Below are 72,089 nucleotides of genomic sequence, written 5' to 3'. Positions count from 1 at the left end.
TTTTGCTACTGAGTCTGCATTCTGACTCATTTAAGGTCCCCTGCACAATAATGCATTGTGATTGGACGATTCTAGTCTTTTCAGACAATGTGTTAGGTTTTAGCGGAATGATAGTATTTACCTCAAAACAAACCTGAAGTCATGGCATTTTAAGATATTGTAAACCAAATATGAGATGTAAAAGGCATTATTGAAGGTATTCGGGTGGGTCAGTGCTGTACCTTTGGTAGGATTCTAGGATGAAAGTTTTCATAAGACCAAGATTTCAGTACGAGGGCTAATGTGTAATTATGATCAAAGTCAAAATGATACAATATTCTGGGATATCTGCAGGCTGCTTTTTGCTGGGGTACACATAGTATTACTCAGTGCACATTAAATAATAGGTTATATAGTGCTTAAGGCAAAGCAAAGTGAAATTATTTGGTTTTTGTTGAAAAATGAGTCACTAAAGACTCCAGTAATTGGAGTCTAGACAGAGTGAGTGAATAAACCAGGCAACAGACGAGCCAATCATTGCAATTGATCCCGACAGCTTTGCCTGCATCAATCTGCAGTGCTCAGAGAGGCCATCGAAATGACTAGATCAGAAGGGCAGCTTCCTTTGTGTCTCCAGGTGGGTCCTTAGGTTCGTGTACCTGCAGTAAAACCACTGAATGAGGAAACAGAGCATAAACAGCACAGCAGCACTTTCACATAACAGCACCTTGAACAATGATGCTCCTGAGGAGCAGGATTGAGGGCGGATGTCAGTTGGCTCCAGAATTTCTGTTTGGTGACTTTTTATGGGAATTGATCTGCCCACAGATCAACTGGCATTATCCACTTCGCGGTTAACCCAAACTCACTGGGGACCCATTGTTTCTCTTCTAGTGTAAAAGCGGCTCTCCTTTCCCAAGCAACTCATGCCTTGTCTCAAAGGAAGGACAAAGCCTCTGCTTAGAAGTATAATATTCCCATACAGGAGAGGACAAAAATGCGGTTCCCAAGTTTCTAACAATTAGGAGGCATCTCCCTTCAAATCTGGAGGCAAAGGCTGTCTCTGGATTTGCTCACTGGGCCTCTCTGCATAGTCCAAAGCCCTGCACCTAACAGTGATGTTGACTTAATCACATTGAAATTCTCTATAACTAGGTATTCTTTGGAGAAGGTGGTTTCTAAAACAAAGCTAAGTTTTGCCTAAAGTGATTTCGTTCGGCCATTTTTAGGAACCAATGCCAAATTCAGTGCTTCTCCTGCTTTAACTTTATAAGGTTTGTTTTCTTTCTGTGTGAGTTTCTTCATCAATAAAAAGAAGATATAAACACTACTACTAATCTTTTGATTGCATATCAAAGACACAAGAAGGCAAAAAATCCACAGCAGAATGATAGACCATGCAGGGGGCTGTGAGGTTGGGTGCTTTGTTTATCAGACAAATCCTGCTGCTCCCAGGCTTGGTTCTACCAAGAACGCGCGGGTGGGGAGGCACTGCTGATCTGGGCTGGAGCCCTGGGTGTGCTTTCCTCTTGAGCATCTCACTGTTGATCTGGCTGTTATTGACCAGGCTCTGGTTGAGGTCTCCCAACCTGTACCTCACCCCTCTTTTCTCACTGAGACCCCTTTCCTCAAGGCTTGAACAAATACTGAGAGCAGGACAGAGGAGAAACAGAAGACAAGAGTGCTCAGTACACATTTAATAACAGTGCTTTTATTTTAATACTAAATATATCCTCCACACATCCAGAGTGAGAGCCTGGAGGTTTGGGGAGGGTGTGGATATGGGTAGGCGGTACCTTCCATTCTACATAATGGAAGGGCAGACTTGGAGCATTCCAAGAAAACTTAGTTGCTGATTGAAAACTGAGGGCTCCTAGTGCATGATGACCTTCTCTCTGGGGCCTTACCTGCTATCTCCTGGGGCTTTACTGTCCTTAGCAGCTCAGTCCCTCTTCCCAGACTGTTCATAGCTGGTTCCTCTGGCACCCAGAGTGCTCCTGTACCCATCCCAAGCTGCTGGTCCTGGGGCAAGCTCCTGGCTTCATCTGGGTCCTTTTATTCTCTTTTATTCCTCACCTTTCCTGCAGTGCTCTAAGATGCTGATTTATAGCATTCTAACCAAGTTGCCAGGAGAGTCCCTGCTTTTGTCACCCTCTTGCCCTTCCAGCCAGCTACCATTCTCTACCTCATTGTGTTGGGAGCCAGGAACTTCCTGGGTTTTGATTTATTTGTTTTTGGTCCAAAGACTGCCAGGTTAGACAGCTGATGAACTGGAGGCATGGTTCTTGGTTCTGTTTCTTTTCTTTCTCATTACTAGGCTGAAAGAAAAAAGGCTGTGTCATTAGATATCTTCATCTGCTTCTTCCCACCCTTGGATATGTTTAATGGCTTTTAGAGGAACAAGTAGAAGTTTTAGCAAATCGGAGTTCAATAAAATTCACTTATTTTATCTTCAAAGCAGTGTTCTAGGTCATAGAGGTGGGTGGAGGCTGGCAGGAATTGGGAGGTTCCTATCCTCACTGGTTCCTGAGGTCACTGTGCTGATTTAGAGAAAGACTGACCACTAGTCCTTGAATCCAATGCAAAAGGTCAAGCATTTTTTATGATTTAAATATTTTTGTAAATAAAAATTTTCATGTTTTTGTCTAAAACAGAAATTACTCTCAGATGCCCAGATTTTTCTTTTGTATACTTAATAATTAATCCCCAATTTGCCAGTCACTCCCATGCTCAAATGACAACCATCATCTAGATCTGCTGTTTGTCTCCTCTTTTTTTCCGGTGGAGTCCCTGGCAAATAGGAAGCAGGCAAACACATCAAAACTTGTTTTTTTTTTTAAAGACATCTATAATTTCTGAAATAAAGAAGCAACACATAGCAAATAAACATATGAGAAGATGCTAGTCATCATGTGTCATCAGGGAAATTTAAACAACAATGAGGTACCGCTACCCACCTGTTAGAATGACCAAACTTTAGAACACTGACAACACCAAATGTTGGTGAGGATGTGGACCAATAGGAACCCTCATTCATTGCTGATAGGAATGTAAAATAGTAACACTTGTACCACCACCTTGGAAGACAGCTTGGCAGTTTCTTACAAAACTAAACATACTATTACCATACCATCCAGCAATCTTGCTCTTTGATATTTACCAAAAGGAGTTGAAAACTTACATTCACACAAAAACCTGCACACAGATGTTTGTAGCAGCTTTATTCATAATTGCCAAAACTTGGAAGCAACCAAGATGTCCTTCAGTAAGTGAATGGATTTGTAAACTATAGGCCATTCTGCAAATAAAATGTTATTCAGTGGTGAAAGCTATTAAGGTATGAAAAGACATGAAGAAAACTTACCTGCATATTGCTAAGTAAAATAAGTCAATCTGAAAGGACTACATACTGTGCCTCCAATTATATGAAATTCTGGAATAGGCAAAACTACAGAGATAATAAAAAGATCAATAGTTGCCAGGGGTGAGGGAGAGGGGGATAAATAGGCCGAACACGGGATTTTTAGGGCAGTGAAAATATTCTGTATTATACCATAATGGTAGATACATGTCATTATACATTTGTCCAAACCCATAGAATGTACACCAAAAGTGAGCTCTGATGTAAACTATGGACTTTGTGTGATTATGATGTGCCAATGTAGGTTCATCCTTGGTAAAAATGTATAATTCTGGAGAGTGATGTTGGTAATGGGAGAAGCTATACATGTGTGGGGTCAGAGAATATTTGAGCAATCTCTGTACCTTCCTCTCAATTTTATTGTAAAACTAAAATTGCTCTTAAAAAATAGAAAATGTTATTTTAAAAAACATGAAAGTAGAATCATCTCTGGGGAGTTGACACAGAGGGACAGAGTCCTGGAAAATTAGTCTATATGAAACAGCCACCATTTGATACAGAATAAGGAGCTGGAGAAAGCCTTTGGTGTTCTGAAATCCTTACATCGTCGGAATGGTGGGTATCCATGAGAGGGCTTGGTCTAGAGGAACCGATCACCACAGGTGCATCAGGCCCCACACGATTCCCTTAGGTGACCTGATATGTGCACAAATTCTCTTATATTAATGACCATTTATATGAAACTAAGCTATTTAAGCAGGTCTACACTTAAGGAAAGGTATTGATGATTGGCCAGTGACTGGCAAGCCCCACATTCATGTCAATTAGTCGGGTGGATGGTGTTCATCCCAATCATCTGAGAATAGCAGCGTGGAGCAGGTGTCCATCCTGTGGATCACAGACAGACCCTGGGGGGCACTGGCCTTGATGGAAAGGTGGGGGGCGTGGCCTGGAGTGATATGTGGGCTCCATGCTGATGAGGTCTTGGGGGGATGCTGAAAGGGAAGAAAGAGCTGAAGAAAAAGAAGTGAGATGAAGCCAAAGTCAAATATGTTCTTTTTCAAAAGTTGCTGCAGGATGGCCCTAAGCTGGGAAACCAGGGGAAGTTCATTTTCTCACTTTGTTCTTCCTCCTTTCACCCAAATGGGACTAGAAGTAGTATTCATCTGCATTATGGGTTAAATAAGCATTGAGATTTTATCACCATGTAGAATATTGTTCCCATGGGAAATATGTTCCAACTTCCAAATGACTGACTTAGAGATGCCAGTCTTCAAAGGAGTGGGTTAGTTGTCCCTGAACTAACATTTTTATTTTTAAAACTTTTTTTGTGATCTTTATTGATTTTTGAGACAGAGAGAGAGCATGAGTGGAGGAGGGGCAGATAGAGAGAGGAGACACAGAATCTGAAGCAGGCTCCAGGCTCTGAGCTATCAGCACAGAACCCGACGCGGGGCTCAAACTCACGAGCCCTGAGATCACGACCTGAGCTGAGGTCAGTTGCTTAACTGACTGAGCCACCCAGGTGCCCTGCCCTGAACTACCTTTAATGGAACTCATAACTAAATATAAGCACTCAGATTGTGGAAGTTCATGACTGAGATTATTTCTAGACTCTTGACCTCCTTAAGGAAATTTTTTATCCCTTCTCATTTTGTGGTGCTAAGCTCTCTATATATTGTTTATGTTAACATTTCTAAGTTGATTTTTAAGAAATCTCTTTATTTTTCCCAAATCATAAAGCATCTATAATTTGAAAAACAAATCTGAATGCCTTAATTATAGAGAACCAACAAATAATGTGGATTAACTTTTCACTAGAGGCAGAAATACAATTAAGCCAAAATCTTAATTACCAATGTGGTCTGATCTGAGGCACCCATCATACTTCAAGAGCCCACAGATCTCACCTGCCTTCTCTACCCACATTGCAGAAACCATCATTGCTACCCTTTCATTCTTAGCTTAGGGGTGCTTTATTGCCAAAGGATTCTTGTGTGGTATGGGAGGAGCTGAATTTACTCTTTAATGTAACATGTTCAACAGCACATGTCCTCCTAACCCAGGAGGAAATTAGATGATGTGTATGAATAAGCATTGTATATTTTAAAGTATTTTTAAAACCCACACATCTTTGGAGAGCAAGTAATTAAACAGCAAAATCAAGCAACTCTACATAGGGAAGATTTCTTATTCTATGACATGGGAGAGAACAGTGATAGTAACTTCCAGACAATAGAACAGTTTTGATTATTGTTTTGTCTTTGCTTTTGTTTGTTTTACTTTTTTTGTAGCTCTCAGCCTAAAAGTTATCTTATGTCCTTTAAAAGCTATATTGGAACACATAACCAAATATAAGCACTCAGACGGCAGAAGTTTATGATTGAGATCATTTCTAGACTCTTGACCCCATTAAGTAAACTTTTGATCCCTTCTAGAAAACAGAGCTTAAAACAAAACTTATATGATGATACTTTATTGAGGAGTGAATCCCAGGAAAACAGGAGTGAGAAAGAAATGGAGTGAGGCTAGGAAGGAGGGTGAGCAAATACAAGGGAGTGTGTTTCAGAGATGCCTGCACTCCTGTAACAAGAGATGAAGAAAGGCATTATATAATAATTACAGGGTCTATCCATCAGGAAGAGCTAACAATTATAAATATCTATGCACCGAATATGGGAGCCCCCAAATATATAAAACAATTACTCATAAACATAAGCAACCTTATTGATAAGAATGTGGTAATTGCAGGGGACTTTAACACTCCACTTACAGAAATGGATAGATCATCTAGACACACGGTCAATAAAGAAACAAGGGCCCTGAATGATACATTGGATCAGATGGACTTGAAAGATATATTTAGAACTCTGCATCCCAAAGCAACAGAATATACTTTCTTCTCGAGTGCACATGGAACATTCTCCAAGATAGATCACATACTGGGTCACAAAACAGCCCTTCATAAGTATACAAGAATTGAAATCATACCATGCATACACTTTCAGACCACAATGCTATGAAGCTTGAAATCAACTACAGGAAAAAGTCTGGAAAACCTCCAAAAGCATGGAGGTTAAAGAACACCCTACTAAAGAATGAGTGGGTCAACCAGGCAATTAGAGAAGAAATTAAAACAATATATGGAAACAAACGAAAATGAAAATACAACAATCCAAATGCTTTGGGATGCAGCGAAGGCAGTCCTGAGAGGAAAATACATTGCAATCCAGGCCTATCTCAAGAAACAAGAAAAATCCCAAATACAAAATCTAACAGCACACCTAAAGGAAATAGAAGCAGAACAGCAAAGACAGCCTAAACCCAGCAGAAGAAGAGAAATAATAAAGATCAGCGCAGAAATAAACAATATAGAATCTAAAAAAACTGTAGAGCAGATCAATGAAACCAAGAGTTGGTTTTTTGAAAAAATAAACAATATTGATAAACCTCTAGCCATGCTTCTCAAAAAGAAAAGGGAGATGACCCAAATAGATAAAATCATGAATGAAAATGGAATTATTACAACCAATCCTTTAGAGATACAAGCAATTATCAGGGAATACTATGAAAAATTATATGCCAACAAACTGGACAACCTGGAAGATATGGACAAATTCCTTAACACCCACACACTTCCAAAACTCAATCAGGAGGAAATAGAAAGCTTGAACAGACCCATAACCCGTGAAGAAATTGAATAAGTGATCCAAAATCTCCCAACAAATAAGAGTCCAGGACCAGATGGCTTCCCAGGGGAGTTCTACCAGACATTTAAAGCAGAGATAATACCTATCCTTCTCAAGCTATTCCAAAAAAATAGAAAGGGAAGGACAACTTCCAGACTCATTCTATGAAGCCAGTATTACTTTGATTCCTAAACCAGACAGAGACCCAGTATAAAAAGAGAACTACAGGCCAATATCCCTGATGAATATGGATGCAAAAATTCTCAATAAGATACTAGCAAATCGAATTCAACAGCATATGAAAAGAATTATTCACCATGATCAAGTGGGATTCATTCCTGGGATGCAGGGCTGGTTCAACATTCACAAATCAATCAACGTGATACATCACATTAATAAAACAAAAGATAAGAACCATATGATCCTGTCAATCGATGCAGAAAAGGCATTTGACAAAATTCAGCACCCTTTCTTAATAAAAACCCTCGAGAAAGTAGGGATAGAAGGAACATACTTAAAGATCATAAAAGCCATTTATGAAAAGCCCACAGCTAACATCATCCTCAATGGGGAAAAACTGAGAGCTTTTTCCCTGAGATCAGGAACATGACAGGGATGCCCACTCTCACCGCTGTTGTTTAACATAGTGTTGGAAGTTCTAGGATCAGCAATCAGACAAAACAAAAGAAATCAAAGGCATCAAAATTGGCAAAGATGAAGTCAAGCTTTCACTTTTTGCAGATGACATGATATTATACATGGAAAATCCAGTAGACTCCACCAAAGGTCTGCTAGAACTGATACATGAATTCAGCAAAGTTGCAGGATACAAAATCAATGTACAGAAATCAGTTGCATTCTTATATACTAATAATGAAGCAACAGAAAGACAAAGTAAGTGATCCCATTCACAATTGCACCAAGAAGTATAAAATACCTAGGGATAAATCTAACGAAAGATGTAAAAGATCTGTATGCTGAAAACTATAGAAAGCTTATGAAGGAAATTGAAGAAGATAGAAAGAAATGGAAAGACATTCCCTGCTCATGGATTGGAAGAATAAATATTGTCAAAATGTCAATACTACCCAAAGCTATCTACACATTCAATGCAATCCCAATCAAAATTGTACCAGCATTCTTCTCGAAACTAGAACAAGCAATCCTAAAATTCATATGGAACCACAAAAGGCCCTGAATAGCCAAAGTAATTTTGAAGAAGAAGACCAAGCAGGAGGCATCACAATCCCAGACTTTACCCTTACTACAAAGCTGTCATCATCAAGACAGCATGGTTTTGGCACAAAAACAGACACATAGACCAATGGAATAGAATAGAAACCCCAGAACTAGACCCAAAAACATATGGCCAACTAATCTTTGCCAAAGCAGGAAAGAATATCCAATGGAAAAAAGACAGTCTCTGTAACAAATGGTGCTGGGAGAACTGGACAGCAACATGCAAAAGGTTGAAACTAGACCACTTTCTCACACCATTCACAAAAATAAACTCAAAATGGATAAAGGACCTGAATGTGAGACAGGAAACCATCAAAACCCTAGAAGAAAAAGCAGGAAAAGACCTCTCTGACTTCAGCCGTAGCAATCTCTTACTTGACACAAAGGCAAGGGAGTTAAAAGCAAAAATGAACTACTGGGACCTTATGAAGATAAAAGCTTCTGCACAGCAAAGGAAACAACCAACAAAACTAAAAGGCAACCAACGGAATGGGAAAAGATATTTGCAAATGACATATCAGACAAAGGGCTAGTATCCAAAATCCATAAAGAGCTCACCAAACTCCACACCCGAAAAGCAAATAACCCAGTGAAGAAATGGGCAGAAAACATGAATAGACACTTCTCTAAAGAAGACATCCGGATGGCCAACAGGCACACGAAAAGATGCTCAACGTCGCTCCTCATCAGGGAAATACAAATCAAAACCACACTCAGATATCACCTCACGCCAGTCAGAGTGGCCAAAATGAACAAATCAGGAGACTACAGATGCTGGAGAGGATGTGGAGAAATGGAAACCCTCTTGCACTGTTGGTGGGAATGCAAATTGGTGCAGCCACTCTGGAAAACTGTGTGGAGGTTCCTCAAAAAATTAAAAATAGACCTACCCTATGACCCAGCAATAGCGCTGCTAGGAATTTACCCAAGGGATACAGGAGTACTGATGCATAGGGGCACTTGTACCCCAATGTTTATAGCAGCACTCTCAACAATAGCCAAATTATGGAAAGAGCCTAAATGTCCATCAACTGACGAATGGATAAAGAAATTGTGGTTTATATACACAATGGAATACTACGTGGCAATGAGAAAGAACGAAATATGGCCCTTTGTAGCAACGTGGATGGAACTGGAGAGTGTGATGCTAAGTGAAATAAGCCATACAGAGAAAGACAGATACCATATGTTTTCACTCTTATGTGGATCCGGAGAAACTTAACAGAAACCCATGGGGGAGGGGAAGGGAAAAAAAAAAAAAGAGGTTAGAGTGGGAGAGAGCCAAAGCATAAGAGACTGTTAAAAACTGAGAACAAACTGAGGGTTGATGGGGGGTGGGAGGGAGGGGAGGGTGGGTGATGGGTAGTGAGGAGGGCACCTTTTGGGATGAGCCTGGGTGTTGTATGGAAACCAATTTGACAATAAATTTCATCTATTGAAAAAAATTTTTTTTAATTAAAAAAAAAAGAGATGCCTGCACTCTATGATGAATTGATTTCTCGGTGCCATAGGAAGCTCTGGAAAGTACACACAAAGCCACTAGATCTGTCAACAATCATTCCAAGGGGAGAAAGGGAGAAGGATTATTCCACTGGCTTCCAACTCCTATTGATCTTAACTTGCATCTGTAGTATGTTGATGCCCTTATATCCTTTACTTTTTGGATGCACATCTGTTTGCACTTTGCAGCAACAGGGGAGCATTAGAGAATTTGTAAGGTGAGGCACCCACACAACACCAGGGATGTGACTCAGAGCCCTGGGTCTACAGAAGAAGGAGCAGCAGCAACCAAGCTCCATGACTCTAAGCAACACCAAGGCAAGTGTGTGGGTCTGGGGTGATGCCCAAACCATACACAAGAAAAGAGAGCACAGAAGAAAGCCAGCCACTTTAGATCATTTCTGCTGCTACTTTTGCTGACTGCACTTTTGAGAAGGGAGGAAATTTCTTGTTCTCAGACTGCAGAGAGTTGTATAGAGGCCATTAGTGATGGAGATAATTAGAGGTATAGAGTTGATCAAAACTTGACCTATAATGACCACTTTGAGAAGCTGCCACAGAGAGAGTAAGATTTTTCTGCAAAGCAGTATTTCAGATATACAAGGGAGCAACTGATACAGATCAGTGTAACAGGGAAAAGAATGCAGGAAAGACGTTCTAGTGATACAAAAAGAAAGATCCTGAAGAGCAAAATAAAATGGTTCTAGTGCTGACCAAGCTTCATCAGTCCTTATAACCACATTTAATTGAAATGTTGGATTTATTTTTTGGTATCTGTATGTAACATACATATTTATTCATGCAGTACATATTTATTGAGAACTGACTGAAGACGAGGTTCTGTTCTAGGCTTCGGTCGCACAGCTGTTTCTATGCTCTGGGCACTTGGATTCCATTGTAGGAAGACAGACAAGAGCGTGTCAGAGGGTGGTTAAGTGTCATGAAGGACAATACAGCAGGACAAGGGAGAGAGAGTGCGTGTGAAAGAAGGACAGGAATGCTATTTATACAGGCAGTCAAGGAAAACCTCTGTGATAGGGCAACACTAGAGCAGAGCCCTAAAGAAGAGAAAGGAGTGAGCTGGGTATCTGGAGGAGAGGAGGCAGAAGCCCAAGGAGAGGCCACAGGTGTTGTTGAGGAGACAGACATTCACGCGATGAATACATGCACAGGCACATATCTTTCCAAAGTGAACAAATTGGTAAACTGCATAGAGTTTATTTAATATTCTCACCAGATATTCTCAATTTTATTGGCACCATAAATGTTAGAACTGAAAAAAACCCTTTATGCTATTATTCAAAAGAGTTACCTGAAATTGGGAAACCCCATTGACAATTGCAGTCAAGATCCTGGCATCCAGGGCCCAGTAGCCCTGACTATGCAAATAGGATCTTCTGGGAAGGTAGGAAGAACTTGTCTATGGATGGATGTGACACACACCTAGGTGTACATGGCAGATGGGTCCTGGAGGGACAGGATACCAGACCAGTATAGTTTAAGGATGAGTTGGGAGGAAAGAAAAGTTCTGTCTGTGGTTGACAGCTGTATGCCTGAGGCCTTGTTTTGAGGATGCTTTGTTTGGCCTAAGGATAATAACAGTTAATATACTGTTGAATGTTTTTTTAAAAAATGAGTTCGAATGCCTTTAGGTCATGTGTCTCTTGTTTTTGTAGTCAGCTGGAGTGGGGCTACAGACTCCTGGCACACCAGCATGGTGTTTATATCATGCCAGACCCACATCTCTCAATGTAAGAATGAATGGTAAACATGAGGACATAAGACACAAGGCAGAAATTCAGATAATTCACACAGTGGGGTACACACGTTCGTGGATCCAAAACGGGGTACTGTTGGTGTGTCAGAACGACTGCAGTTCATCTGTATTTGCTTGGAGGTCTAGGCTATTTTTCAAGGTTTAAATCTTGGCTGTAAAAATGTATTGGTGACATTTTAAGTCCCAGCCTGAGAACAAATTTTGATTTTTAAATTCAAACTTATCATTCCAAAACTCATTCTGGCACCTTTTTAGGGCTTGATGAATTGTCTCTAAGATGTTTATTGCTTTTAAGTCCCTATTTTATTGCCAAGCTTGTAATACACAAACTGCTTTGAATTTTGTTAAGATAGTGAGTGATTAGACAGTGATATGACTTTAAAACAGAAAACAACAAAGAGATTTAACTGGATTAAGAGAGAAGGATAGTACATTTTATGTAGTTACTCTGTTTCTAAGAATTAAAATATGCTTCCTCTGGATATGTATTTGCATCATATAACATAATAAGAGAGCTCCAAAAATATCACTGTGTTCTTTGCAAGAAAGGACAACAATTTGTTCTGTATCAACAGCAACATTGTCTCAAACAGCTTTCAGCTGGGATATCTACGTTCCGTACAAATATTATCCAAACCAACTAACACCGGATGGATGTTGCCATGGTTGATCATTGATTAGAGCAGTAGGTTGACAGCTAGTTACTCTTGAAGTTGGCTGAATTTCTTTTGACCCAAAGTCAAGTGGCTTAGCATATCCAGGTGCCTCTCAGGCCAAGAGCTCTAAACGGTCAAACTCAGTGTCAAGTATCTGAAGACCTTAAATAATCAGCCTTGGGTGAGACTTGATAGGTCCTATCCAACTATACAATTTGATACATCCTAAGATTTTAGGATCCATCCTGATTGCAAGTTATAAAAATCAACTGAGGTAAAGTAAAACTGGACGATTTATTGTGCAGAGCCAGGGACCTCATGGAACACAAAGACAAGAATGCAGCCAGGCCTCAGGAAGTATGGGGAACTAGGAAGCCCCTGGGAACCTAGACGTATACTCACTCAGAGTCTGGTCTCTGCTTCTCTTTGCGTCTATCCTTAATTGTTTTTCTCTTAAGAGACATTTCTCTGCTCCTTTATTTACATGGCATCATGTTGCCACCCTCAAATGACATATTTATATGTTTCGAGTTTTGCTTCCCCAAAGGTCATGACATCTGTCCCGTTGTATTAGTTATCTATTGCTGTATAACACATTACCCTAAGGCTTAGTAACTTAAAGCAACAAACATTTATTATCTTTCAGTTTTTGTGCCGGCAGGAAATAAGGTGTGGCTTAGCTGGGTGCCTCTTCCTCAAAATCTCACACAAGGCTGCAATTGAAATGCTGACTAGAGCTGCAGTTTTATTGAAAGGTTTCACTGAAGGAGGATTTGCTCCTAAATTCACTCATATGGCTGTTGGCAAGATTCAGTTCCTTGGAGGTTGTTGAGCACACTGGCTATTGACTTCTCATAATTCCTTGCAACATGGGCCTTTCCATACGGCAACTCACAATATGGCAGCTGGTTTCTAGCAGACTGAGCATGAAAGGGAGAGCAAGGTGGAAGTTGCTGTCTTTTTCTAACCCAATCTCAGAGTTGACATACCATCACCTTTTCTTATTCTACTTGTTAGAAGTGAGACACTAGGTTCAGTCCACACTCAAGAGAGCATACATTCCAGTATATAGAGATCACTGGGGGTCTTTTAAGAGGGTACCTATTACATGCTCTCTGTCTCCTAATTCCACATTCCCCGGCAAAGCACCCCCCCAAGCTGGGTCAGGTGACTATTGTTGTTCCAATCAGCCATAGAGGGGGTGTAGACTCATAGTATATATGGCATGTATGCTGCTGGTCATAGTAGTAAAAGACACAGGGGGAACCATCACGGACAAGGACAGCAGTTAAAGAGTTTGGACCTGAGTAAAATACTCCAAACTATAACCACAATCAACTTACTTAACCTTTTTTTTTCTTAATGGGAATAAAATTGCCTAGCAGATTATTCATCTCCCAAAAGACTAGGTCTCTGCATACAAATTTGCTGAATAATTCAGATTCTTGAAGCCCTTACTCCTAAATTATATATGTAACTAAGAATAAAGTGCTTTTTAAATAATTCACAATATGTGCCATTATCCTTTTTAATTTGTTTTTTGTTTAGGAAATTGTGGTAAAATATACGTAACATGTAATTTACCATTTTAACCATTCTGAGTCATACAGTTCAGTGGTGTTGGGTCCATTAACAATGTTGTACAACCATTACCACTATGCATCTCCAAAACTTCTTTCATCTTCTAAAAGTGAAACGTTATACCCATTACACATGCTAACTGGGTTTCCCTTGCCCCTTGCATCTGGAAATCACCATTCTACTTTCAGTCTCTATCAATTTGACTACTCTAGGAAATCCATAGGAGTGGAATCATACAGTATTTGTCCTTTCATGACTGGCTTATTTTACTTGTCATAATGTCTTCAACGTTCATCCATTTGGTAGCATGTGTCAGAATTTTCTTCCTCTTTATGGCTTAATAATCTTCCATGGTATCTGTATACCACACTGTCTTTATTATCCATTCATCTACTAATGGACACATGGGTTGCTCTACCTTTCGGCTATTGGGAATTATCCTACTATGAACACTGGTATACGAATATCTGTCCAAGTCCCTGCTTTCAATTCCTTTGGATATATGCTTAGAAGTGGAATTACTGAATCAGAGTAATTATATTTTTAACTTTTTGAGGAGCTGCCATACTGGTTCCCATAGAAGCCGCACCATTTTACATTCCCACCAGGAAATCACAAAGATTCTGATTTCTCTATATCCTTACCAATACTTTTTTTTCTGGTTTTTGTTTTTGCTTGGTAATAGCCATCCTAATGGGTGAAAAGTGGTATCTCATTGTGGTTTTGATATTCATTTCTCTAGCGATGAATTATGTAGAGCATCTTTTCATGTATTTATTGGCCATTTGTGGAGAAATGTCTATTCAACTCCTTTGTCCATTTTAATCTGTCTGGGTTTGTTGTTGTTGTTGTTGAGTTGTAAGAGTTCTTTATATATTCTAGATACTAACCCTTTATTAGATGTATGACCTGCAAATATTCTGTGGGGTTGCCTTTTTCACTGTGTTGATGGTCTCCATTTTAAATTTTTATATAATCCAGTTTATCTATTTTTTTCTTTTGCTGCTTATGTTTTTGGTGTCATGGAGAAGAAATCATTATCAAATACAATGCCATTAAGCAGCTTTTCCCCTATTTTTTTCTTTTTTTTATTTAAATTTTTTTTAAGGTTTATTCATTTTTCAGAGACAGAGATACAGAGCGTGAGTGGGGGAGGGGCAGAGAGGGAAACACAGAATCCGAAACAGGCTCCAGGCTCTGAGCTGTCAGCACAGAGCCCGACGTGGGGCCCGAACTCACAGAGGGCAAGATCGTGACCTGAGCTGAAGTTGGATGCTTAACCGACTGAGCCACCCAGGTGCCCCACCCCCATTTTCTTCTTAAGAGTTGTATAGTCTGCGCTCTTGGATTTAGATCTTTGAGCCACTATCCTTTGTCGGCATAACCTGAGGAGCCTAGAAAGTTGGTATTAAATTATGACTGACATCTCTGTTTGTGGTTAAGTGGGCATCCACCATTTTCTTTTCTAAGGCATAGAAAAAAGAAAGCATTTTCCACACTTCTATCCTCATTATGATATCTGAGAATCACAAAGATTTGCAAAAACGTAACAAACGTTACTGAGTTCTCCAATTATCTCCCTAGGTGTCTCAGACAGTGTTTAGGAGCCTATTATGTTATATCAGAAAATCTGAACTCTGACATGATCTAACAGATGCACTTAAAAGTTTTTGAAAAGGCCGAGTAAAGTTATGTGTTATTTTCAGAACATCATTCCTAAATGTTTGTGATATTTTAAGTGTGTTTAATGGTCTTGATTTAACATGATAGTTTTAGTGCTCTCTCTGACACACAGTAGGTATCTAAAATCTTTGGTGGATCATTGTTTATTTATTTTGCCTTCCCTTTGCTAACTCTAAGTTTGCATTTAGGATGCAAATGTTCTCATCTGCACCATAGGTGTTTATCACCACACCTAAATATCACACATCTGTTCTTTCTACAGTCACCAGTAAGAAAGGAGAAACATGTTCCTGTAAAACAAAGTGCTTTCTCCACGGGTTAACCCTGGCAGCCTCTGGTGAAACCCCTTTATTTAAATAACCTTCCCTAAGCACCTGGTGCCTCTGTTGCTACAGGAATCACTAGAAACTCCATAGGTAAGTGGATTAGTTATGAAACTTCTGGCTTTTATGATACATTTGAGGCACTAGAAAATCCCAGTTTGGTCCAAACTAATTCAAGTGATTATTTGGCTAGAGTCAAAGATTTGGGAAAGGCCCCCCCAAAAGGCTTTGGGATCCAAACCTTCTAGCAGCTCACCCAGAGCTGGAGGAACTTGTTCCTTTGGCCTCTCCAGTTCCATTCCCCAAGCTTGGCTGGGGCTGGGAGGAGCAGTGTCATGGCAGGTGACAGTAGTCAATGGTAGAAGGGTTGCCTAGACTGTTGCGCCTCATCCAGCTTACCATCCCAGATCTTTCCCTCCCCGTCCATACTATTAACATATGTATTAGGTAGGGTAGGCTAAATTGCTGTGAGAAAGAGACTCAAAGTATAACAGCTCAACACAAGAGTCTTTCCCCCACCCCTCTCTTATGAGCCCAGGTTCATCCCAAATGAAAACATGCTCTGTCTTCCAGAATATTTTCTTGAGAACCTAGAGATCACTTATCATTGATATGAAGTCAGTAGAAGCAAATTCCCTTGGCAATGGCTGAAGTTATTTTTTCGTCGAGGGATATGGGACAGAGGTCTGGGTTTTGGTATGACAACTCAAATTGGGCCAATACATGGAAGAGGAAGCTTCACTTAACATTCGTTTTACCATTTTCTAGTTTTTAAATCGTATTTATATCCATAAATTCATTTGTATAAGCTCCTACTATAGTAATGAAAATATTTAAGCTTCTCAGCCTAAATAGCTCATTAGGATTTCAGCCTGCAACATTTTCACAGACAACTCATTATTTCTGATGATTTCACACTGTTCAGTACAGCTGTGTCATGACAATGTGGAGCAGTGAAATATTAGGGGTAAGCTGGGCCATCCATTATGAATCCCTGTTTTAGCTGCTTATTGATGCTCCCCCCCCCCAAAGAAATGAATAAACCCCTGACATTCCATTGTTTGACATCATATCAAAATTCTTCTTTGAAGAAAGTAAAAAAGCTGCTCAGTTCTGCTTAGCTACAATTATTTCTCCCCTCAGAGTGGTGGATTGGTGGAAAAGAGTTCAGTGAGGGATGTGTAGAGCTCTAGAGAACACTCATCTTTGCTGTGAATTCACATTAATCAAATTGCCTGAAGTACAAGTCCTCTCTTTAGGTCTTGACTGAGAATGCCTTAATTCCAGAGGCAGTAAGAACAGGGAGTCAAGACGAGGGTGAAGAAAAGCCTTGTGGCTGATCACTTTGCATCTTCACAGGGGATGGAAAGCTTTCTCCAGGGCCCAGCGACAGACAAGATTAAGAAGGAGGCTATGAAAATATTTAGAGATGGGACTAAGATTCTGAAGATTCAGATTACCAGTGTGACTCTGGAATTAAATTGAAATTTTTCTACTTTGGCTTCTTACCAGGATGTAGGAAAACATGACCTCCTTGAAATTAGAGCAAATGGTCACAAGGAGTCATCTGGACGAGAAGAAATGATGGGTGCCTAATATGCCCTCTGAGACAAGTGGAAGTTGGAGGCACCAGACCCAGGCAGGGGTTCCAGGATGCCAGGTCACATCCGAGGTCTGGGAGGAGTAGTACCAGCTACAGAGCATGAGGTCAGAGAGATCCAACTAGAGCTCAGTAAGTCTGCCCCAAGAGGTCAGCCAGAGAGGCTGGGGAGGAGGGCAGATTCCAGGACCCAGGGCTCAGGAGGAATCCCAGGGGGAGCCTCAGCTGAGGCACTCTGTGCTGACGCTTCTTCAGCGCTTGATGGGAGGCCATCTGACCTCGTAGGCTGTAGGAAGCCTGCAAGACTCTGAGCTGGTTCACAGAAGGACAGAAACACAGGGTAAAATGACAAGGAAAGAATAAATAGGGATTTGAAAGGTGTAACCACAGAATCAACTAATTCCATGTTAGATATAGCAGAAAGACAAGTCTAGTGCTCTAGCCGTTCATCAGCTGTGGCTTTTTGAGAAATCAACTTATTCTTTCTGATCCTTAGTTTCTTCGTCTATAATATGGGGTCAGAATTTAGTGACAGTCCTCATACGTGACACAATTAGGGCCAGTACTTGGTCGGTTAATAAAAATCAAGCAAACAAACAAACAAAACAGCTCAGGTGTGCAGTTTTGAGCAATGATAGGCATTATACTGGCAATATTTTTTTAAAATACAGGAGAGTGCATTTATTACCCAACATTTTGGTGCAGGGTTGAAGCATTTTTCTGAATAAATCTGGAGTCCTTCCTTTCTTGCAAAAGCGACGCCCGTGATGAATTGTCACCTCTCTTGTATTTTTGTTATTAAAGGGATTGAAGACTTACACTTCAGTTTAAGTAAACAATCATTCCAGATCTTTATTCCCACTCACATTATCTCCACCCTTTGTTTCTTTTTTTACTTTTTTACAAGAGTGTGGCCCGTGACAAATTTGATTACAGCTTTTCGTTTGTTTGTTTTAGCTGACTTGCCTTTAAAACAAGTCCTTTTAAGTCACTCAACTCAGTTTTCATAGAAACCACAGCTTTCTTTCATTTTCACTTTTTCATTGATATGTTAACTATCGCATTAGATTACCTAATTATAATTGCAAGTGGTTTGAAAGGTGATGCAACTGGTGTTTGGCTGGCAAACAACTCAAATGGTGAGAGCAGAAGCCAGTGAGCGCACAGAACAGCCTCCCCGCTGGCTGCAGACATCCCTTGGCACATGGAGAGGCTGAAGAAAATCAGTCATTTCAATGTCCGGTGAGTGAAGATGTTGTGAGTGCATCTAATGAACCTCATAAAATTATCGCGGGGATGAAAGAGCAAGTTGATGTTGAAGGCTTGTCCAATGGCTTATGCTCGGTAGAAGTTGATTTCCTTCCTTTCCTTCAGAGGCCCCCAGAGCACAGTGCCTTGCAGAATGACAATACCTATGCTGGGAAGTCAACTCAGTAATTAGATACTCAAGACCGTGGTTTGAAATTTCAGTGCCTGGGAGCCTGAGAGGCTCAGTCAATTAAGCATCCGACTTCGGCTCAGGTCATGATCTCATGGTTTGTGAGTTCGAGCCCCGCGTTGGGCTCTGTGCTGACAGCTCAGAGCCTGGAGCCTGCTTCAGATTCTGTGTCTCCCTCTCTCTGCCCCCATGCTCTCTCTCTCTCTCTCTCAAAAATAAAACATTAAAAAAAAAAAAAACTTTTTAAAAATTTCAATTCCTTTCTGCCTCCTCCTCCATTGCTGTAAGCACATCAGTGTCTCTCATAGTTTTGGGTCGTCTTTTTTCCCCATGCCCCAGGACCATCTTGTTCAAAACTGATATCCGTGACTTCGGCAATTCACAACTTTCTGTTCAGGCTGAACCGTTGGAGTGCTAACATCAGGCTTCTAAAGCAAATTGCTGGGCAGGTTGCTCTTTAAAGATTAATGGCATTTGGAGTTCCACGTGATTTTGTTCAAGGCCTGTGGGATATTTATAACTGCCTTTGATGTTCTATCATGTTTGACAGTACAGTTTCCAAAAAGTCAAGTAGGGTCCACTCATGAGTTAGGTGTCAAAGATTATATTGGGGAGAAGTATTGTACTTCGTTTGTAAATTATTTTGCTTTCAGAGGCACTTCCCGTGTTAGTACAACAAAAGAAAGCCAATGTGAGGTGGGCGAGCGTGCTTCCTATTTCTGAGGAGAGTAATTTTCCTTTCTCTGGCTCAGCAGGATAGGGGCTGCACATGCTCCTAGAGACCCCCTCCATTCTTCCAAGGCACCTCCTGTGATACGTTTATGTCTGGACGGAGGGGAAGGGGGGCCGCATTCAGCTGCCCACCACTGGTCTAGGTACTTAGAGAAAGGGTAAAGTCTACCAGTCAAGTGAGTGGTATTAGAGAACTTGGCATGCCTTAGTCAGAACACTCCCTCTATTTTTCAGCATCTTTTGTTGGTCACGCATTGAGGGCTATTGTTTCTCTGGTTGTTTGCACAGGAGATCTGGCTGCTCTGGAAGAGGCCTAAAACTTTGTGTGAGGTCCTTCTAATGGCTCACCACAGCCATAGAGAGATTCATTACACATAACAGAGGAGAAGCCAGTGAGTGCCTATTCTTCCTCTTCTAAGCCATTAAAGGGTATTAGTAAGGAGCATGAATAAAGAGTAAAGGAGCGTCTTTCAAATATGTCACTTCCAGAGGTATCAGCAGAGTTTGATATATTTCCACTTAGGGCAGAAGCAAGCTCTCACTGCAGAAGACTTCACAAACATTTCTGGAAAAACATTAAAATGGCTGAGTGGGAAAAGGAAAGAAAAGGAAATGGGCCACTTAGGCCCTAAGTGCAAACTTTATTTCTGACATCATTTTGCATGTATCTGGCTGGCGTCAAGTTTGGAAACTGGGAGGATGAGGTCATACATTCAACCCCACTGCTTCTCTCCATAGTTTTGACGATGAGCTCACAGACTGATGCTTTGGGTCACAGGATGGAATCCCTATAGTACCACATAGCACTTTGTAAAATTTATGGCATCTAAAACATGTAGCAAAGACATGTGATAATTTGGTGAAGAATGGCTTCTGAGTAAGAAAACAGAATCATTGGAGTCGTGCTGAACCTCAACAGTAGAAAACCCATTATTCCTTGACTCAAGTTTATTTATGTTTTTTAGTTGCTACTACACAGCTCTTGGGAAATAGATCACTTTAACCTAAAGAGGGCCCTTTGAATAATTAAATCAAGCAAGAAATAAAGGATTGCTTAAAAAGAAATAAAAATTTTAAGGATCCAGGAGAAACTACTGTTGTCTGAGCTTTACATGACCTCGGGCATTCATGGATATGTGCTGTTCCCTGAAACCCATGTAACAAGAGACATAGCAACAAATCTGATGACCTCAAAATGAGCTCCGTTTAAAAACACATCAATTCTTAATTTCAGCAAACTCACTTTTGTTCTCTTTTACCTTAAGCTAGTGAATAGATTTAGTGTTGTAATAATGGTACGTGTTGTGTCCTCATGCTCACAATACTGACTTAAAAATTTTTAAGTGAAGAATTATGATGTTTTGGATCATAAAAGCTGCTGGGTAACTGCAATTGTAACATCTTGGAGAGGAACTGGCAAAAAGGATCTTTGTACTCCAGATCTATCTCCCGTATGAACCTTGAGTTATGCAGAAAATCTCCAGCCCCATTTTTAACAAAACCTATAGCCAATCTGAAACATGTCTAATTTTGGATAACTAAAACTACTAGATGGTTAATACTTCTGTTCTCAACCTGCTATCCTAAAATAAGGGTTCTCCTATTTCAAAAGATTATTTTAAAATTAGTTCTTGGCATTCTGAGATTTGCCATTTCTGAGTTTGTAGTTTTTAAGTAACTGCGACTTCTTTTTTCAAACTTTTCCTGCAATAAAATAAGATGCAATCAGGGGGCAACTGGAACTCCTCTCATTTTCCATCAGGAATAGGCCATGGTATTAATAGCTTTATTGTTCAATTATATGTAAAATCTGGAAGCCTTTTTGGCGTCTTTAGTACTAAATCATTATATAAACCTTAAACAGGGTGACTAGACATCCTATAATCACACGTTGGAATCTGGTGCCCTGCCTTCTGTCTAGCATTCACTACGAATTTATCATTTTCAAATATGGTATTACTAGTTATAGTTGTATTAGAATAAAGCTGGATGGGTTTGATAAACCTTTACTGTGTCTTTCCAGCTGGTGTCTTCTTGTAGCGTGTGGGATGTATATGCAGTGAACAGAATTGTCACTTTAACACACTGTTAAATTGGGAACATGATCCATGTTCTTTCTCAATCCTTTCCAGATGTACTCAATTAACCCCTCCCTTCTGCAAACCGCAAGTGGGGCTCTTACTGAGAAAATGAAGTGTTCTGGACATTGGTAATGGCGTGGATGGTGGTGGGAGAAGCAAGGTATGCTGTGGCCTGTGAGATGCATGAAGACACAAGTCAGCAGCCAGTTGGTAGAGTCAGTTGGAGTCCATTGGAAACATGGGAAATTATAACTTAAGTGTTCATGAAATATGTCGGGGAAATAAAGGCTGAGGTTGTGCAGTAGGGTATATCAATAACAGTCTGAACACCCTTGCTTCGCTGGTTTTGTCAATAATTTTAAGGCATACTTCTATAACTGTTTCTTCTTATTTCATAATATATTTTTCCCCCCGTAAACCTTTTTGACAGCAACAAGCTGAATGAGAAATGAAAGTCCATGTTTAGTTAAAATTAAGTACTGATTTTCTGTTTCCCAAGAAAGTGATAATAACTGTGTGATTTGCACAAAATATTTGTAAACATTTATCATCCATTATGAGTGTTGTCATGATTATCACTAACCTCAAGAGAACAGGAAGACACAAATCTGCTACGGAACAACGATGTACACTTCAAAAATTGGTAGTTATTAAAAAGAAACGCCCAAGGATGACAACTTACCATGAGTAGTAGCGGGACGTGTGCTTTATTTTTATTACATGATTATTCATTTAGATCAAATGGTTGCTCTTCTAAATTTATTTTACACAGTTTAGACCCAGTGGTTTCCTGTGCAGGCATGAAAAGTGAAAGATAGCTGTTAGTTAAGTTGGGCCTGTTATGAGAAGAATTTGGCAAACAATCGAAGGATACGACTTTCACATCAGTGTCATTACATGTCTCAAATGGAAAAATCAGTCAAATTAATTCCAGTCATAGGTCAATATTTTCAATGTATGTAATCAAAATAAAGCTTCAAATATTCATTAGAAAGAAGTTGAAATATCTGCAATTATTGCAAATTTTATCATAAATTTTAAAAATTTAGGGGCGCCTGGGTGGCGCAGTCGGTTAAAGCGTCCGACTTCAGCCAGGTCACGATCTCGGTCTGTGGGTTCGAGACCCGCGTCAGGCTCTGGGCTGATGGCTCAGAGCCTGGAGCCTGTTTCCGATTCTGTGTCTCCCTCTCTCTCTCTGCCCCTCCCGCGTTCATGCTCTGTCTCTCTCTGTCCCAAAAATAAATAAAAAACGTTGAAAAATTTATACTAAGTTTGGTTAAAATTTTCAACATTGGAGATAAAATTATTTGAATATAAATGTTGGTGTAGTGCTATACCATGATATAAAGAAAAAAACTGACTAAATTAAGAGACTGATCGAGATGAATTGCATTTGGAATTGATTGATTGTAATGCATACACAACTCACAAAAACCAGTATAATCTTTGATACGCTACTGATCGAAGTTGAAATCAAGACTTGTCCAAATTTACAAAAATTTGTATATATTACATGGGTAGAATAAATGAACTACAACATATTTGTGAAGAAGCTAATGTTGAATTTAGGAGAGGCACTTTAACGTGATGGCGCATGCTTTCTCTCCCTAGTGCCCATCATCAGTTCAATTGCAGAAATGTTGACTTTGAAGAACTACTTTATAAACTTATTACAACCTCAGTGTGCCCCCAAAATCGAAAACAAAAAGAAAAACAAAACAAAACAAAAAAAACTTCTATTTTGTTCAAAATTACTTCGGGGGTGCCTGGGTGGCTCAGGCGGTTGAGCATCCAATTCTTGGTTCACCGGTTCGTGCCCCATGCCGGGCTTTGCTCTGACAGTGTGGAGCCTGCTTCGGATTTTCTGTTTCCCTCGCTCTCTGCCCCTCCCCCATTTGTGCTCTCTCTCTCTCAAAAATCAACATTAATTTTTTTTTCCTAATAACTCGGAAACCTTTGATCAAAGCATTTAACATACCACATACTGAAAAAAATTAATCTTTTGAGACTTTTGTCTAATTGCAATTGTTGAAAACATGGATCAGAAACAAGAGGATGGTTAAAATTATTACCACAGAAGCAGAGGAAGAACTGCATGTATCAAACAATGGAAGATGAACAAATGTTTCAATTTTCAAAGTAAACAATTTCAAGTTAAACGACGGTTATTTTGAATTTCTTGACTTACAGGAAGATTTTTTTGTTAGCATTCCCATCTTTAATTGGATAAATTTATATTCTAGGCCACAATGCAATAGAATTGAAGATGACTATGGTTTTGTAGCCGTATGCCTGGCAAAACATTGAAAAGAATAAAATTTTGTTTTATAAAAATATCAGAGAAAGGCCTTTTGGATGGAACAAAAAGACAGAATGTGTGAAAGTACTTTGGCTAAAATATTTACATGTTTCAAGATAAAAAAATAGAATTGAGAGTGTCTTTTATCAGCAGAATTTGCTCTGAGCTTTCCAGATACCTCAACATTTGTGGGTCTCTTATTTTCTCCGTTAAATTCTAACATTTAAAATAGAAGAAATCTAAATTAGGAGTGGAAGTTTGATGTCCATCGGTTATTCTCATTTCCTTGTTGGTCCTCTATTTCTCTCTGAAATATTTTTGAATTTCGTCTTTGTCTTTGATATATTTTTTTTTAAGTTTATTTATTTATTTTGAAACAGAGAGAGAGAGAGCCCACAAAGCCGGGGAGGGACAGGGAGAAAGAGGGACAGAATCCCAAGTGGGCAGAGCCAGATGTGGGGCTTAAGGTCATGAACTGTGAGATCATGACCTGAGTCGAGATCAAAAATTGGGGGTGGGGGTGGGGCTTAACCCACTGCACCACCCAGGCGCCCGTCTTTGTCTTTGATACGCTTAAACTTCGCCATAATGTTTCCACAAGTTGTTTTTCTCCTGTTTGGCACTCGATAAACCCTTTCAACCTGATGTTTTTCATCTTCCTTTGATTCTAGGAAATTTACTTTCATTATTTGTCAGATATTTCCTGCAATCTTTTTATTTTTCTTTCCTTTAAGGAATCTATCTTGTGGATATTGACACTTTTGTTTCTATATTCTATATCTCCTAGCTTCCCCTTTTGTTTTAGCTCTTTATCATTTCCTTGTGATTTTGGGGATAGTACTATACGTTCTGATTCAATGTTCTTTTTTTTTTTTCATGGAATTTATGTGACTATCAAACTCATTTATTGTATCACTTATTTCAACTGTTATTTTGTTCATGTCTAATGTTTTCTCTCAACTTTTAAATATTTGCTGTGCATATAAAAGTGAATAGTAGAGGGGCGCCTGGGTGGCTCCAGCGGCTAAACGCCGACTTCGGCTCAAGTCATTATCTCCCCGTTTGTGAGTTCTAGCCCCGCGTCGGGCTCTTTGCTGACAGCTCAGAGCCTGGAGCCTGCTTGGGATTCTGTGTCTCCCTCTCTCTCTGCTCCTTCCCCACTCGTGCTCTGTGTCTCTCTGTCTCTCCAAAATAAATAAACACTAAAAAAATTAAAGGTGAACAGCATATACTACTTTTCTAAAAGATTATATGCTTAGATTAAAGCCAGTTTTCAAGAAACACACAGAGGTCTGATTTAGTACTTTAATCCCTAATTCTTAATTCACTTTGTTTTATCTATTACTCCTCCAGTATTTCAGGCTTGAATGAAATCCTTCTTTTACTAGGTGCAGGGGTTTGAATTATGTCCCCCCAAAAGATACATTCAAGTGTTAGTCCCTCGTACCTGGGATTGAGGCCTTATTTGGAAATAAGGTCTTTTCCGATGTGTTAGGGGAGGCCATCCAGAGAACATGACCTCCAGTTGACCCGTGAGCTGGAACCTGGCGATCAGAGGCTGTGAAATGTGCATTTTGCTGGGCTTCCCTGCTGCCAGAAGCCGTTTCAAGGACACAGCCTTGAGACAGAAATGTGGTGTTGAAGGGGCGGGCCTACGCCGGCCGACTCCATCTTGTTCTGTGTCCTTCACCTAGACCACGCCTCCTCCCCTTGAGTAACCTCCCTCTCACCCATTCAAACTTCCTGATCAAAACACGCCCAGCGACCTGCGTAACAGGACTCTGACCCTTCCCCAGCCAATCGGCCGAGGCCACGCCCCTTCCCCAGCCAATCGGCTGCCCCTAGACCCCTATAAAACCTTTGTGCTTTTGAAACTCGCTCTCTCTCCCTGGTATCTCACCGCTGCGTCGGTGCACGTAGGGGATTGAGCTCGAGCTAGCTCGAATAAAGGCTCTTTTGCTTTTACATTGGACTCGGCTCCCTGGTGGTCTTTGGGGATCATGAATTCTGGGCATAACAGTGTTGAGATCATCTGGACAGTTTATGTTAAGGCCTCTGTATAAACTTTTAAGATTTGGTGGGTGGGTACAGAGATCTCATCTCGCAGCTGCCCAAGGCAAGCTTCATATACAAATTCTCTTGCTTATTAAACCCAGCCCTAGCAGTCTGGAGTGGCCTGCCTCTTTCTTTGGTCTCTCTCTGACCTCAGGATATGGGGCCTGATTTCAGATTATACCTGAAAAGCTTCTGAGGAGGTTTTGAACCAACAATATGTGATCAAGTTAAGCTCATCCCGGATTAGCATAGTGCCTAAAACTGAGGACTGATATCTTCATAAGAGAAGAGGAAGGGAGATTTGGATGCAGAGATGCAAAGGAATGAGGCCATGGGGACGTGGAGGCAGACATGGAATGAGACACCTACAAGCCAGGGATTGCCATAAACCACCAGAAACTAGGAAGGAGGCAAGATCCTTCCCTAAACCCTTCCGTGGGAATACAGTCCTACCAACGCCTACCAATCCTACTTCTAGCTCCAGAGCTCTGAGAGAACAAATGTTTGTTGTTGTAAGCCACCCATTTTGTTGTAATTTGTTATGGCAGCCTTAGAGAACTGATACACTATGGAAGGTGTTTCCAAGATTTTATTCTTAAGTCATCTCTACACCCAACGTGGGGCTCGAACTCACAACCCCAAGATTAAGTGTTGCATGCCTGACAGACTGGGCCAGCCAGGCTGCTCTGGAAGATATTTTTAATAGTTTGAAGCCCTTCCAAGCCAAACACAGTTCGTGAATCTCAGCAGCGTTTCAGATAACATTACTCCCCCAGACTGTTCATTTCTCTATGGAGAGGAACTTGACAACCTGCTTAAATCTGACCAAAATACAGACTTTGGTTTACATTAAAATTCCCTTCACACCCCAAATTTCTCCCAGATTAGTGCTTATTTTGGTTTTGTTTTTAAGTGTCCTCTGACTTTCATAACTTTGCTGACACTGTATCTAAAGGAAGAAGTAGAAAGAAACTAGTGAGTTTTTTGGGCAAAACACGGGCAGTGGGAGGAACCTCCCTGAGTGTTGATTCTTGTGGATGCCCTTAGCATCCAGCTCTCCTGTACAGGTGGTAAAAAGCCATTGTTTGAATTGAATTTAAAGTCAGTAGGAGGACGCCTGGATGGCTCAGGAGGTTAAGCATCCGACTCGGGCTCAGGTCATGATTTCACGGTTTGTGAGTTCGAGCCCCACATCAGCTGTATGCTGAGAGCTCAGAGCCTGGAGCCTGCTTCAGATTCTGTTACCCCCTCTCCCTGCCCCTCTCCCCTACACTCTCTCTCACAAAAATAAACATTTGAAAAAAAATTTTTTTAATGAAGTCAGTAGGGAGTCTCTATATTCATGAGAGTGTAAAACTAGATGAGTGTTTTTTGTAAGGACCTGAGAATGGTTTTCCACTTTCAAACTTCATTCTGCAATAAGGATTTGTGTTCTTCATAATGCTTACCGCATAGCCCCTTCGCCATCCACAAACCAGATTGGATCCATGTTTCTTTTTGCTGCACTATGGAGATAGTTGCACAACCATCAGCTGTAATAGCAGCACTTCATAATAACTTGAGTGATTTCATGATTTGCCACGATTTTTCACACATATCACTTGCTCTCTGAAATAATCATGGGCTATTTATCATATGCTATTATTACTTACCCCTATCTATGTGTGGAAACCAAGACTCGGCAAGATTTAGATATTTAACCAGTCACAGAACCCAGTTTCGAGGCCCTCTCCAGTAGAGTCTTTCAACAACATTTTAAGAACTGTGAGATACTGAGAATGTCGTCTTCAGCCTTTTGCCACATTTCAGGTATGTGCCACGTGCCCTGGTTAATGCAGAGAATATTTTCTCTTTCAGGCTCAAAACCTATCCTTTTTGTTTTGTATTATGGAGAGAGGAGACTACACTGTCAGTGGGCTGAGGAAACTCGGAGTGGGTCATGAGGCAGGGAATGTTTTGCAGAAGATGGAAAGTAATATGTTCAAATTTCTTTGGTGGGACAATCTCTTTGGCAGTGATGGATGAGAGAGATTTAAAAGATGTCTTATTTTAGTGACATTCTTGATAATTTAGATGAGCTGCTTATGTAACTTTAAAGAAATTCAAGAGATAAGAAAGAGCAGTGGGTAGAAATGTGGGTTCAGCCCTTATTTTTTTATTAGTGTTTATTTTTGAGAGAGAGAGAGAGACAGAGAGACAGAGCATAAGTGGGGGGAGGGGCAGAGAGAGAGGGAGACACAGAATCTGAAGCAGGTTCCAGGCTCTGAGCTGTCAGCACACAGTCCGACGCAGGGCTTGAACCCACAAACCATAAGATCATGACCTGAGCTGCAGTTGGATGCTTAACGGACTGAGCCAACCAGGTGCCCCAGCCCTTATTTTGAAAAATGTTCTCCATTGAGATAAATGCCCACACTCCCATCCCATTGAAAACACCAGCTACACATTGGAGCCCAACTGTTTGGACTTCTTAAGATTATGGCATGGTTCTGAAATACTTTGCTATATCCTAGGAAAATTCAGTTAAAAAATGGCTTTCCATTTGAATTTTATATAGATTAAAAATACTTTCATACTTCCAATTTTTTTAGATGTTCGGTTCCAAATAATTTTCTTATGCTAAAATTCGCACCAAAAACCTTGCTATTATCATGGTTTTTAGTCATGTTCAGACCAGTAATGAGGAAAATGACAAAAACAGCATCAATATCACATGAACTGATGTAATGAGAATGTGCATGATAGATGAACCAGAGGGAGGGGATCTGGCAATATTTTACTTTCTGTGGATCTCACCAACCTTGCATACTATAGCCCAGAATATGTCCGCTCACTGGATTATTTTGTATTTGTGTCCATTCTGCATAATTTTTCATGTCAATGCATTTTTATTATGTGCCTTATAGAATAATTTTCAATGAGATTGAATTTGCTAAGGCCCACTGTCACTTTTCCTGAAGAACATATATATATATTTGGAACTGTGAAAGTGTTAACCGAGCCTTTGCTGTTAGAGCACATTGCCAGTCATATACCTATGTAATGAGATCTTGGCCAGGATTGCCATTCCAGGATTATATTGTACCAAAAAGGAAGATGATGAAATAGGTGGGAGTTTTTGTCTATATCACACTGAGGACTTCATTCAGGGAAAAGTCCAAAATCTTCATCTTATTTTGGATTCAGAAAAGATCAAGTTGTTAGGCTGTCACATCAGACACATTAATTTGCTGCTTATGTGAAGTTTGATAAGGAAGAGAATGTAGCAGAAAAGACTTGTGTAAAAAGATATCTTTAGATATGGTACATGTGTTTGATAAACTCAAAAAATGTATAGAACAAAACATTTATTTTTCATTAACATCGTCTGCCAAATGGCATTACTTTGATGCAAACAGATTTAATTTTTTTCATTCAATGACCATTATTTAGTGACTAGTCTTATCTATTGACAAGTTTAATTTTATTTATATATAATGTACTGCAAACTAGGAAGATGGGCTCATTTTTCATAGCCGCCCCTACCTGAATTCCCTGCAAATCACTGAGAAAAATGCAATTTACAACATTCTCTCGTTTTTTAATGGTTAAATATACAAGTATCTTAAGCTGGTAATAAAAAAAAATCTACTTGAGTTGATTTAGTAAATATGAAATATTTATGAAATAAATGTGTTCCTGACATTGGTCAAATAATATGCTATCTCTTAAAAAATACTAAAAATATCTGTTCATTGGATAATATTCATAGGTAAATACCATTGTCGATGTTCAAAGGGAAATTTTAATGAAGTTTCTTTATAAATACCCCTTTATTTTTATAATTCATTATTTTTATAGAACAATTTCATAACGAGTGTACATTTTATAAACAATGTATTAAAGACTATAATTCTGTCCGCTTTGACCTGAGGAAAACGTACTGTATAAATTTGTATTTTCTTCAATCTTACTCTCCTAACTATCCCCAGAATTTCTTCAGTTCTGGGCTGGCATGAGCCTTGGAGAGAGGGTCTGGATTCTGGGTATTTCCTTATCACACACAACCCATTTGCAGAACGGCAGAGAAAAAGGAAGCCATGATCCCTGCAAGCACTCATCAAGAGCAACATGAGGGATCTGGAAAGAACTCCCCTCAGGACCATTTGTGTCTTTATTAGAATTGTACAGAAGAAAAATTAGAGGTGAACATCAGACTGTATAAAAGCTATTCTCCCCTTGGTATTAGTTATGACATTTCATTTCCAGGAGGCTCTATACAGTGTAGTGGTTAAGAGCATGAACTTTGGGATCAGATAGCTCAAGGTGTGCATCCGACACTTACAGGTGTTTGACTCTGGGGGGATCTGCTTAACTTCCCTTTAGCCTTCATTTTCTCACCTGTACTAGTGCCCTGTAATAATACCTACCTTCTAGAGTTGTTCTGAGAGTGAATAATACACTAAATGCTAAAACTTCTGGCACCATATCATAAGAACTGAGTAAGAGTGTTGGGTTGCTGTTGCTTTGTTACCATTATCATCCATGGAAAAATACAGGAGAAACCATAGGAAAATATAGGAGAAAACAGAGTCCTTACCCTGCCAGGACTAGAAAACTTTGATCACTGGCAGAGAAGGGCATTTCACCATTTGTTATGAATCACAGTCCCTTGCTACTCAAATATATGCTACTTATGTAATTCATATTACATAGTATAAGACACAGTGTTGGAACAATGAAAAGTCTAGAGGGGAGTCAATCTGCCTGAAGCATACAGTTTTCAAATTTTCCACATCAGTTCAAAGTAGCACATGTCTTGGGGCGCCTGGGTGGCGCAGTCGGTTAAGCGTCGGACTTCAGCCAGGTCACGATCTCGTGGTCCGGGAGTTCGAGCCCCGCGTCAGGCTCTGGGCTGATGGCTCAGAGCCTGGAGCCTGTTTCCGATTCTGTGTCTCCCTCTCTCTCTGCCCCTCCCCCGTTCATGCTCTGTCTCTCTCTGTCCCCAAAATAAATAAACGTTGAAAAAAAATTTTTTTAATAAAAACAAAAAACAAAGTAGCACATGTCAGAGTGAGCAATATTCAGATGCATGGAGGTGGTTATTGGCTTGTGTTAAGAAACTTGTTTCTGTAGGTTTCTATAGAGTGAATTATTTCTAAGAAGACACCTTTACCCTTGAGGTGGTCTTCCTCTAGTCTAAATTTTCAGTGTATCTGATTTATTTTAGATTAGCAGATACAGTGCTTCACTTTATTTTAGCTTTTTATTGCATTTTTAAGAATCAGTATAATGGGGAAAAACCTGAAGAGAGTCTGTTAAAAATATTTTAGATATTCATAAACCCTAATCATTCAATATCCATATCCTATCATGATTTGAGTATCTCTATATGAGGTCATTTTGGCTAATGATTTTATGTCCTAAGTTTCATCATCTCTACTCTGGTAAGGTGATGAAAAGTTCAAGGAAAAATATATAACTTTTGAGGAATAGGGGGATTTAAGATAAAGGGTCTCTATTAAATGGTGACTTTAAAAAATATGGCTCAGGAAAAAATAGATCTGCTCTTGCTATTCAGCAATTCCAATTTCATTTTTGAGAAAAGAAGAAAGGTTATTGAAAAGTACTGTACATGACATTATATTTTTTTGTATTATGCTCACTGTCTTAATGCGTTACCATTAGGTGATTTAGATTTCTTAGGAAGACTATCTGGTTTTGCCTAATATTCATTGGTGTAATTGATTTAATATAAAAGATCTGCATTCTTTCCTTGTGTTCTTTCCAGAATTATTTTTATAGAAATAATCTTCAGGACTGCTGTTCTTATGCCCATCGCAAGCCCGTATGATGAGCAATGAGAGTTGGAAGATTCATCTTTGAGATTAAGTCTTTTTGTTTAATAAGAAGGGTTTTGCATGTCTAGAAATCTGGCTTAAAACCCAATGCAGGATTTGAAGTGTGTCTGATAGGGTTTACCTGGTTTTTCTGGCCCACTGTTTATCATATCTGTTACATACATTATTCAAATCTCTTTTGAAGGAGAACATCGATTAATTTTTTTCTTAACTTACATCATTATCGTGGCACTGGTTGTCAAAATCGTAGATTCAGTGAATGGACATAAGTCACTTTCCAAGTATACAAGTAAGCAGTTATATGTTCATATCAGATGAAGGTTTTAAAGTTAGGCCATTGGCACTGAATTGTCTAATAATAACAGCACTTACAGAAATATGCATGTGAATACAAATATGCATTCATAAATATGTATATGAATTTTGTTTGCTTTTTAAACTGAAATATTGTACATGGTAGTTTCTGGCATAGTGCTCTGTCTTCTAGATCAGTAGCGTTCAAATGTTTTGGAAATGCATTTCGTTGGTAAACTTTTTAAAGCAAATATCCTTTCTCTTCACATTTATTTTGTCAATTACACTACTACAGTAGTGTGTATATTATCAACTATACAGAAAAATAAAAACTTAACAAAATTTATTTCATTTTATTGACACTCCATAAAATTCTCACTTTTTGCTCTGGGTGATCTGAAAATTTAGAAAAATCTCAGTTTTATACTTTATGTTAAAATGTTTCAAAGGTCTGGATCTCAGCTCAATTTATTTTGATACTTGCCTTTAATGGCTTTTATACTATGTATAGTTAATGATCTACTTTTATTCTCTCTTCCTTCAAATCTCCCCTCAGTGCTTCTAGTCAGCACAAATGTATTTGACTAGTATTCCAAACCTTAACCTCAAAGTAATATGGAGAATGTAATTCTTTGCATATTGGGTTTTGCAGTACAATTCAATACACTTGAGAAATAATCTTGGGGGTATTGGACACTGCAGCTCACTGTGAGACAGTGTTGGGCCAAAACTCTACCTTTTTTTGTTTCCAGCTAGTTTCAATGATGCTTATACAAAATGAGTTTGAGTTACCAGAAATTCCTCAGATAATGAAAAGGAAGAATCCAAAGGCTTAGGCAGATAAGAATTTTTAATTGAGTTTTGCTTAATTTTTAATTGAGTTTAAATGAGTTTGACTTTCACCTTCTGCTTTACCATGTACCCAGAAAGGGCCCCAAGGACACTTCCCTAACCAAGGACTAAAATATGTATTAGCTATGTAAAAACAAATATTTTTGTAAAATTCTCAGACATTTTGACAAACGTCTCCAATAGGCTCAAGTACAAGCTTCAGAAGATCCTGGCTTTGAAACACGTTTTCTGACTTAAAGTTTGATGGCATTTCCATGTGGCAGAGTACCAGCTACAGTAATTAATCACCAGGAAACAGTTGTCTGTTACTGAAAGAAATAGTAGGTAGGCTAGTACAGTAATCACAATAGTTTGGCCTGTAAAGTTGGTGGTTAATTGATCATGGGATCCCTGGGACTCTAAGACATGTGTAGGCTTGTAAAGCCTTGCTTGATTTATGAGACCCCAAACAAACAAACAAACAAACAAACAAATGTAAAACTAGAAATGAAGGTGTGATTCGGGGCATATTAGTGATGGTCATGGTCACTTGATACCCAGATATGAATTAATTCACAAATGCTTGTGGACAGATCCTAAGACTTGGAAATAATTATATATTGTACAAGTTTTCTTTTATGCATTCTCAAAGAGATCTGTAGCTACTTGCTAAAAAAGAAAAGAAAAAAAGAAAAGAAAAGAAAAGAAAAAAACCCTCTGAATTGGGGAAATAAATATCAAGAAACTGTGGGGATTATTGATCATTGATTTTGAATTATGTGAATCCTTTAAGACACAGAAAGCCACCAGGGAGGCTTTTAGTGGGTCAGGGGTTAAGTGGAGTTTGGACGAAAGGCTGTCTCACAGTGGGTCCCAATGTCCATGTACATTGTTATTCCATAGTTATTTCTTTGGTTCCTGAAGGAATCGTTGTAAAGACAAACTTGGCTGCTGGCAAATTCCCCACCATAACTCTGACAAAAGGATCAAAGGCAACTGGGGGGCAGGGGGCAAACATAAGACTATTATAAATGTCTAATATAAGCAGTACTGCATCCCAAAGTGAACTTCAACAGACATTAGCACCCCATCCAAAGATGTAAAATACTCAGAGATGTCTACTTTATTTCCAAACAAGTCACCTCTTTCTCCATGGAGAAGATGAAAGGTTCTAGGAGACTATTATAAACCAATCAGGTGGTGATTGAAATTATACATATTGTTCTAGATGAAGTCTTTCTGGTAAAATAAATCATCACTACCAACATCTGCTATGCAACTATTTTTCTGGAAAATGGTTTTCTGAAACTATTCTAATAAACAGAGAATTTCAGAAGTAATCCACTTTCACCCGGAAGGCATAGCAGTACATATTGGCCATTTTACCTCAGAACAATGCAACTCTTCCACTGACTACTGTAATTTAAGCCATGATCATCTCATCAGTCCACCCTACTCTGGTCCCCTATATTAATAATATCTTGAATTAGTATATGCCCTTGATATCTGGCTTGGAAGATTGTATTTTCCCAAAAAGTCTGCAGCAATATCTCCAGCTCCACCTACTTTTCTTCTAATGGGATTCTGACACTCTTCCCACTTAGAGATGGGATCTATGTTCCCTTCCCTGAAGCTGGGTGGGATTTTCTAGCTGCTTCAACCAGAAGTGGTACTAGGTGTCCTATTAGGCTAGGTCATAAAATATGAAATGATTTCCATTCTACTCAGTAAAATAAAATGCCTTCACCTTCAATATAACCTGAAGACCTCTGTGCTATAAGGAAATGGAGAGATAATACAGACAGACAGTGGGCTGCATGAAGAGAGAGTTGCCTGGCCCTCCTCCAGCTGCTTCACTACCCAATCTGTTCCAATTCTAGCCAGAATCAAACTGCAACTACATGAGAGATCCTGAGCCAGAACTGCCCAGCCAAACTTTTCTCACATTTGTGACTCACCAAAAGCTTGAAAAATAATGAAATGATTGTTGTTGTTTGAAGTCACGAAGTTTTGGGGTGATTTGTTACATAACAATAGGCTCTAACGCCTGGGAAGATATATTCCTGTCCAGGGTGGAATATAAACCCAATGAAAATTTATGTGCCTGTCATCTCAGAGAAATTTCTGGTTACTCCTGTAGTACATGTAGGACATGTTAGGATATTACATCCAAAGTGAAAGACAAGTTTGCAAAACCCCCACCACTTAAGGAAGGAACTTTGGGGATTTTGAAAGCAACAATTTATCACATTTGGGAGCAACTAAACCAGGCTGCGTTGTAAGCAGCTTTACTCCTTGGACGCTATATCATAGCGAATCTAACATTGTTCGAAATTCACTATGATAGATTGGGATACTCTAGGGATCTTATGGGAAGACCCATTAGGAGAATCACAGTGCAAGTCCCTTGAGTTTTGGAGCAGAACTGTACTTTTCTAAGAAAATATTTGTTCTTTTTTACAGAAAATTCTTGGTTTGCTGTTGGGCCCTAGAGATACCAAGTGACCATGCAAATTGAGTTTCTATCATAAGCAAGGTATTATATGACCCACTGAGCCATAAATGTGGGTAGCTGATCATCATCAATTGTCAAATTAAGTTTGAGTAGGTGTTGAGGGCACCAGTATGTTGCAAGATCCAGTGGTTCATAGTGTTGGTGCCTCTATTTTTGCTTCATTACTTGCCTCTCCCTCACCCTAAACCTATGACCACATGGGAACTGAGGAGAATATTCAAGCCTGTTTTAGAGATAGTTCCATGCAATATGTTAAAATCAGTCCAAAGTGGGATACTGAAGTTTTTTTATTAAAAAAAAAATTTTAATGTTTATTTACTTTTGAGAGAGAGACAGAAACAGAGACAGAAGCATGAGCGGGGGTGCAGAGGCAGAAAAGAGATACAGAATCTGAAGCAGGCTTTGGGCTCTGAGCTGTCAGCACAGAGCCCAATGCAGGGCTCAAACTCACAGACCATGAGATCGTGACCTGAGCTGAAGTCAGAGGCTTAACCGACTGAACCACCCAGGTGCCCCAGGGATATTGCAGTTTTTTACGTTATTTGAGGGACATCCCCCAAGAATGCCTAAGAAGGGAAATTCTCCCAGTGGTTGGAATTTCAAGTGATAACGTCTATTTGTCCACTTTGCTTACAAAGGGAGATGGCCAGAGATGTGGAGATATATAGATTCATGGAAAGTTATTAGTGATTCTGTGGGATGGCCTGAAATATGTAAGAAAGAAGACTGAAAGACTGGTGATAAGGAGGCCTAAAAAAAAGTAAGTCAGAGGAAGTCTCGGAAGTGACCTAGAGTGTGAAAGTGTTCATGTTCCATGTGAATTCTCTAGGAAGGTATTCCAAGGAGCCCTTGAGACCATTTCAGATGGTCTACAAATTCCAAACTACATCAAAATAAGATGGGCGTTTCCAATTTTCACTTACGATCTTTCATGACTGTAGGGTGGAATTTTCCAGAAGCTACATGATATGTTATATTTCAACGAATTGACTATAAAATCAGTCAGGAGACCCCAGCTGTCATCTGGTAGGCTAGATATTAAGAAGACTTGCAAAAATGTAAAATAATGCCATGCTTGCCAGTTGCTACTTTAGTTTTCACAAAAATGTTATTTGTGTTTATATACAATGATATTACTGTTACTTTGAAATGAATTAAATATACTGCAAAATTCCTCAATTTTAATTTCTAATATATATCATTCATACAAATAAGACTCTTTGAAATTCACAATAGTTTTTTGGGGGTAATGAAAGGGTTCTGAGACCAAAGTTTTAAGAATCACTCTCTTAGTCTATCACTTGCTTTGTTATATGTTCTCACACTTTCTCATCCACTTTCCTAAGCATTTGTCCACTGAATCACATTCTAACCACTTCTCCAGCATATCAAGGCCATTTGAATCTGGATCTTTATGACTCGAGCTTCACTATTTCTCTTTGTCCCATTTGGTCACTCTATAAAACAATCCCTATTTTACTTGATAGCATCTTGATGAAAATATCTTTTTACCCTTGACACAGTTCGATTATGGCTGCAAATCCACTGACAATTATTCTTCATCATGGTTCACCAAATGGTGAACCATCAATCCCACACATCTGTGGTCTAGACCACATTTACCCACTTTGTTACTGATCTGGTCTTCTGAGACAAAATCAAAACCCACAGCAAAGTCATATTGGCTACATTAGATTGCAATCTTTTAATATTTCAGGTTTTTCCTTCTAGTCTACAAGGTTCCTGGCAGGACTCCCACTCCAAATTCTTTCTTTTCTGTGCTGGGTAGCAGCAGGAACATGTATCAAGTTCTTTTACCCTTCCAGCTGCTGCTTTCTGCTGGACCCTCTACAGTCTCCTTTGGGCACATCCAGTTCGGAGGTCAGCAAACTGTTCACCAGTAATTTGTAAATGGGTTTCGGGTGATCTGTCTCCTAGCCTTCTAGCTGTCGCCTTTCCAGGACTTCCCCCTTAATTTCAAGAGGAAATTTATAATTGAAGCACTTCATGAGAACGCTACTTTCTACTAGAGTTCTAACCATCTGTGCCTCACAGGGAAGGGAGTGTCCTTGGGAGAGAAGTTGTATAAATGTGGCTCTCGCTCAGTGCAGTTCCTTTTGTCATGTCCCCTTCCTCCCACCTGCAGTCTACATCTGCTTTAGAGACTCTCTGTGTCATGAAATGTTTTTTGGTTTTTTTTAACAGAATTTATAATAATTATCTGTATGGAGGTTAGTTCATTACAAGATAAGCCACCAGTATCAGAAGACCATTTAATTTAAAACCAGCATTTTTTTTGCAGTTTTAAGAGTAGTTTTTAAGTTTTAACAGTAGTATAAATTTATTTATATATCAAATTCCGTAGACTAAGAGAACAAATGAATAAAAGGTACTTCGTTTTAAAATTTATAATCAAATGGAAATTGTAACTTCAAGTCACTATTAATCTGGGGCTCCTGGGTGGCTCAGTCAGGCTTCGGCTCAGGTCATGATCTTGTGCTCTGTGAGTTTGAGCCCTGTGTGGGGCTCTGACCTGACAGCTCAGAGCCTAGAGCCTGCTCCAGATTCTGTGTCTGCCTCTTTGTCTCTGCCCCTCCCCCACTCACACTCTGTCCTTCATTCTCAAAAAAAAAAACCCATTAAAGTCATTAGTAATCATTTTGCTAACTCTCTCTTATACACACACACACACACACACACACACACACACACGCACACACATGCACACACATACACACACATTCTTATCTTGAAGACAGTTATCTATTTCTATGAGGACTCTATTGGATAATTAATAATGGATAGTGCTTCTTGTGGGAAAGTAAGTAATTGTTGAAGGGAATTCCAACTCTTACTTTATTCTGAGCACACAAGCTGCTTTTAGGACTGTGATAGTTTGATTTCGTGCGTCAACTCATCTAGGCTGTGGTGTCCAGTTCTTGGTCAAACACCAATACAGATGTTGCTATAAAGATGTTTTTTAAGTGTGATTAGCATTTACAATCAGAAAGCTTTTAGTAAAGCAGATTACCCTCCATATAGTGGGTGGGCCTCACCCAAACAGTTGAAGGCCTTATGAGCAAGTCTGAGGTTTTAGGAAGAAAAATTTTTGTATTAAAACTGCAACATAGAAACTCTACCTGAGTTTTCAGCTTGATGGTCTGCCCTAAAGATTTCAAACTCAAAGCTGCAACATCAACTCTAAAATGAAATCTGCAGCTAGCTGGCCTGACCTAACCAGTTTTAGACTTGCCAGTCTCCAAAGTCCTGTAAGCCAGTTCCTTAAAATCTCTCTATGTATGTACAGTTGACCCTTGAACAACTTGGGGGTGAGGAGTGCCAACCTCCTGTACAGTCAAAAATCTGTGTATAACTTTCGAGTCCCTCAAAACTTAAGTAATAAGAGACTGCTACTGACCAGCTTTACTGATAACCGAAGCAGATGATTTACACGTATTTTTTTTTAATTTATATATGAAATTTATTGTCAAATTGGTTTCCATACAACACCCAGTGCTCATCCCAAAAGGTGCCCTCCTCAATACCCATCACCCACCCTCTCCTCCCTCCCACCCCCCATCAACCCTCAGTTTGCTCTCAGTTCTCAACAGTCTCTTATGCTTTGGCTCTCTCCCACTCTAACCTCTTTTTTTTTTTTTTTCCTTCCCCTCCCCCCATGGGTTCCTGTTAAGTTTCTCAGGATCCACATAAGAGTGAAACCATATGGTATCTGTCTTTCTCTGTATGGCTTATTTCACTTAGCATCACACTCTCCAGTTCCATCCACGTTGCTACAAAAGGCCATATTTCATTTTTTCTCATTGCCATGTAGTATTCCATAGAATTTACACGTATTTTATATGTTATCTGTATTATATACTGTATTCTTACAATAAAGGAAGCTAGAGAAAAGAAAATCAGAAGGAAAAGAAAATGCATTTACAGTACTGTACAAAATCCACATATAAGTGGATCTATGCAGTTCGAACCTGTATTGTTCAAGGGTCAGCTGTATATCATGTTGTTTGTTTCCCTGGATAACTCTGACACAAGAATACTTAGCAACTTGTATTATTTTTCAGAAACTGATATCTTATGCTCATTTTTGCCAAATTTTAAAATGTTTCATCCGGATTTCTAGAATGCCTTTCAACTTGTATTGGCTCTGTGATTACCTTTGGTGAATGTTCTCACATTGTGAAACTTTGAGAGAATTAAGATAAACGGAAGGATTTAAAGAATACTTTTTTGTTACTTAGCAATTAAATAATTTTATATTAAAAGGACAATTTCAAGATATAAAATGAATTAATGAATTTAACATTAATTTCCACGAGTCAAAGGAAACACACCAATGTTACCCTTACAAAAACGTTCTAAATTATCCATGAACCAGTTTGATTGTTTGTTCTGAAGTTTAAAAAAATGTGTTCAGAAAGGCTGAAATGATTGTATGCTAATTTGAAGAGCTGGGTTGTACAAGACATGACTTGGAAATTCCCTTTTTTGATGTCCTGCAGGAGTTAGATTCCATTCTATGTGCCTTGTTCTTCAAACCTCGGACTTCAGACTGTCGTTGAGCAGGAATATGGCTTGCGGTTTTCCTCAAATCATTCTTGGGCTCCAGGCAAGGTGCTGGACCTTTGAGCCAACAGGTTGTAGCAATAATAGCTAGGGAAAGACAAAGCTGTGAGTGACAAAGGTGATTCACACGTGTCATCTCCCCACTCTGTCTTCTCCATGTTGTTACCTTTCATCCCAGATCCAACATCTCCTTCAAGCCCAGTCAGTTTGCCTTTAAAAACCAGACATAATAGAAATCAAAGAAGGTGACTTGGATTCAATTTTCTGTCATTTCTTTTTCTTGTTTTACCAAGCTTTTCTTTTTTATTTATAAGATATAAAGTTGTTGAGTTATTCGCAAGAAACAACGAGATTTTGAATTTAAGCCTGGAGTTCAATAATACCGGTGGCATTGTGTCTCATGCTTAAATGTATGGTAGAAAGAGAAAACTCCCATTAACTCAAAATGACTGATCTGACCATGCCAACTCATATGACTGTAGCGTGTGGCCAAATTTCACACTGACTTCCAGTCTGGGCTGATAACACCTAGTCTTTTTACTACTGAGTATTCATTTCATAGGTATTGCACAGATCGTTGCTTATAGGTAAATTTAAGGCATGTGAGTTTATGTCTGTGCATGAAAACCAAGAAAAGTGAAATAGAGCCTTTCACCTTTTTAAAAAATTACATTAAATTACATTAAATTAAATTAAATTAAATTAAATTAAATTAAATTAAATTTTATTTTATTTTATTTTGGGACACCTGGGTGGCTCAGTCAGTTGAGCATCTGACTTCCACTCAGGTCATGATCTCATGGCTTGTGAGTTCGAGCTCTGCATCAGGCTCTGTGCTGATAGCTCGGAGCCTGAAGCCTGCTTCAGATTCTGTGTCTCCCTCTCTCTCTGCCCCTAACCCACTCACATTCTGTCTCTCTCCCTCTCAAAAATAAATAAACGTTAAAAAATGTGTTTTTTAACGTTTATTTTATTTATTTTGAGAGAGAGGGCATGTGAGAAGAGGAGGGCAGAGGGAGAGGGGGAGAGAGAGAGAGAGAGAGAGAGAGAGAGAGAGAACCTGAAGCCCAGCAGTGCAGATCCAATGCCGGACTCCATCTCATGACTGAGATCATGACCTGAGCTGAAATCAAGAGTCGGATACTTAACTGACTGAGCCACCCTGACTGAGCATCCCAAAACTTACTACCTTTTCAAGAGAGGTTCTACACTATTTGAATTTGAGGATCCCTGCAATGCATTTCTTGAGAAGAGAATATTCATTTATTAGTAGGCAGACTACCCCACAAGCGTATACATAAAGCCCATGGACTCTCTGTGCTCGGGCATGGAGTGGAGGCATTGTGGCCTGTCTGGTGAGAAACAGGGGCACAGCATTCCTCTTGGGAACAATAGTCCCAACGGCTATTACCTGAGATGTTCCCTCCGTTGTGTTTCTCTGGAAGAGACAGGGCATTCTGATCTTTTATTTCCTATCAAAGGTGGAAAGATTGAGAGTCATTCTTTACTGCTTGAATGGAGAATTGCACAAATGTTTCTTTGCCAGGGAAAAGCAAGCAGAAAATGAGCACAGCTGGGCCACACTTGCCCAGAGTGCAAAGTGGGCTATGGGGAGGCCAGGAAGGCTTTGGAAAACAGCCACATGTGCAGCACCACTAATTACAATCCAAGGGTAATTATGGCTGGGTTTTCTGAAGCTGGAGAATGTATTTTACCTGTTTCCTGTTTTTCAACAGCCTGTCTGCTTCTTCACAGAAGTTAATTCACCGGAGTCACCACTAAAAGTACAATAAAGCTTTCAAGAAATCTGAGATCAGGTCTATTTATGGCTTGTTAAGCAGTAAGGATTTTTCTGTGTTCATGTGAAGGCATGCTTTCTGTTGATGGCCATTTTATAAGACGAGTCTTATGCTGAATGACACGAAGCAAGGGAAAAGGCTGTTGGCTTTTCATCTGTCATTTCCTAGCACATCCCCAGGGTCTAGGTGCAAGACTTAAGAAGGGCCAGCTCCCCACTGTGGAAGCTGACACGTTATGACTCCAGTGCTGGTAGGACACAGGCTATTTGGGGTTATGGAAACTGGAGCACTGAGGACTGGTTCTCCACATTCTAAAGCAATGCTCCCACAGCACCTTCTTTAAGGGCTGAAGGTGGTGGACATCAACAAGTAGGGTACAGCAGAAAACTCTGAGGGAAATCATCATGAGCACATTCAAAGTACTCCAGACATTCTCAGATTACTTGGGGAAGTCTTTGCAGATAGCCTATAGTTATATAGGGGAGCCTGTAATCATGTAGGCCAGCAGACTCTATGGATTCATGTCAGTGTGATCGCAATTAAACTTGTAGTTTGGGTGGCCTGGGGACATTGGAGCTACATATATTAATAAAATTGATGAACATTTACTTTTTCCCATTATTTTACTCCGATGATATTGAGTGAACAATCCCTCTATTGCCTTGTAACTTAATGTCACTCATTACTGTTTATACATTAACCAAACACACTCAATTGAATAATCTTACACTTGATTTATTTCTATTTATTTTTTCACCATTAGAAGCTTTCACATTTCTTTCTATTTCTCTAGCACATATGAAGAGTTATTTATGAACATAGTAAAACAAAGAAAGCCTATTCAAGTAGGCCTGTAAAAAAGTACTAGTCATAGTAATGACTTCTTTGAGTATATTTGTTATACTCTTTGGGGGAAATAGGAAAATAATTAAAATAACTTGCATTTGTTTTACAGTTCATGTTTCACAGCCTTTCATAGTTTAGATATTAGCTTATCTTTCTCAAACTGAAATCTGGGTAAGGCAGATATTATTCTTGTTTTTATTAATAAGAGGCATACAGTAGCTTGATTGCCATTCTGGGCAAGATAGATACTGAACAAGTCCAGGTCTTAAAACCAGGGTGTAAGAGAACCAGTTTGTGTCATTCAAGAAATACTGTCTTTCTAGAACTATGTGTTCCAAGTATTGTTCTGGGTGTGAGATACCCCGTAGTGAACAAACTGGACTAGAATTCCTGTGTTCATGAAGCTTATATTCTAGGGGGTAAGATTCAGACTATGAACGAACAGATAAGTAAAATATACAGTGTGGGAGGTAGTGATATGTGCCATGGAAAAAATGAAGTAGAACTAGGGGGACAATGTGAGTTTGTGTGTGTGTATCTGTGTGCCCATGTGTGTGTCCACGTGTGTGTGTGTGTGTGTGTGTGTGTGTGTGTGTGTGTGTGTTGGGGAAAGGGCTTGGTGTTTTAAGCAGGTTTCACTGAAAGACAAGAGAGTGAGCCATGTTGATATTGTAGGAAGAACATTCCAGGCAGATGGAATAGCCAGTGCAAAGCCCCAGACTCGCCTGGTATGTTGCATGAATGTCATGGCGGTTAGCCTGGACAGAGTGAGATTGGGAGGGAAAGAGATGAGCTCACAGAGGTATGCAGAGGCCGTTAAAGTTTGATTTCCAACTCCTCAATGGCATATCTTTTTCAAGATGACATTTTCTTTGCTTTTGCAAGGGAGTTTGTATACCCTAGGTGGAACGTGGGTTATTTCCCACTGGAAAGAGGCAGCAAAGTTGATTTTGAGCTCAGCAGCTATCCAAGGAAGAGCTGAACTGAGGCATCCTGATTCACCTGCAGCAACAACAAAAAAACCTGTGGAAACCATTACCAACCACTTTAGGGTGGGAGCGGGACAGCAGGGGGAGCCAGTGACCCTCAGCCAGTGAGTGGCATTAGGGCAGGGGCCAGAGCATCCTTTCTCAGGGAAAACAAACACCAGAAATGATGCTGCCCTTCTCAAAGCCTTGCTGCTGGGCAAAGTAGGGTGCTGTGCTGGCACCCAAGCTGGAGCTTAGCCCAAGGCCTGTGGTGGCCCAGCCCTAGGCAGAGGGGAGGAGACAGTAGATAGGAAGGAGCGGTGAAGCATGCCCACTGGCTCCCTCAGGGCTTTCTCTAGGAAAAACCAAGGTGCCTCAATTTAAAATGCAAATATTTTCCGGATAGTTCTCCATTAACCCACTCTCTGCCGCAACAATATTCAAAGCGTGGTGCTAGATGAGCAGGCTCAGTGTTAGCTGAGAATGTTAGAAAAGTGTGCAGGCCCCATCCCCGATGTGCTGAATCAAAACCTTTTGCAGGGCAGGTAGAAATCTGCATTTTTTTGTCTAGCCCTCAGGTGCTTCTGATGGAGGGTGAAGGCTTAGAGTCGGTAGCATGCAGGACAAAAGCCAAAGTGGCAGGGCAGTGGGCATTCAAAGACCTCCCCACCTGGACTCGGCCTCCATCTCCAGCCACATCCCATCACTCTCGGGCTCAGCCAACTCCAGCAGCACCGACCCCTCCGCCTAGGGTTATTTAGGCTTACACCAATTCCATCAGTGTTGGCTCTTTCTTCTTTGCCAGGAGGCTTTTGCTTCAAGTCCTGTTGGTGAAATCAGACCCAATAATCCAGACCTAGCTAACGCAGTTCTACCTTGGCACCCCCACCCCTCGAGGTTCATCAACAGCAGCCCCCTTCATAACCACTTTCCCTGAAGTGTAAGAGCTAATTACCTATGGGTCTTCCTTCCTTTCCAGATCAGACTCTCCATGAGGACTGGGGCCATAAGTGTGGGTTGTATCACAGTACCTGGGCCACAGTGACTTGAAAGCCTGCTTTTTGTGCTATTGTTGAGTAAATGAAAAATAATTAAGCCACCATCCTCCCTAAATATTTGAGCAGATGGGTGTGGCCACTCTTGCATGAGACAGCCAGGGGCCTGCTGAGGGGAAAAGATTTGGTCTAAACTATGTGACGCTCTCTAGGGAAGATGGGTTTTAAAGGAGAGCCCTGGGCTCTTGTTAGAAGGGGAACCTAGGAGGATGCTGTATTCCCAGAAGGAGACAGAAAGGCAGAAGTCTGATCTGAAAATGGAGGTCAGGGAGCCCCCAAAGCAATGTTGCTCCAAATTGTTAAGCAGGCAATTGTGCATAATAGTTAGCACTATGGGGGAGGCGGGGCTTCCGTTGGCCAAAGCCTAGACTAGAACCTGTTCTCCATAATTAGTCGTGTGACCTGAACATGTAATTTAGCTCTTCTGAAACTCAGGTTCCTTTTAAAAGTGGGATGTAATATGTAAAGTGGGAATAATTACAGTACCTAATAATAGGAACTAACATTTATTGAGTGTTCCTATAGGCTATCTCTCTCAATCTTTACAGCCACTCTATGACATTGTAATTTGGACCTCCCATGTCATAGCACAAAGAAGCTCACTGACTTGCCTGCAGTCATATGGGGAGGTGAAAGGTGGGAGTGTGAACTTGAGTCTAACTATTTGACTCTGGGGCCTGAGATCTTTGTCCTTATGCTATAGCACCTCCTGTAGGGTCTGTGAGATAATATATGTAAAGCACCCAGCAAGTGACTAAATGATAGTTACAATTTTTCTGGGACCAAGCTGGCTTCAGGATGTAGGAGAAATAATCCCAGAATGTGGGAAAGAACTTTGGGGCCAGCACCAAACCTCTCCGTGTTTCTATGTCCTTCCCTTGGCTGCAAGAAGGATGTTCTAACACTGTTACATGTGCCCATTAACCTTTCCTCACCTGAAATTAACCATCCTTATTTGCAGAAAGGAAATTGCTATTTCAGTAAATGGCCTTAATCCAATTGTTAAGGGTGCCGTTTCAAACACAGTATTCGCTTCTGCTGAAAAATTTGGGAGCCTCCCTCTCTATACACCTTTGGAGAAAACACGTGAGTGGAGTGGCATCGTCTCCTGGTCTTTTATGCTTCTAGGAGTGGAATTAAATATTACCTTCCTTGTTTTACTTTTTAAAAATGTTTTTTATTATTTATTAATTTTTGAGGGAGAGAGAGAGAGAGAGCAAGCAGGGGTGGGGCAGAGAGAGAAAGGGGGAGAGAGAGAGAGAGAGAGAGAGAGAATCCAAAGCAGGCTCCTGGCTCCAAGCTGTCAGTGCAGAGCCCCATGCAGGGCTGGAACTCACCAACCATGAGATCATGATCTGAGCCAAAATTGAACACTTAACTGACTGAGCCACCCAAGCACCCCAGAATACTACCTTTCTAAAGAGTTCTGGCAGGCTTCTGACATTAAGATAGTGCAAAAACACTTTGTGATCTTAAAAGAATGGCCTCTATTAAGAGAGAAAAGACAAACACATCTCACTAGAAATGTTTTCTCTGGACTGCCAAGGATGGACGGTTCATAGGACTGAGGAAACTGCCCAGTCTCGAGGTCTTGGAGAGTATTACTGAACAGAAAGCCAGGATAACATCCCGTCTGTGATTATGGGAAGGGAAACCCTTCCCAGTTGATTTTGTTGAGAGCTCCTTGTCCCATACACCTTCCCTTAGAGCCACAGGAAGGGAGACAGGAGCAACTATGAAGCTATTGGCAAGTTCAGAATCATGAAGTGACCTTGCTATCCAAGGCCACAGTGTTGTCTCCATTTCCTCAATGGCTCCATTTTAACAGCTCGACTTTGGCTTGACTTTCCACCTGATGTTCCGTGAGCTTGTTACACAGCCAGGCGTGGGCCTGCCCTACCACAGGCCTGGGGAAGTGATTGTGCACTGGAAGAGTGGGCCTGTTATGAATTGAGTTGCGTCCTTCAACATTGAAGTCCTCACCCCAGTACCTGCGAATCTGACCTTATCTGGAAATAGGCTCTTTGTGTAATCAATTTGAGATCAATTCAATAGGACTGGTATCTTTGTAGGAGAGGAAAATGGAGACAGGCACAGAGAGGAGCACCTCACATAAAGACACTGCTGCACAGAAGGAAGGCAGCTCAGCGAGGAAGGGCTGCTGCCCACCAAGGAACACCTACCTGGGGCCATAAGGGGCCGAAGGGGCCGGGCCAGATCCTGCCCTAGAGGCTTCACAGGAGGCATGGCGCTGCGGATACCTTAATCTCACACTTCCAGTCTCCGGAAGGAGAAGAGAAGGCATTTCTGTCGTTTAAGGACACCCGGGTGGTGGCACTTCGTTCGGCAGCCCAGGGAACTAATAGAACGAATACAGGGTCCCATTCTAAAGGCAACAGGAAGCCGGGGCCTGGGCTCTCGGGGAGCGAATGGTGCCCTCAGCAAGCTTCGTAGCCTCCTTCAGATGTCAGGCTGAGGACGGTCAGGAAGAAGTCTTGTGGAGCTCCTGGAAGGTGCTAATACCAGGGAGGGTCTTTCCTACCACACAGTGGACGACAGAATTGCTGTACTGCTGAGACCTATCTCAGGATCCAGCCTAGAAGATATCCCAGCATAAATGTCACCTCTCTGAGCCTGGGCTGCTGGCTGTCATGCTTCGGGCTGCAGGCCACCTCTCTACTCCTCCCCTGGTCTAGAGAACATGTCAGCATGGACCACAGGATGCCAGAGAGGCAGCCTGGCCAGTTCCCTTGACAACCTTATGATGTAATGCTTTCAACTACTTCCTGGCTGCAGGTCTAATGAGATTCTAGACACTGCCGGCTCCTCCCAGCCTGGGAGGCAAGCAGCTGAAGTGAGAGCCGTAGAGCTCACTTTTAATGATCCTTTTCAGTGATATCTATAGGATGCATTTGCATTAGCGATGAGAGGGGAGTCTGACCGTCACCGAGCCGCATGGGATTTTTGCCCAGGAGACCCAAGATTATTGCTGGCAGATCGGCGTTTGCTGTGGGCGCCCCCAGTGTGGCTCAGCTGCTGCGAGGCTTTCCTCATTCTCCTTGTTATGCTTTAGTTCGGATTCCCTGCAGCAGTTCAATAGTAAAGAATGAACACGACCCTCAGTAAAATGGATTTCTGGGAACTTCGGCACCCAAACTGAAGCCTGAGTATATCAGAGAATTATCCCAAGGGATTTCTTAACAAAGCAGTTTCTCTTTGTCTCCAACCATTTGTATTCTAGAAGTCTTCAGGGTTTTGAAAGTAATGTTTTTAAAAAGCAAAGGCGCTGGAGCAAAGTCAACATCAGCACATTGCATACACGGCTTCCCCTGTGCTTTCTGGTGCTTTCTCTCTAGTCCTCAGGAAGAGGACCCCCAGGCCACATCCTGATTAGCCAGAGAGCAGAACAGGGACGGCTTTCTCCATCTACTGCTGCACTCTGACAGATGCTGGAAGTGGGTGCACATTCAGTTCCGAGTGTGAGAAATTTTATTTGTTTGTCCCTTTCAATGACTAAGTGGCCATTCATCGCCTAACAGCAGACAGGAGACGGGATGAGCAGGAAGACCCCACGTGCTGTGTCTCTCCAGCATGGCATTAGTGTCAGTTGCAATAAACCCGGCAGACAGAGCCGGAGAAGTGAAAGCCAGGCCTCCCTCTCCAGGGTTTATGCGACGTGAGAGCCAGGGGGCCTTCTGAGCAGAGAGGAATCCATTTTGTGAGGATTCTTTTATCTGCTCAGATGGGCAAGGAGTTCTGATAGACTGTGGCTGACAGTCCAGATGTCTAGGGTCAGAGGCTCCATATCATCCTTGAAAGCCATACTGGGTGTCAAAGCCAGGGAATCCTTTGTTAAGAAGCTCTCAGGCCCGGAGGGCATTTTCTGGATGGTGGTAGGGAACGTCGTGCCAAGTGGTTCAAAAATCTCCTCAAACATATGGATACTATTTTCCAATGCGAAGCCAACTTTATGGTGGCAACAGATTCCTAATTCCTACTGCTGTTCTGCCCCTTGGGTTATGCCTTTGAGATGCTGACTTGCCATCTGGCTGGAACTGGGGGCCTCAGTCTAGACAGCAGGACGAATATGAGAAAGAGAGTCAGAACAGAAAGACTCCAGGTACGACCCTCTCATTTGCAAGACTAATGGAGTCATGTGCTGGCGGTGGAGACCCACTTTCTGTGCCTCTGTCTTGGGGTAACATGCCTGATGTGTCTACAAATAAACATGGATACTTTTTCATTTGATTGGGCATCTCAGTATAAACGGGGACCTTAGGATGCAGTTATATGTCGAGAAAACAGCTATATTGGTATGTCACAAGTTGTGAGCACATTTTTTTTTTTATTTCTGTGATGATAAATAATTAACATAAGCATGCTGTGTACCATCTTGAGATATCGCCTTGAAATTGATCAGTGCCACAGGATTTCAGTGACTGCTTTGCACTTTCATTTATGATCTCTCTTACGCTGAGCGAAGGCAAACGATATCATAGCATCCTGAAAAGGAAGATTATACAGTGGTTCGAATCGGGAAGGGGATAGGAGAGATGAATCATGTTGGGGGCTACAGAATATAGGTATGCCAAAGTCTAAAGAATTTGTGCTGTAGCAGCCAGTACCGTATTTATGTCGGGAGCAGATGTATTATGCAGATTGCATTTTTGCACAGGCAAACTTGCAGCCATTCATCAGCAAAAAGCATAGCAGTAAAAAAGCAATGCAGAATTTTCTGTTGATTCTAGCAGTAAGTGGATTAGATATCTACTTAATGCAGGTTTCAGTAACACTGCAATGTGAAACTTATCTTCAAGTGAACAAACAAGACAGTCGTAGAGTTATCAAGGGACACCTTATTAAAATTTGTATCCCAGGATTGACAAAGTTTTGGGGTTTTGAGGCCTGATTATTCTGAACTAACAAACAAAACTTTGAAAAGTTATAGCCCATATTTGTACAACTTATTTATGTCAAAGAGGTCTCGACTTGCTTTCGTCTCTTTGCAAGTTCAAGTCACACAATGCCAGAGGTCTGTTGAATTTATTTTTTCTTTAAAAGGAGTCATGGTAGGCAGCCTCATGATGGTCACAATGATCCCAGCTCTTGTTACACACAAGATCACACTCTGTGTAAGCACCTCCCTAATGGTGTTACTGTTAGTCTCTGTGTGACTAATAGAATATGGCAGAATTGGTGGTATGTCATTTCTGAGGTCAAGCCATAAAATACACTGTGGCTTCTGCCTCTCCCTGCACCCAACCCCTCAGGTCACTCGCTCTGGGGAAGCCCACTGCCATCTCAGGAAGACCCTCTGGCTGTCCTAGGGAGAGGCTTACATGATGAGAAACTAAGGCTTTCTGCCAAGAGCCATGGAGTCAGCCATCTTGGAGGCATCTTTCAGCCCCAGCCTTTAGATGATTGCAGATCATGCCCAAAAGCTTAAATTGCCATTGTCACGGAGGTTCTGAGTCAGACCATCCAACTACCCGACTAAGTTACTCTGAGATTCCCGACCCTCAGAAACTGTAAGATAAGTGTTTGTTATTTTTAGCTGCCAATTTTAGAGTACTTATGCACCTACAGATCGATGATGCAGGAGTCTAGATATGACTAAATACTGAGAAGCACTAATGAATGTCACTTCCTGATTTGAGCCCATGATTCAGGAAGTAGATATATTTACTGCTTAGTCACTGACTAGGACTTCAACATGAGCAATTTTTTAGTGTTATTGGCTTTGCCTCTTAGAGTGAGCTAATTAGTGAGATTCATTCCATTTTCATGCATTCTTTCAAAAAATGCATATTGAAACAGATTCAACATTGTCATTCCTCAGTATTGTCATGAATCACTCGGCGCAGGGGTTCATCTTGGTGAGGCAAAAAATGCCCAGTCCTTCTGTGTGTTTGTCCATCTTTTCCCAATTCTCATATGATCTAGCTACAGAGTAGGACTGAAAATTTCACTCACACTTCAGCTGGGATGTACAGAGAACATATAGCTCTTTTCTTTTTTCTATAACCAATCTGATTTTCCTCCCACTGATCACCTGGGAACAAACTAACCAAAACAACTGACAACTGAATTTAATACTTGGGTTAAAACGTAATCTGATTTGCAAACGTAGAAAGCACTTTAAACTCAGTCCTTTAGGGAAAAACAAAAAACAAAATCAATTATTTCTCTCTCACATTTGTCCGTCATCTGCTTATCACCTAGCTTCATTTCAAGAAGTCACCTGGGTATGTGGTAGGAATAGTGAGGCATGCAAGATCTCATAGTGGAGGCAAAATCAGGGCTTCTCCTGCGTCTCCCTTTCTCTTTGCCCCTCCCCTGCCTGTGCTCTGTGTTTCTCTGTCTCTCAAAATAAAATAAACATTAATTTTTTTTAATAAAGAAGAGAAAGAAAAAAGAAAATAATCCTTTTAGCTAAGTTCTGACCAGACAGTGAGTCAACAAGGCTTACGGTTCTATAGTAAACTAAAGACATTACACAGGAAATGGGGGATAGGAGCCCAGGGATAAAAGTGACCAGAGGAAAAGGAAGTGAGAAAGGGGAGACCCTTACACTGTCTATTACACTGTACGATAGACATTGTTCTCTCATGGCTTCAGCCTGGATTGGGTGTGCATATCAGGTATCAAATCAGTGCCTTGACGTTCAGGCTGAGGGCAGATGGGAGCTCCTGGGACTGCACAAGAATGCTGTCTTATAGCTGTCATCTACCAGCCTTGTTCACAGCCACATCAAAATCATCTTGGTTGTTAGGCAGAGTTAGGCAGACGCAGGCCTGAGTTTTGGCTTCCCTGGGCCACTTTGATTCTAAGCAGCATAGACAGGACCTAGGTCTACCTGAGTATCTGGCTGGGGGCCATGGAAGAGAGTGACACCACCTTCCCCAGGGCCAGACAGCTCTGCAACAAGGACCAAGGAGGATGTGGCCCAGGCGGGAGCCAAGTCAGAATTACCCTCAGAACTCACAAGGCTTCATAGCACCCACAGGAGAGGGGCTGGGGACCAGGTCACCTACAACAGACATGGATCAGGAAAGGAGAAGAAATAGCAGCTAGAATGCTGCCACAAAGGTATACAGGACAAGAGACATCCCTCCAGAAGCCAGGAACCCAGGATCCTGGGACTGGGGGCCTCAGTCTAGACAGCAGGACGAATATGAAAAAGACAGAACAGAAAGCCTCTGGGTATGACCCTCCCATTTGCAAGACTATTGAATGCCTGACTCCTGATTTCCGCTTAGGTCATGATCCCAGGGTTGTGGGATCGAGTTCCGTGTTGAGCCCCTGCGTAAGAGTCTCTCCCTCTCCCTCTGTCCCTCCCTTATCTCCCACCCTCAGAAGAAAAAGGGGCCCTTGTACCATCATTGAATTGTTTTTCCCCACCAGGCACACCATCACAGAGCCACCCACCTCTCAGTACTTCCCCTTGTGTTTCGTATGACTTTATTGTATTTGTTGACTTAAAATAAGACCTGTTTATGCCTTCTAGATGCCTTCTTATTGCTTTCACATTGAGCCAAACTTTATAAAAGACTGTTTGGATGAGAGCCTTTATCACTCTCTAGCGTCTTCCATATCAGCTGCTCTAGCTACAGTCTAGGTCTGGCTCCTACAGGCTTTTCCTATCAGAATCCTCAGCCTGCGGGTAACTCATTGTTCTCCCTGTGGCATCTATCTTTCCCTCTTTGTATTTGTAGGTGACAGTATTTAGTGTCTGCCCCTACTTTCATTTAAAGGCAACATTTAGGGACCAAATTCTCTAAAGGTGACACTAACACTTGGTGTTGGTCAGCTCCAGGCTTGCCTGTGTTTAAGTCTACCATATTAGGAACAGTGGCCAACCGTTGTTAACCACTTTCTGTACTAGAAAACCCCTTATGAGCATTTTTTCACTTGGTCTTCACTGACAACTATTATTTTCTCTCTATTTTATGGATGAGGAAACTGAGGCTTGGATAGGATACCTAAGCAAGATACCCAAGGTCACATTTACTGAATGGTGGTGCCAGGGTTCACACCCAGGGCTGTCTGCTCTAGAGCTCTTGCTTTCCCTGGTCTGCTTGGTTCACATTATAATCTCAACACTTTATCAAATTTGTGTCGTATTAAAAATGACAAATTAGGGGGGCCTGGGTGGCTCAGTCGGTTGAGCGTCCAACTTCGGCTCATGTCATGATCTCACAGCTCGTGGGTTTGAGCCCCACATTGGGCTCTGTGCTGACAGCTCAGAGCCTGGAGCCTGCTTCCGATTCTGTGTCTCCTCTCTCTCTGCCCCTCCCCCACTCATGCTGTCTCTCTCTCTCTCTCTCTCTCTCTCTCTCAAAAATAAATAAAGATTTTTTAAAAAATTGTTAAATGACAAATTAAGGGGTGCCTGGGTGGCTGTGGGTTAAACATCTGACTCTTGGCTTCGGCTCAGGTCATGATCTCATGGCTTGTGAGATCTAGCACTGCATTGGGCTCTGCACTGACAGTGCAGAGCCTGCTTGGGATTTTCCCTTCCCCCTTCTCTCTCTGCCCCTCCACCCCACCCCCACCCCTGCCCACACGCACGCACACATACACGCTCACGTGCTCACTCCTTCTCTCTCTCAAAATAAATACATAAACTTCAAAAAAAATTAACAAGTTAAAAGAAGTCAGCTTCCTGGAGACCTCCAGTTGGGCATCTTCCAGGCATCTCTGAATCAGGGAATTGCAGGTGAACCCATCATGGTCCATGGAAAGCCCGCTCATCTAAGACCACTTATCTCCCTGAAAAGCAGCAGCAATGCTGGCCTCTACTTCTTTGAAGGCCCATATTCCTGTGGAAAAAAGCCATAGAGGTGTCTATAAACAAACAACTGGTGTGTGCCTCATCACGGGTGGGTACTTTGCCTTTCTGAGACTAATTCCCAGCAGGAATCATCTTTTTAAGAGCACTTTCTTAGAGCACATCACAGCATTAACAACCCCGTAGGGCTTGGATATGTCCGGCCCGTGGCTCTTCATTCCTTCTCATGAACTGAATTGCCCTTGCCATGCATAATGGCCTTTTCTGGTTTTGTTTGTTTGTTTTTCATTTTGGCTCCAAGAGGGATTGGGGACAGGGGAAAGGGTGAGGAAGCAGGAAGAGATGCTGAGTGGGAATATGAGGGCAAGGCTGTTTCTGTTCCTCAGCTGGCCCACAAAATGGGACCTGATGCCTGAAAGGTTACAAGGACCATTTGACAAGAGGCCTAGAATAATTCCTGGCACACGCAATGCTGCAATTAAGCCCAGGTAACACAACATTGCAGAGTTCAGGGGAGGGATGTTCTTTTCACTTCTGTGTAGAATGCAAAGCTGCAACCACAGCCTGAAAGGTCTTTGAAGGTGGAAGTGCTGGCCATGTCTGCTGACGTTCATTTTTATAGGATATAGAAGCAGCAGTGGAGCAGAGGGGACTAACTCACAAAACCTGTGAGCGGCAGCTTAAATGATAAGGTCAGAGAGTAAGACAGTGAGCGTGCTTGGGAATTCCTAAAATCGACTGGGGACACGAGGGCCAGGGGCTGACAATTATGTTGGTGGAAACTTCGAGCTGGCTAAATTTTAGTACAGCTGTTTCTGAGACTATAATTTGAACAGCAAGCCAGGGTGGCACATGGACACCCAAGTTTATACCTCTTCACAGCAATTGTAAATACCATGTGAGTATAAATGCAATAGCGTCTTCTCAACTGGGGATTGATAAACCCTCTGCTCTCAGTGTCTTGATTAGTGTCTCCCATCTGATCCCTCTGTTCTTTGACAGCCCTAGGTTCTGCTTGATCTTTCTTTGCTTCCACATTAATCCACATGCCATGATGAATCATGATGTGTTGACCAACTTCAAGGCTTAGGGCTCATATACTAATGCAAAGGATTCTTTCTGTGATTGTTTAAAATTAATTCCTCCATATAAGAACTTTCTGTCTCGCAAAGTATCATGCGAATCTCATCAACTACCTTTCATTTACATTGCTCCAGCTTTAATAGATAATCTCCGAGACTGAGGACATGATGGAAAGACTGGGGAGTGTGGGTCTTCTTCACTGTAACAGCTGGGCTGATGCTTTCAGTTAAAATATCTGTGAGTATTTCTCATGGGTGCTGGAGGAAGAGTCTCCTAGACTTCCATACTTTTGACTGGGAAAAGATGAACAGCCAGATTATGAGTTAGCTGGGAATACCTACTCTGCTTTTCAGAAACCCTTTCATCTATGGTTGATTCTCCATCCCACAAACAACCTTCTCCTCCACACTCCCACATTATATGAAATTGATATTCTCCATTTAAAGGAGGAAGTACAACTTAAGTACTTCATTCTTCATATGTATAGATTATGCTACAAGTGTTCATGGAAAATAAAGTACCAGTTCCAGGAAACAGTCAGCTTTATAGCTGTCCATCTAAGATGACAGTTTCTCTAGAATAGTACCTTAAAACAGAAGTGGGTGTCATTTGTTTATTAACTTGGGCCACATGTGCTCTATTCAAATTTGATAGGAAAGGAGGTTAAACAATAACAATAAATATTTCTCCATTTACCTTAATCATAGACATTTTGGTTCTAGAAATGGTTCATCAGCAAATGCAGTTTGGTAATTGTTTCTTCGTCTATCTTGAAAACCGGATCACATAAACCATGAAGGTCTCTGATTGATTTTGCAGCTATTGGATTGTTTTAAACAAAAAAGAAAACAGCCACAGAATAATGGAATCAGCCTTGTTATATAGACATAGCTCCAGGCCAAAGCCCCAGGCGTTGCTTTCATTCAGCATTCTGGTTGAAGAAAGACTCCATGGCTTTTTCAGACACTATTTCAGATATTTCCCCCCTGTTTCCAAATGCATTGTATATTCAAGATAGTCCTTTATCTTTACATTTTACATTCTGAGAATTCATGTTTAAGCAACATACTGCCTTTAGAAAAAAAATCAGAATGCATTAAGCCTCACTATTTCCCTTTTACAAAGATTCCTTTAAGCTTTGAGATTGTTATTCAGTGAAGTCAAGTGGTAAATCTGCCCTCATCTGTGGGGTGTTCTGACTACTGGCTGGAACGCTTTGGACTGACATGATTCAAAAAAAAGAGCTCAAGCCCAATCTAATTTAGCTTCCCTCCCCTTTGTTTTCAATGATGTATGAAATTCCTTTTAGGATATTACAAATTTTCTTCCAAATTTTTCTTCTCTTGTCAACTGAAAATTTTTCCTTACATCACTTCCCGTGGGGGACAGATCATGACATGCAGCTTTATTTAACAAATGCCTCAAAACATGTGTCTGACATCTGTCTCAGAAACCCACCTCAGCCAGCTTTAAAACTTCTCTCTGACAGAAGCAGGACAGAAATAGAGCACGCTTTTGTCCTATTAATCTTAAATAAGGTGGCTTTGTTAGGAAGACAAAAATAGCCTTCTAAAAATCTTGTGTTGAATTTATGTCATCACTATTAAGTTAGCTATAACTTTCTAATTGCATTTTGAAAAATAGTTCCATCAAAACACACTTTAGAAGAGCGATTCTTTACTTACAATTTCATTTTATGGGATTTCAGGGTCATTTTTCAAGATAGAACAAATTTAATTCTTTTTTACTTTTGACTTTGTATTAACGAGATGCTCATTAATTAAGAGGCATTTGTGAAATTTGAAAAAGAGACTGATGGGATATCCGATAGTACTAAAAAAGAAAATTATCCTGTTTCCATCTCGGTTTTCTACCTTTTGTTTTTCTATATCATTCACTTGGAGTCACAGTTGGAAAATTCCAAAAGCACTTCTTACATCCCTCTTTTTTGAAAAGGGAAAAATGTTCTCACTTTTGAGAGTATGTCTTGATTTTGCTTTTGGAAAGGGGACCATGGCTTGAACAATAAAGTCTCTTCTGAGACCTAAAGCAGAGGTCCTAATGCCAAAATGGTAAAACTGAAGACTCTTACTTCCAAATATAGTAACTACTTTCCTACTGGTACTGAATTCACACTATGTTATTTATGTTTCCATTTTTCACTATGATTTTTTTTTTTTTTTTAGATAAAGACTGAGCTGTGCCTGTCAGAGCACACAGATAATGAGACTATGTCAGAGGACTGGGAACATACCTTGGCCAATATTCTAGGCTACTGATCCAAATTCTGTCGATAAGTAGTTGCACGGCCATAGATTTTGCACAATAGGACTTTGAATATCAGCTATTATCTTTCCATCCCAGCAGCATTTGGACCTCAGGCCTGGGCAGAAACTTCAGAAGAATGCGGTAAACATGGTGCTCCAATGTAGACTAAAGTCTTGCATGAAGAAAATAGATATTTCAGAAGTTTAGATCTTTTAATAATATTGTGGTTCAAAAAGAGAGTCCTTGTCTTCAGTTACTATAAAATATGCAGAGATAACTCATTATTTTGAGATTGTACAGAGTGTGGTGGAAGAAATGAGGCAATTCCCTAACACACATAAAAACAAAACTACTTGTAATTCACTAGATGGTTGTTTCTAGGGCTAGGGTTGTTTTTAGAATATCACGTTAGAATTATTCAGAATAGTAGCTTCGATTCTTTACTTGACATTTTTATAGTAAATTTATTTGCATAACATACATACTTGCACAAAATGCATATAAAAAAGTACTCAAATCCTATGTACATGACTAGATTAATTATCACAAAGTATACACACCTATGTCACCACGTCTTGGGTTAGAATATAGAATATTCTAAGCATTAAAATGCCCTAGTCACTTAAATCCCCTTCAGGAGAACACAGTAGGAAGAGTGGCATTATCCACAGTTTCCAGTTGCCATACTTTAGTGATCTATCAGTGTCTATACCAAGGCAACTCTCTCCCTGGGCTGCTCCCAACTAATGACCACACCAAGGCCCAAAACCTAGACCAGACCATTCCTGCACAATCCAGTACTCCTCTCACAGCTAGTCTCTGCTCTGGGCCTCCCCCTGACCCCACAGGTTTGGCCAAGATCTTTTCAGAGCTTCACTATAGTCTAAGGCTCTTCCAACCAAATTCTCAGCTGTGTCTCTCTCTCTCTCCATGGGAGTCAGCCTGGCCTTACGGTTGAGGCTCTCCCACCTACTTCTGATTTCTCCCCCCTTTACCTTCACAGGTATCTCTCTAATAAATGTCTTTTACTTCTGATTCTATCATGGTGTCTCTTTCCCAGAAGACCCTAATGGAGACACTTGGTACCAGGAAAGGAGATAGAAATATTGAGGACCAGATCACTCACCACCTGGCTTGCAAGGAAGAAGCTCAGTGGAGGCTCCATTGTGACTGGTATGTGGAGCACAGATAGCTCCTGGCACAAGGTGGTGAGCCAACTAATAAGACTTTCATTGGTAGAAACCTGGGGAAACATCCAGGTGGAAGAGAACATCCTTACTGCTGCAGTGATTCCAACATTTGAGAGACATTGAAAGAACAATGCACAAGGACAGTGGAGTTGGTTGGTTATTACTAAGTTGTACTGATGGCTTATAGAAGGATAAGGAGCAGAGGTGGTTTATGGAAAGTTGAAAGATATTTGAGAACCTGATAGCTTACAAAGAGGTCCTCATGTCCTATGGTAGAAGAGCAGATGTAGCTGAGCATAAAGCATGGGACTTAATTAGAGTTATGTCACATCAAGTCCGGGTCACTGGCTAACAAATTGAGACTCTGAAATATAGATTTGGGACATTTGTATGGATGTTCCTGAAGACTCTCTCTCTGTAAACTCGCCTGGACCTGCAGTGTTTACAGAGATGGTCCTCATCTATTCTAAGAACTGGCACCTTCCCAATGTGGGGAGACACTGAAGAGATTTCTCAAAAAGGCAACAGGTGACACCGCCCCCACTTAGGAATTGTTCCACCACCTCTCCTGGATGTCAGGCCAAAAAGCAGAGTTAAATCTAAAGTAGTGTAACCTGCTGGAATGTGCTGTACATGGAAAGAGGAGAAGGATATTATACTCCAAAAGAGCAGCAAGAATTAGCTAACATGTACTAGCATGAACCAGGGGAATACCCTTGGGCCTGGATTTTGGGGGTGCTTGACCCAGGGGACTGCAGAGTAAGACTAGTTAAGGAAGAATTTATTGACTTGGGGGCACTCTTTTGTGGCCGAGACCCAAGAAGGTAAGAAACATTTAATGCTAGGGTGAGTCTACGAAGCCTGGAGAGAATGTCGGCCTTTGTTGATGAAGATGAAATGCCTGAGTGCCATGGCAGATCACACATAAAGGGATAAAAAGCCCAGCAATCTTGGCACCCTAGAATATACACTGAGGGGATACGTGAGGCTGAAAGACCAAAGGATTCTTTCTATGAAAAGACCCAGAGGACATACCATTCACCAAGGCCATCAGGAATGCATGAATGAGAGGCACACCAGCATCCATAAAAAGTTCAGTGGAGGCATACTTCTGTAGGCAGTAGGACAGGCAGTCAAGAGCCAAGCTTTGTACCATCCGTGGGGAGGATTGGACCTGAAGCAATAGAGAAGCCAGAGATCCATAATGACTGTAATGACTGGCAAGACTGGAGGGGCTGCCTACAAAGCATTAACTGCAGGGAGTTATGGAGATGTTAAAAAATTGTGTTTCTAGAATCCAAGGGGATGGGAAGCCACTGATAAATCTGTTCCACATCTATAATAAGAAAGAATACTGGAGGGGAAGAAGGTCTGGAACCCATTGACAGGAAGGATGCCCCAGGTCCCCAGGAGGAAGGATACAGCTATACTACATAATAAATATAAACTGCACTCATTCTGGCAGTTCTTTCCCAAAGGCAACCGTGCCAATTTACTTGGGTGATTATATACTGGGTAAGGGGGGATACCAGATATTTCAAGAACTACTGAACAAAGGGTATGAATTGACACTGATACCCAGAGACATGACGTGTCATCATGGCCCCTTGTTAGAGTGGAAGCCTATAGTGACCAGGTAAAAAGTAGAATCCTAGCCGATAGCTGACTTACAGTGGGACTGCTAGGTCCACAAACTCACTGACTATAATTCCTCAAATCCTCAAGTAATAATTGTGATTGATATACTGCCAAGTATAAATACCTGGGCAGTATATACCCTGATATCGTGTAGCTCTTTGTTTTGTGGGTTAGTTGCTGTCATATTGGCGAAAGACAAATGGAAGCCTCTGAAATTATCCCAAACCCCAGTCAAGATAGCAAATAAAAATCAATATAGCATCCCAGGGTGAATGATGGGGATTAGCATCTCCATTAAAGTCAACAGGAATCAAGAGTTGTGGCCCCTATCATCTTCATTTAATTCACCCAGTCTCCCTACTGCAGAAACATGATGAATCTTAGAGAACTACAAGTTCAACCAACCAGTAGCACTGATCATGGCTGCCATGCTAGATGGTATTGCTGCTAAATTAGATTAATAATAATAGTACATGATAAGGTGCCATTGAATTAGTGAATGTGTTCTCTAGCGAATGTGTGCATTAGGGAATGTACAGACTGGAATGCCTTCTCCTTCAGAAACAGTACTTATTCTCATGGATTAAACATTCATTTATAGCTTAACTCTAATTAACTCTCCCAAAGTATATCACAATGCAGTCTGAAGAGATCTAAACCATATCAGCATCCTGAATATAATCCCGCTAATTCATTAAATTGGTAACATCACATTGATCAGGCAGAACAAGCAAGAGATGGCTTGAAGTCATAGTAAGACATATAAGCTGCAGAAGGTGGAAAATAAATCTGAAAAAGATTCAGGGACATACCATTTTAGTCAAGTGTGTAGGGGTCCAAAATAAAAGTCAGATGGCTGCATCTTGAGTCCTATACTGTAAAAAAAAAAGGGGGGGGGTTATCTGATGGGAATGTTCAGGTTCTTGTAGGAACAATTCCACACCAAGAAATATTGATCAAGCCCATATACCAGGTGATTTCTTAGGCTGTCAGCTTTGATTGGGTTCAGAACAGAAAAAGACTGTATAGCAGGTCAAAACTGTGTTCCAGTAGTGCCTTATGATCTAACACATGCTATGGTATTTGAGGAGTCAGTAGTGGGAAAAAATATGGAGAGTACTTCACCGCAAATCTCAGTCACAAAATCAGCAAGACCATGCCACCTGCAGCCCACTGCAGGCATCCTAAGCCTTTCTAGAAACAGCTGCTGTGTGTAACTAGGCCCTGATGGAGGTGGTATGTTTGACCTTGGAGCACAGAGTCACATTTGGACTCATTTTGAATCAAGAATATCCATTTTGAGCTGGGGCAGAGTTTACCAAATTACAAAGGTCTATCAAGTCATAAAGCTGTGTGGGTTGACCAGCATTCCATCATAATATGGAAAAGATGTATTTACGTGAGCCCAAGAAGGACCAGAGGGATGAGGACGGCTGCATGAGCTGGTAAACCAGACATCCGTGTTACCATGGTTGCACACATGTACCTCCCTCAGATTTGCATCTATAGCTGAATGACAGGAAAGGAGAAAATACCTCAAACTTGGCTTGCAGATAAATGCAAGCCCAAAATAGATTGTGACTGCATTAGAGTCACACTGGAGTTGCCCTGAAGGCAGAAGGGAGGGTGACTCTTCCCAATGGGCAGAAAGGTGGGCAGCACATCTGGTCATATGCAAGGAGAAGTGGCTTGAAGTGAGAATATTTTGCACTTCTATGAACATTGTTATATATGTCATTTTTGTAACCATAAACTCTAATTTTCTTGGGTGAATACCAAAGAGTAGAATTGCTGGATCATAAGAGACATTAATGTTTAACTTTAGTAGCAACTACCAAAGTGTTTTCCAAGGTACCTACGTACACTACCAAAAGCAATGTATAAAAGTGCCTGGTGCTCTACATTTTCCTCAAAATATATTATAAGTCTTATTAATGTCAGCCATTCTGGTGATGTATGTTGGTATCTCACATAATTTTTAATTTGCATTTTCTTGATGACTAATATACTGAACATCTTGTCATATGTTTATTGACCATTTGGATATCCTCTTTTATGAAATGACTGATATGTCTCTTGCCCATTAAGAAATTGGTTCATTCTTTTTTGGAGATATATTCTGGATATGAGTTCTTTGTTGGATATATTTATTATAAATACCTTTCCCAGTTCTGTGATTTGTCTTTCTACTATCTTAATGTTTTTTCTTGATGAATAAAAGTTTTTAATTTTAATGAATTCCATCTTATAAATCTTTTCTTTATTGTTACTGTTTTTATGTCCTATGTCAGAAATTTTTGCCTACTACGAAAAAATAGACCCCATATTAGTGATCTATTTGTTGTTTTCTGCCAAATCACATGACTTTTGTGAAATATGGTTAACTCTGTAACTGATATTGTATTCTGAGACTTTGTTAATTTGCTTATTATTTTTTATAGTTTATTTATAGAGTCTTTTGAATATTTTTTTACATACACAATCATGTTTTCAGAGAATGATGACTTTTCCTTGTCTTTCCAATCTTTATAATGTTGGTTTCTTTTTCTTGCTTTCCTGCACTGGCTAGATATTCAAGTACAATGTTGATATAATTATTTTGTTTCCAGCGTCAGGGAAGAAGCAGTCAATACTTCATCTTTGTACCAAAGTTGGACGTAAGGTTTTTTAGATATCATTGATAAAATTAAGAAATTCTCCCTCTGTTCCTACTTTGATGGGAGATTTTGTATTGAAAAGGGACTGAATTTTATCAATGACTTTATCTTCATACATTAAGATGATTATGTTTTTCTCCTTTATTCCAATCATGTAATGAATTATATTGACTGATTTTCTAATATTAAGCCAACCTTGCATTATTAGAATAAATCTTACTTGATTATGGTGTATTATCCTTTTTATATGTAATTGGATTTGATTTGCTATTAACTCATTCAGGGTTTTTTGCAATTTTGCTTATGAATGATGTCAGTTCGAACTTCTTTCTTTTGGAGGTTTGGGGTCAAGGTTACGCTGGCATTGTAAACTGGATTGAAAAATATTTCTTTTTCCCCTATTCTTTGGAGAAATTTGTGTTATTTGGTTATGTTTTTTCCTTAAATATTTGACCAAACTCATCAATAAAACAATCTAAGCCTAGAGCTTAAAAAAAAAAAAAGTGTTTTGTTGGGGTGGAGGTAAAGGCTATAAATTGTGGATTCAATTTATTTGACAAATATGGGACTATTCAAATGTTTATTTTTTTCTTGATTCCATTTTTTAATTGTGTTTTTCAGTTGATTTGTCTATTTCATCTAGATTTTCAAATTTATTGACATAAAATTGTGTAAAGTACCTTTATTATTCTGCCAAGAATACAGGATGTCTAATGATTATTCATTCATATTATTGATAAATTATGCCCTCCTTTTCTTACCCCTGTTCAGTCTTGCTAGAAATTTACCTATTTTATTAGTCTTTTCAAAGAATTGAGTTTCAGTTTTATTGTTTATCATTATTATTACTACTATTATTGTATTTTCCTTCTAATTCATTAATGCTTTATTTAATTGCTCAACTTTCTTTGCATTAATTTGCCATCCTTTTTTTTTACTTCTTATGGTAGATACTTAGATATTGAATTTTCAACTCGTCTTCTCTTCTAATAGATACACTTAAAGCTATAACATTTTGTCTAAGTATGGCTTTAGATGTTTCTGCAAATTTTGATACACTGCATTTTCAGTATTACTTAGATTGAAATATATATTCTTTGAATCTGAATGAGTCATTCAGAAATGAACTGTGTAATTTTGAAACACTTGCTAGTTTTCCACTTAGAAGATCTTTATAAATTGGTTTCTAAGCTAATTCAAGTGGTTCAGAGAACATTCTTTGTATGATTCCAATCCCATGAGCCTAACTTATGGCTCATTTTGTTAACCACTACATGTGCACCCCAAAAGATTATGAATTCTGTAGGTGGAAGATGCAAACTATATTGAACTTAGATTTAATAATTATGGTCCAAATCTTCTCTACCCTTAGTAATATTTTCTTTATTCTTTTTAATTATGGAAATAAATATATTAAAATGGCCTACTATAATTTTGAATTTGTCTTTTTTCTGTATATTCCGCCAACAGTTTTATAGTACATTTTGGAATAGTAACACATAAATTTTAAAGGATTATAATATCCTCTATTTTTTTTTTTACAATTTCCTCTTTTATTATTGTACAATTACATACTCTATTCTATTTTCTACTTTTTGACTAAAAGTCTAAGTTTTTTTTCTATTAGTATAGCTACAGCAGCGTTCTTTTCATTGTTTTATATGATATAACCTTATTTATTCTTCTACTTTCATCCTTTATGTGCTCTTATATTTACGATGTGTCCCTTGTAAGCAAAGGTTTTGCTTAGTTTTGTTTTTAATTTCGTCTGATAATCATTGTCATCTAGTTGGATAGTTTAGTCAGCTTATATTTAATGTAATTACTGCTATATTGGCATTAAATATACCACTTATCATTTGTGTTTTGTTTCACATGCTGCTTTTTCCTTGGTAAGGTAATTTTTATTATTCCTTTTCACTACTCTATTAGGTTTCTGGTTACACAATTTATTTTTATTCTTTTTTAAATTGCGATGAGATTAAAACATGCACACCTCACTTTTAAAACCTCATATAAATTGTACTTTTACATTTTTCTGGATAATACAAGGCTCTGAAAACACTAACTCTATTTATCTCCTTCCCGCATTTAACATTATCGTTGTTCATCTTAACCCTGTGTATATAAAATGTCACCATATGCCATTATTTTATATTGTCAATATTCATTTTGATTTACCCACATAATTACCATTTTAAATGTTTTTTTTTTTTTGCAGGCCTGTGCTTCTATCTGAAGTTATTCAACCTGTAAATTCCATTTAATAATTCTGATTATATCATTTAAAGGCTGAGTGACCTTGGATGGGCTGTTACACTTTTCAAGGTTCTGCCAAATGAGGGCAAATTGGTACCTAATTTATATAGTTGAATAGTCAAAATGAAGATAATGTACATACAGTTCTTAGGCTACTACCTGACATATAGTAACCACTCAATAAATAGTAACTAAAATTTGAATTGATTTTGCTTTTACTGTTTGTCATTATTTTAGATTAACTATATGCTTTTTGCTTATATATCGCATTCAAGCTAAAAAACATAGCTAACATGTTAGCTTTTGCTTATATATCACATTCAAGCTAAAAAACATAGCTAACACAACAAAAACTGTGTTGTTTGTTGTCCCATTCAAGTTTCCATCTCAAACAATAAATCAATTTAAATATATTTTGAGACCATTTAGTACTGTAACAAATTGGTTTATGTCAAATAGCTTCTTCAAAAATGATTTTATAAGAGATAGATACTTGGAAAAATTAAATACTTAAGTTGAAATATGGGTATTGCTTTGCATGGTCAACAAGGTGGTTTCCAGTTTGTTGTAAAATATTTAAACTGTGTGGTCCATAGATCTGCATATCCAAAGCAAAATAATGTTGTATAACAAATGAAACTAAAGTCAAGAAAAATCTTTCTGATATAGCAGTTCAGGTTATTGAATGGTAGATTTGAAAATGTGATTATCATTTAAGATGTCAAAACACCTGTTAATTTGATGTCAAATGTGTATGTAATAACAATAATTATTATTACTTGAAATCTAAAGTGCAACACTTAGTTATTCCAGTTTAATTCAATTAACCTTTGAAGAGCTAAGTGCTCTATATGTGAGGACCAATTATCATTTTGTTTTAGCTTCTTAATTTTGGCTACATATCTGAGTACCAGAGTAAAGTAATTGTTTATATTGTGTTCCTAAATTAACAGAGTGATATATATTTTCAGAAAATATAGTAATTATACATTCAGTACATGCCAGACATTCACCCAGATTCTGGAGATGTAAGAATAAAATATAGCCCTTACTTTCAAAGATCTCATAGGCTAGTGGATATGCTGGACAATTTCAGAACTGTAAATATAAATCATAGTGGTTAGTTATTATAGAAATATATTATATCAATAGAAATATTGATATCCTAACTTACAAAAAGTAATCCTTGATTCTTGTGATAGTTAATGTTATATGTCAATGTGGCTAGATTTTTGGTATGCCTGTGAGGGAGTTTCTGGAAGAGATTAGCATTTGAATGGGTAGACTGAGTAAAGTAGATTGTCCTTCCTAATGTAGCGGCCATCATCTAATTAACTGAAGTTGTATAAAACAAAAAGGAGAGGAAGGGAGGATTCTCCCTCAGCCTGACTATATGAGCTGGACAGCAATTTTCTGTTAATTTTCTGTCCTCTGTTAATTCAGGCCTTCAGACTCAGACTGAAATTTACAACATTTACTTTTTGGCTCTTAGCCTTTGAAACCACTGGATTTCTTTGGTGTCCTGCTATAGATATTTAGTAGATAGCTATAGATAGGTATAGATATAGATATGGATAGATATATATAGAGAGACATAGAGACAGAAGATATAGATGTAGATGTAGAGATAGAGATAGAGCTGGAGATAGAGATAAGGATAGAGATAGATACAGATACAGGTTTAGATTTAGATTTAGATTTAGATTTAGATTTAGATATATAGTCCAGCTTATATAGATCATGGAACTTCTCAGCCTCTGTTTCTCTGGAGAATTCTGACTAATACAATTCTTAAGCTTGATCTGAAACAATCAATAGAGAATGGGCCTGATACTGGTGGGGCATAGACATTTAGATAGCAAAACCTTAAAACAAATGCATTCAATTACAGGTTTTCCTTTTGAGTATTTGTAGACCCTAGTATGGCAATGTGACAAAACAAGATTTGCCCATGTATAGTGGATGTATCTACCATTGCTAAGCCAAAAAGGACATAGACAGAGGCCAGTGATATTTGTAATATTTTCATACTTAAAAAATTCATTAGAAAAAACATACAATTATCATACTGTGACATAATGATTATATATGATATAATATTAATATATATTATATATAAGTATATATAATAAAATAAATATATATTTGTTCTTTGTCCCTGGTTCCTGGCACAGAGTTTCAAAAACGCTTGGAATTTCCTGAATGATGGGAGTGTCTTTTCTCATTCATAAAGACCCCCTTATAACCTGAGTTTATGCTAATGAGAGAGGCCCTTGGTAGCTTGAGGTTGCAGGCTGGTCACCATAAAAACCAGTCATGTGATTGAAAGGTTGGAATTCTCAGCTCCTTTCTACCAACCTTTCAGAAGGGGAAATGGTCTAGAGATTGAATTCATCTCTTAGCCAATGATTTAATCAATCATGCTTAAGTAATAATACCTTGATAAAAACTCTGAAGGAGGCTTGGGCATTTCTTGGTTGGTAACATGTAGATGTTCTGGGCAGACAGACTATCACAGTTTCATGGGGACAGAGCTCTTGCCCCACCCCCTCAAAACCTTGCCCTGTATATCTCCTTCCATGTGGCTGTTTCTGAGTTGCATCCTTTATAATGAAACTGTAATCATGTATTGCACTTTCCTGAGTTCTCTGAGTTGTTCTGCACTTTCCTGAGTTCTCTGAGCTGTTCTAGTGAATTATCAAACCAGAGGGGTTTATGAGAAGCCATGAATCTGTAGCTGGTTAGCTACAAAGTGCAATGGCTTAAGGATATCCAGGACTTGTGCCTGGGATCTGAAGGGGGGCAGTTTGTGGAATTTGGCTCCTTTCTTTGTAGGGTCTGCACTAAACCTGGGTAGTGTCAGAATTGAATTGAATCATAGGAGACACGGCTGGTGTCAGAATTGGTTTCAGAGCATGTACACTAGAATGTCATTAGGATCAGGTTATGTAAAAAGATTAAGTTACTTTAAAGAAAAACATTAAGTCAATTTTAATGCAGGAGGGATTCTATAAAGGTAATGTTATGACAATGACTGAGAAATTTCTGATTGAGAAATTCAACATAAAAAAAAAAAAAAAAGATACCGAAGCCACCCCTAGGCCACAAGCCCCTAAAACATTCTGCTCTGGCTGGAAGGTGAAGCTGTGCAATTTGACCCCAAATTTCTTGGAAGTCTTGGTTTAAAGGTGGTGTAGATGTTCTTTTTCACTACCACGTTATATGTAATGGTTACCTTGATATAAAAATAAGATTTCTTCCAAATCTTCAAGTAACATGGATCCTGTGGGTTGATGGTCCTGGTTCATTCTATGGCTTTTGTCCCCTGCCTTCATACTACCACTTACCCCCGTGGGTGACTTGTCTGTACCCCCAGCCCAATTCCTGGGCTACATGGGAAATACAACTGGAGGAGAAGAACCTCTGACTGAAGAAACTGATTCTGAAACATCAATGTAGGCAAGATTCATCCTAGGGAAGTTTTAAAAAACTGCAGATTCTGGAGGCTCTCCTAGAAACTCTTATTATTAGATCTGGCAGTGAGTCCTAGGAATCTGTATTTGATCCAATACACAAAGCATTCTAACATAAATAAGTTTTGGACTAGACTTGAAATAAAACTGTCCTAGGTTTTGGTCCCAGCAAAGTGTGTGACCCAAGTTAAGCCACTGACTTCCCTAGTCCTGCTTTCCTCGTCATAAGAGGGTTAGTTAGGTGTACCTGACCATTTCTTCTAGTTCCACAAAGCTCTAGCCTTCTTTATCTGTCATACTCATGGGCAAATAAATCATGAGGAAAGTTATAGGACAGAAAAGTCAACTCCTCACCGATCATGGGATACAGTTATTAAAAGATAACCCTGCTTTATTCATAAATAATGGTTAAACTACCCTACTAAAGTCCTTTCCACTTTCAAAAGCTGTGCTTTATCATACCAGTGCATTAATTTTTCTACTTTTGTGTCTATGAGTCATTTAAATTAAATCTCAGATACTGCAAGAATGTTACAGAATTTCATTACTGGGTTTCATGTATTTCATTATTGTGATAGTCAGGACTGTGTCTTAAAAGTTTCATCAGCATACTAATAAATGCCTTAAAGAAATATGATTTATTTATTCATTGGCAGAAAAAACTACGAGAGATTTTTATAATATTTATGTTTTAAAAATTCTCATTATAGCATTTATATTATTCCCAAGCAATTATTTTATTCCTACTCTACTCCCCTCCCCCCCAAAACATATCATCTACTGCTAAATATGGGATAATCCAAAGACACAGACTTTTACATTAAAGTCTAAAACTTTAACTGGGAAGGAAGTACATATAAGAAACAGGAGAGGCTGGTTTATAGTAGCCAGAGGATGAGACACTGAAGTTCCAGAAATGTACTCACTATTTTTTCCTATTAATTACAAGCATTAATAATAACATACAAAGAGGGGTGCCTGGGTGGCTCAGTCAGTTAAACGTCTGACTTTGGCTCAGGTCATGATCTCTCAGTCTGTGAATTCTAGCCCCACATCGGGCTCTGTGCTGACAGCTCAGAGCCTGGAGCCTGCTTCGGATCCTGTGTCCCTCTCTCTCTGCCCCTCCCCCTCACTTTCTGTCTCTCTCTCTCTCAAAAATAAACATTAAAAACAATTGTATGTATAAAAAAACAAAACAATAGGGGCGCCTGGGTGGCTTGGTCTGTTAAGTGTGTCCAACTTCAGCTCAGGTCATGATCTCGCAGTTCATAAGTTTGAGACCCACGTTGGGCTCTGTGTTGACAGTTCAGAGCTTGGACCCTGCTTCAGATTCTGTCTATCTGTCTGTCTCTCTATCTCTCTGCCCTTCCCCCTCCCCCCCACCTCATGCTCTCTCTCTCTCTTTCAAGAATAAACATTAAAAAAATTATTTAAAAAGCCCAATAATATACAAAGCATGGCAAAAAAAGAAAACAGAAAAATGTAGGTGTAATTAATAGCTGACAAGAGTATTTATTTGTGTAGAAAAAAATAATATTATGCAAATGGATCAGTATTCCTGGTCTTCCCTATTTCTAGCACATTCACAGCTGGAATACAAAGATCCACCCTTCCTTCCCCCTAACGCCCTCCAAGAGACTGTTAAAGGATATGAAGAAGAAAACAAATTTTGGAGATACACCCACCAGTAGAGACAGGACAGGGAGGAGTAGAAAGGAATGTCATAAAGACTTCAGAAATATTGAAAAAGGCGTGCTTCCAAAGGAATACTCTATGCACACACATTCTAGACGTTTATTTACTCTTCAGAAAGGAAGAGCAGGCTTCAGCCAGTTTCTGGCTTGCAGCTTCCCACATCAAGCTAAATCCTTTGTTTTCCTCCTTCTCCTATGTGATCAGGTCCTCATTTTCCTTCTTCCATGTGATAAGGTGCTGGGTGGATGAACAAGAAAAATTGATAGTATTCCAAATTGAAGAAAAATTACTGGGAGGCAGTTTTTACCCATTCAGTGGCTGTGCAGAATCTGGTGGGACGAAAGGGAATTTCAAAGGTTTTTCTCTCATTGGCAAACAGCGAGCGGATCAACCATTCCCTTTCCCACGCCCACGTTCAGACAGTTTTCATCTTATTCTGTATGGGGTGTGGTGTTATCACTAACAATATAAATAATGTGATGTCACAGTATTGATTACTATATCGGACAGGAAACAGATGGCACTCTAAAAGGGATGACTGAAGAGGGTTTCATGAAAGGCCATTCACAAAGGTGCGGGCGCTGGTAAGGGAAAGAGCAGCAGTCAGCGCTAAGGGCGCCAGAGCCAGAAACTGGTGGGCGTGTCACGGTCACCCCGGGCTTGAGGGGGACCAGGAGAGAGCTGTGACCAAAACTCAAAGAGAGCTCAGCTGTAGGAGAGGGCTGCCTGGAAGAAACTAGAGCAGAGAATAGCGATGGTTTAGCCCTGGTCTTGCATGGAGGGAAACCTGGGGCGGACCGTTTCTTGCTGCCCCAAGAAATCCTGCTGGTCCCCCTCTCCCCATCCCTACAAACCCCATGGTCAGACTCCCAGGGCTAAGAGTAGAGTGAGAAGGGCAGAGAGTGGATCTGGAAGACGTATGGAGAATATCCTGCACGGCTGACCTACAATCAGGGAAATCAAACAGACCTTTCTTGAATGCAAACTTGATGTCTGCTCCATCGCTTCCTCATCTGCCTGTAGAGATCGGCTGACCATACCTTCTCCTTTACTCCTTATCTGTGGCCGCTTTACAGCTGCAGAGAGGAGGGGTGCAATACGTTCTGGTTGGGAGAACATTAGCAGAAGGCTGCTGTGAAAGTCCTTGGGAACTGGGGAGGTCTTTCCCTTTTATTCCTACTTTTAACAAATATATTTTAAACACTTTATACATTTTATTTATTTATTTTTTTAATGTTTTTTTTATTAAAAAAATGTTTCTAACCTTTATTTATTTTTGAGACAGAGAGAGACAGAGCATGAATGGGGGAGGGTCAGAGAGAGGGAGACACAGAATCCAAAACAGGCTCCAGGCTCTGAGCTGTCAGCACAGAGCCCGACGCGGGGCTCGAACTCACAGACTGCGAGATCATGACCTGAGTCGAAGTCAGACGCTCAACCGACTGAACCACCCAGGCGCCCCCACTTTATACATTTTATATTTACTATATGTTATAAATTTTGTATTGCCCTCTTATTCTGGCTCTTAATGCTCACTGTATGGATAACCATCTTGCAACAAAAAAGTAACAATACTTGTCAAGCCATTGATCCAGTGCCAATAGTGCTTGTCTCGAGATATTTTAAGTGAGAAAACCTCTGATTGTTTTCTAAGTCTTTGTAAATTGGGAACTTGGTGCTGATCACATATGGGCTGAGTGGGGTGGGTGTCACATATTGACTGCTGTCAGGAGCAGTTGGGCAGAAGGTGCCATTAAAGGACACGAGAAACTATGGAACTAAAGCAGATCTGGAGACAAAACTCAAACATTTAGGTTAAATAGGTTAAATTAGAGTATTTGTGAGGCAGCTATGAGGAAACACAGAAACATGCAAGTTGCATTCACGTGTCTAAAAGAAAGGATCACTTAGACATAAAGATTTAGAAATATATGTCATGGTGATAATTTAAATCTTAGGAGTAAGATGAGATCGTCTATTTTATTTAAAGAAGAGTGTCAAAGATCAGTCTCTGAGAACTTCAGCATTTAGGGCTTAGATGGAAGAAGTAAAGTCTCCAGAGGTAGATTTAGCCAAGAACAGAAGAAAAGTCAAGAGAAGAAAGTATTTTGAGAAAGGAGCAGACAACCATGTTGGATGCCATGGAGAAGCAACAGAGATGTTGGTCACTGATAGTAAAAGGAAAAGCTACTTCACGGTGGCCGATCTGCTATTTCAAGAAAAGAGTATGCCCATTATCAAGGGATGCCATACCCCGCATAGCTTTGCTTGTGAAACCAGTGCCCAGAACTTATTTGTTACCAGCACAAG

The 72,089-nt window shown here is 40.0% G+C and overlaps 2 long non-coding RNA genes across 3 annotated transcripts; both read right to left on the bottom strand.

Moving 5' to 3' along the window:
• Positions 1-39,865: 39,865 nt before the first annotated feature.
• Positions 39,866-40,764, bottom strand: LOC121012671 (uncharacterized). Its single transcript, XR_005782215.1, has 2 exons — positions 40,224-40,764; positions 39,866-40,144 (listed from the first exon to the last, which is right to left on the bottom strand). It is a non-coding gene; the product is annotated as an uncharacterized LOC121012671 (long non-coding RNA).
• A 288-nt stretch (positions 40,765-41,052) lies between these two features.
• Positions 41,053-49,303, bottom strand: LOC121012846 (uncharacterized). Of its 2 annotated transcripts, XR_005782358.1 has the most exons (3): positions 46,909-49,303; positions 44,341-44,494; positions 41,053-41,529 (listed from the first exon to the last, which is right to left on the bottom strand). It is a non-coding gene; the product is annotated as an uncharacterized LOC121012846 (long non-coding RNA). The 2 variants fall into 2 exon arrangements; XR_005782357.1 differs by lacking the exon at positions 41,053-41,529 and having other exon boundaries at positions 42,576-44,494.
• Positions 49,304-72,089: the final 22,786 nt, after the last annotated feature.

Source organism: Herpailurus yagouaroundi, unplaced genomic scaffold (genome assembly GCF_014898765.1).
Source record: "Herpailurus yagouaroundi ecotype Mexico unplaced genomic scaffold, PumYag 197, whole genome shotgun sequence".
Lineage (NCBI taxonomy): Eukaryota > Metazoa > Chordata > Mammalia > Carnivora > Felidae > Herpailurus > Herpailurus yagouaroundi.
Note: the sequence above shows the minus strand (reverse complement) of the source record. Positions and strands in the feature narration are given on the sequence as shown.